The 72,089-nt window shown below is 37.3% G+C and overlaps 1 protein-coding gene across 1 annotated transcript; it reads left to right on the top strand.

Moving 5' to 3' along the window:
• The first annotated feature begins 15,812 nt into the window (after positions 1-15,812).
• LOC131058112 (peroxidase 12-like) lies at positions 15,813-38,376 on the top strand. The gene is made up of 5 exons (XM_057992114.2): positions 15,813-16,061; positions 16,144-16,338; positions 16,695-16,863; positions 18,593-18,766; positions 38,108-38,376. The coding sequence occupies exons 1-5, from the start codon at positions 15,813-15,815 to the stop codon at positions 38,374-38,376; spliced, it is 1,056 nt and encodes a 351-aa protein (XP_057848097.2).
• The last annotated feature ends 33,713 nt before the right edge of the window (positions 38,377-72,089 follow it).

Genomic DNA, 72,089 nt, shown 5'->3' with positions numbered 1-72,089 from the left:
CGACACTTTTCTGACAAAATTATAGGGAGATACTCAAAGTGACATCCTGATTCTAAAATTATTTTTGATATCTGCATCTGACACTTTTAAGTCAAGGTCACCTAGCAACATTGACCTAAATTTTCAAACCTAGATTTCAAACACAAGTTCCTCTCTTCTTCTAGTTTCTAGATTTGTACTTGATGTCTACATATCTATTTTAAAACTATTTATTTATGTTGATCATTGTCAATTTTGCATCATTAGCCCTTGCTCTTACATTTATTCATTTCATATCCAATCACAACTTTCAACTCAAACAAGGTTAATAAAATTAAATTTGTGCCCACTCCTTTCCAATAGGTTTGAGGTCAGTCCTATCAGATCCTAAACCTTAATGTGGTGATGTGTTGTAAATGGGTTTGATTCATAGTTTTCGTGTATAGACTAGTGAACCCCCATTTTTCATCATTACAATATTTAAATTATTAAACAATAAAAGGCTAGATAATGATGGATTGGCTTGCCATTTAAGAATAGGGTAAATGCTAGAGAATGCCTATGGCGTTAGAGTTGCAAGAAGAATAGGAGAGTACTTAGATACCATATGTATATATAATTTGTATTCATGTCAAGATACCAATTTACTCATCTATATTCTTGTAGCATCCTAAATTGTACTCCCTTACAATTTGAACTGTGTTTAAGGCTCTCATCTTAGCACTTGCATCTTCATGCTTGACAGAGACCTATTTATGTTTCCACCATGCAATAATGGTCATATTATATTATTTTATCTTCCTGGACCCTTAACCCTAGCCCAATTATGGGGTACAACCAGGGCATGGCACCTTGGTCCTCCCTAATTGGGGCCCATTTTGAACCATTTTCTCTATCCAAAATTTGAGTAGGAAACCTTTCCCTGTGTTGGCTTATGTCAAAAATTTAACATAATTGGTGACGGGAAAGTATGTAAGGAGGTCTTCTCCTCTCATTTGGATACAAGAGGCATAAGTGGATAATTGGGAGCATTATTTTAAATTCCATTTTAGCATTGAACTAATAAATTTAATTAAATATAAATTCTTCTTTTTATCATTTCACACATCATAAAATTGGGCCCTAAGTGTGCCCCTTTTTATTCCTTCAATTAATTAATTCATCAAAAACCCTAATTATATTCTATTTCAATCTTCAAGGCCTAATTTTGCATATCTAAACATCTTTAATATTCACACCCACTGGGGAATCACCTTATAATCACATTACCTTGCATCTCTAAATATTTGGAAAAAATTTGGTTGGACCGATGTGAATTACATTGGTCCCTACTTTTTCTCCTTGAATTTTGGGATCATGATTTGGTGGTATTATAATGTTCAAACCCAACTTGGTGTGAAAATATATCATTTATAGTTCATCTTATGATCAAAAATAATGTTAGGGTTTCTTAGATATAGCCTTTCCTTTCCTCATTTGAAGGATCCATCAACAAGCAATTGAAGGAGCCTCTTTTGGAGTGAAAGTGCAGGTCATATGAATTCTTCTCAAGCATTCATCAAGTTTACATCAACCATTTTCATTCAATAATTATGGAGCAAATTTACATCATTCATTTGCAAGCATGTGTGTGATTAGGGTTTTGTCATGTTCATCCCATTCCATACAACATATGTGATTACATTCAAGAAGCAAAGCATCATTATCAGTCATTGTAGATCTGAGGTATACCTTTCCATTATTTATTTCGAATATTTGCAATATTTTATTCAAGGTTGATTCCAAACTAGGATTTGAATTAGGCAAACCCCTATTCCCAACCTATTTCCCCTTCTTTTTGTGTGCACGAAACATGTATACAGCTATAGTCTTCAAAATAAGCTTTATTCACAGAGAAGAATCAACCCTTTTTGGTGTGCAAAAATTTTGGAGGATCGTTGCAATGCGTCATGGTCTCAAATTTTTAGGAGCTTTTTCGAGGTTCAGGTTTGACTCGGTTTATATTTCTCCTATCTAGGTGCACGTGAAAATCCCACATCTATAGCTCACTGTTTTCTCAATTTTACATTCATTTTTCAGCACTTTACCTAATTTCAGCATTTCAAATTACAAAAGAGGAAACTGTAGACGTATAAAAATGACCATATTCCTAAATGAATATTTTATGTTCATTCCTCTATTTTAGTTAAATCTAATTTAACTAAATCACCCACATTCCTCTATTTAATTAAGTAAATTATTCAATTTATTTAGTTAAATTCACTAGAACCTTTTATATCATTTAAATTAAATAAATCATGTTAATTAATTAAACCCCTTTCTCTCTACTTTTAATTAAATTTGCATTTAATTAATAGTCCACCCCAAATTGAATAAATCTAATTTATTCAATTTCCCAAATGCAAGTTGCAACCACAATTGAAATAAATTTATTTTATTTTCCCTCCACCCACTTGCATTTTCCTACATCTCCCACTTGCCTCTTAAATCCCCTTCCTAAATTCTTCTAGAACCTATCTAATCCTAATCAATTAGCCCAAACCTATCCATTATCCCCTTTCCCTAAATTTAAGGAGGTCACTTCTCAAATTTGGAGTAAAGTCTTCAAAAGGCATTAAAGCCTTTATTAACTTGTTGAATGCCCCCAAATTTGGAAGGACTCTTACAAATTTGTCCCCAAAGTCTTCAAACCATTAATGGTTAACTAACCCTTAGTGGCATGCTTAGAGACTTTTTGACTAACTTAACCTCCATCTAACCCAAGGGTCTCATCAAGCATTTATTGCTTTGACCATGGTTATTCCTTTAACCTTTGCACAAGAGTTTACCTCTTAGGTAAAAACTTTATCCAATGGGTAACCTTAACCTAACCTTAACCCTTACCTCCTAGGGTTACCATGAGGTCTTCTCAAGCATTTAATGCTTCTTACCTCTCCTCTCAACCAGCCTTATGTTGACAATTGTCACCATTTCATTGGTGAAAATTGTAAACATAGATTGACAACTTTCAATCTTGACCCTTGATTAACTCTTTCAATCCTGACCATCCATTGCCCTATTTTCACTATAAATAGAGCTCTCCTCCCTCCATTTTAAGGATCCATGAAAGCTTTTAGTATCTCATTTATACTCAATTTTATCAATACATCTAGTCTCTCTTTGCAATAGGAATTAATCTAATATAGTATTTTAGAATATTTCCTTTATCATTAGCTTAAATCATTAACTAGTATATCATGTTAGGATAGTATTTATACTAATCTTGTCATCTTATAATCTAGTTTAACTTGTTTGTAGAATCATGCATAAATAGGATGCATTCATGTTAAAATCAATCAAAAGCACCCCTCGTTCTTGCATTAGTCATCCCTAAGCCACTTTGCTCAGTGATCTAAGAGCAAAGGCATTGGCTTGAGGGACATTGTGAGATAGAGAACCATGAAACCAAGCTTGGGAAGTTGAGTCATTATTCATGACTCCATAACTTGCACCAAGAAGTCCTGTGGGTGTGTGAGCAAGCCTCTTTGAGCTTCATTTTTCACATTTTAAGTTTCATCGACCTATTTTTCCCGCATACATTTCCGGCGCCCACCGTGGGGCACTACCCCATTAATAAAATCAGTTTTTAAAAATAAACACTTTTGCAGGTACGCGAGAAATAGGAATTAGCACGTAGGGAACATCCCTTAGTGCATTTGGTGGATCTTTTAGCGAATTCAGTGCACTATTTGACGCATGGGGTCTATTCTCTAGTGCATGCAGTCTTTACATTAGCGCATCGTTCTCACTAATACTTTCCTATAGGTCTCTGGGCGGGAGAAAAATAGAGTAGCGCATCAGGAACACAGTTCAGCGCATCGGGCCTGTCTGATAGTGCATCCGGATTACTCTGTAGTGCGTACAGTTTGTCCTATAATGCATCACAGATAGAGGCAAAAACCAAAAACTATAACCGAAAATTAAAAATTTAGACTTGTTGAAGTCCACGGGTTTTCTAATAATTTCACTTGGAATTTTGCAGGGTTTTAACAAATTTCTTATAGGAGGGAGCTTAGTTTTAGGATCATTAAATAGTTTAAAGTTTTTACTAACTTAGTTAAGTTAGTTAAGATATAAACTTCTTTTGATTTTTCTTAAAACTGAACTCACTTTTGTTTAAGCTTTAAAAAGAACCACAAAACAAAATTTTCCTTGGTTTTTTAGTAGAGAAAATTTTCACATTGGGTTTTAAAAGGAACAAATCAAATTTGTTTTTTTCAAAGTTTTGCAAACATCAAAAGAAATTCACCATCCTTTGGTGTGTAAAAGGATCCTTTTAGGTTTTAGCAAAGTAAAGAATCACACCAAGTTTCAAAAGTCTTTTTTAGCTAAAGAGGGAAGATCTTCTCCTTTCGATCGATTTCTTTTGTTGACGAAACATCGTATTCATTTTGTTAACCAAGTTCTTCTTTTCAAATTAGAAAATCATTGCCTTGAAAATTTAAAAAGAACATCATGCTCGTTGGAGCAACATCTCCAAGAAGAAGTTAGCAAATCATTGTCTTGAAGGATAAAAAGAACCTTGTTTGCCTTGTCTCGAAAGTGGAAGGTATATGCTCTCCCCTTAACTGGGTGATCAAAAAGCCAAACCACTCTTATTCTTTTTGTACTTCAAGAATTTTAAATCCTTTTGCAGGCCTGCCTTCTCGAGGGGTTGGAAAAATCTTAAATCCATTCTTTGGCCGGTGTGAGGGGAACGACCTAAGTGGGGAATGACTTTGATGCCAAGTGTTCCAACCCACTATAATCAAAAGTGGAAGGTGACGAAAGTGCCTTTCAATTGTTGCGCGCAATGATTAGCCTTCCCCTAGTATCCTTGAGATACGTAAAGCCTTTGTTCTAAAGGTTGGGAAGCCTCCTGAGGGAGTTTATCACTGATGGCCGAACAAGAAGCTTGATTACAACCCTTAGCATAGAAACTTTGAGCCGAGTCAGTAACCAAATATTTGCAATATCATAGTGCAAGGGTGGGGAAGAATTCGCCCCCAAGATCACTCACCATATATCTCCCAATATAACTACTCAATTGTGAAGCAATTCACTTTGGGTTAATTTCTGGCAAAAAGCAAAAAAATGGGCGCCCCCTAGGGGGTGACACAGTTGTTTGAGCTAACGGAGTATCGAGACTAGTGGGCTATGATATTGCTTATGACTCTTGAATAAAGAGTTTTCTTTGTAATAAAGTGATAACATAATTCAATATATGAGGGTTGGGTTGTGTTAGTTTCTCACATTAAAAAGAATAAAATTTGGTTTTTTAGCCTCAACTCACATCCCTAGTATGAGCCAACAATGGTTGGGAAGACCTTGGTGATCCAGGTAAGCCGAACTCCCTATATATCCTCATAGGTTGAGACGGCTCCGCATGAGTATCACCAATGCCGGTAATAGGTTCCCATGATGAATTCATGTGATGACACTCCTATCCCTACATGTAGGTCCTAGTGCCTTGAGTCTTGAGTTGGATGTGTCACCTCTAGAGGTTTCATGCTTGGAGGTAGTGAGAATGGATTCCATGTTTTACATTCTTGTTCATGTTGTGTTGGTCTCTCCTTTGGTTGTTAGGTGTCAGCCTATATCTAGCGTATGAGTGGGATCTTGTGTCATCTCCTAGCATGGGGGGTGGTTCCTTATGGTTCCACATGGTCAAGTGGTTTGATGCCTTCTTACATTGGGATGATCTTCATTGGATGCTCTTGCGTGGATGTGGATATCTTGTCTTCTCAACTATGGATGTATACTTGCAACAGATTGATGTAAATGATTCTTATGGTATATGTATGTAATTGTATTCATGGTGTAATTGAAAAGTAATTAGAACTATATTACTTATTTGGAAGGATATTGTATTCATGTAAAAGATAGTCAGCATCTTAGGAAAATAATGTTGTAATATGTGACATTGGATCATTAATGGAAATGGATTCATAGATATGCATATAGACTCTTGTGATGTTGTAATATGATAGATTATCTTGAGATTAGTTAATAATGATGATAGAAATGAATATGAGATTGGGATTAGGAAACAATTGGTATTCGTGTTTATAATGAATTTTAAAGGGGATGGTTAATGCATGCTTAGTAGATGGACATAATCATGTTATAGCTTAGTGAATTATCATAAATGCATGGAAAGAATAAATCAGGTTAGAGATAGTCTGTAAGTATGTTATCATGCCTATGATGATATGTTAATTCTTATGATTAGTTTAGGTAGTGGTGTTGAGATACCCTAGGGAATTCTTAGATGAATTGTATTTATTTCCGCTCAAGCATTATGTGTTTTTGTGATTATGCTAAGATGGTTAAGTGTTATTTGGTTAATAAATGATTGGTATATATGAGTATTTAATTGTAATGATTGCATTAGAGGATGTTTAAAAAAAAATATATCTCATTCCACATGGTATTTAGTGTATTTCTCTAGGATATTTTGGTGGGCATTGCATCTGGTATCAAAGGCCATGTTGATACACTAGGATCTTTGGTTAAGGTTCTTGCTCTTAGTTTTGTGTGGTGTGCTATAGTGTTCTCTTGACTTAAATTGTTCTTAAGATTTGATTTTAAGGACATTTGAACTTGAAGATTTTAGATGTTTATGCATTGTATTCTCTCTCTCTAGCTCTCTCTAGAAATCATAATTATGTGTAATGTGTGTATTTGTCTCTTGTACTTGACCTTTGAATGCTAGCAATGTATCAATGATTATATTATAGAAATAATGTATATCCTCTTAAATAATGTTATGCTTACAAGATTAATTTTCTATGTTCGAATAATATATATATTAATGTCCTTAAGCATAGAAGTTGAAGTGTTTGTATTATGTGATTGGAAAGCTTGTGTGAAACACACACTCTCTCTCTCCTTAGAAAATGTTCTCTCTTTCATTTGTGTAAACTTTCACAAGAGGATGCATTGCATTAAGATTAAAAAGGTGTATGGATATATAAATAAATGTATGGACTTAAATATCTGTGTGCACTCTCTAGCATTTTCAGGGCATTATACCATTGGAAGTTGTGTAGCAGTTCCATTTGGTGTGACCGATAATGGTCACTTCATGATGTAGATTGGGATATGTTGATTATTGTGTTGAGTTGCTTGGTGATGGAATGAAATATCATTGGTGACAATTTTTATTTTGAATTTTTGTAATTTACCATTTTATCTATTTTGTTCTCTATAGTGGCACTTGTCACGCTTCAAGTTTCATTGGCAAACTTTCATTATTTGATATTTGATTTGATGATATTTTCATTTTAGACTTTCTTTTGTATTTGATTGTTGTCTCTATTGGTCATTCTAAAATTTGAGTAGTGTGGGCCCTCATTTTGTGTCAGGTGTATTTTCTATCATGTTCTCTTAGAACCTATGATAGTGTGTGCGAGGGAGGACACCACAGAGAAGTGCACTAAACCTGGGAAGCAATTAGATAATGATGAAATTAATTGAGTAGCTAAATATGTTAATGGGATGAAATGTGATGGTAACCTTCTGTATTTTGTGAAATGTTAGTTAGAATTCCTTTTAATTCTGAAAAAATTATGATATATAAAATTAAAAAATTGATAATTCTTTGTCTTCAATAGCTTCTTATGTGTACAAAAGGGCGCTAAACTGCTTTTTGGGAGCTCCAGATTGCACCGGAGGTCCTAAGAAGTTAGTTTTTGGCCATGTGAGAGTCTTGTCGGGGTTTGTGCATTATCCAAAGGCATGGGTGATTTGTGTTGAGCTTCTTTCAGTTTAATTTGATTTATTTTTATCTTTCATGAGGTCTTTTGTGTTTCGGTCTGAGGATTTGATCCCCACCGTTGAGGTGTTTCTTGTGCATTGTGTTGCTCCGACAAGAGGGAGAAATCCTTGTTGTTGAAGGATGATCTTATGACTCTAGTGTAATGTGTTATGACTCATTGTCAAGGATTTGGATTCAACTTTGATTTATGTTCATGATTGGCTCTTTGATTGTTATGCATTGGTGAAGGCTATTGTCATGTATGAGGCCTTGGGTATCCTACTATGTGTAGTATGTTCTTTATGGTGTTATGAGTACATTAATGTCTCTTGTGAGCCTTCATTATTGTGGTTATGATATTATTTTGATGTGTATTTCATCCTAAGGTCTAGGTGCATGTGAGGGGGAGTGGGCTTCCAAGCGAGTGGTTGCGGTCTCAAGGATTAGACACCTAGGATATCCAAGGGTTTAGACTACATAGATATGTCGTGAGAGTTTTCTTTATAATCAAGTGATAGCATAATTAAATCTATGAGGGTTGGGTTGTGTTAGGTTCTCACATTAAAAAGAATAAAAATTGGTTTTTTGGCCTCAAGTCACATCCCTAGTATGAGTTGTGAATTTGGTTGGGAAGACCTGGTTATCCAGGTAAGCCGAACTCCCTAGATATCCTCATAGGTTGAGACGGCTCGGCATGAGTATCACAGATGTCGGGAATAGGTTCCCAGGTTCCCATGATGACTTCATGTGATGACACTCTTATCCCTACATGTAGGTCCTAGTGCCTGGAGCCTTGAGTTGGATGTGTCGCCTCTAGAGGTTTCATGTTTAGAGGTTGTGAGAATAGATTACATGTTTTGCATTCTTGTTTTTATTGTGTTGGTCTCTCCTTTGGTTGTTAGGTGTCAACCTATATCTAGAGTATGAGTGGGATCTTTTGTCATCTCCTAGCACGGGGGTGGTTCCTTATGGTTCCACATGGTCGGTGGTTTGATGCCTTCTTACATTGGGATGATCTTCATTGGATGCTCTTACATGGATGTGGATATCTTGTCTTCTCAACTATGGATGTATACTTGCAGAAGATTGATGTAAATGATTCTTACGACATATGTATGTAATTGGATTCATGATGTAATTGAAAACTAATTAGAACTATGTTACTAATTGGGAAGGATATTGTTGTAGACACTTAAAAATAATTATTTTAATTATTTTTTAATTCCTCACATAATTAATTAATTAATTATGTTAATTAAAATTCTTCTCAATATTAATTAAATATAATTAATATTGTCACTATAGCATATGATTGATTTATTTAATAAATCAATCCCTTTCTTTATTCTTCTTAAAAATCAAATCCTCACAAATCTTCCTCTTAGCTAATTAATTTCAATTAATTAGTTAACCTACATGATTCCTACAAATCATCTTCTTAATTCATCATTAACCTAATAAATTCTTCTAGAAACTCCCTAAACTCACTTAACATTATTCTTTTAGTCAAATTCTCCTACAAATATAAATCCCACCTAACATTTCCTCTAATTTCCCTCCTAATGAGTCGTTAATGGCTAATCATCATGATTAGCCACAAAGTCAACTCTTTGTCCTTTCATCCAGCCACTAGCTTTAAATGCTCTTTTTCTAGATGAATGTAAGATTTTCGAAATCTCACATTCCTCTAGGCATTTCCCTCTCCCAAGGAATTTTTAATTCCTTTTTATTCTTCTAATCCCCATAATATCCATTTTTGGAGAATTTTTAATTCCTCCAATGCATCTTGTAGAGTGTGGAGATACGAAATGCCTTTAAGGCATATTTCTTGGTCTCCACACCCTCTCTTAGACCTTGTGTGACCTCACAAGTAAATCTTAGCCCTTCATCTCGAATTCATCCTAGTCATCCGTTTTCCTCTCCTCTTCCTATAAAATAGGGTTCCATCCCTTCATTCAAAACATCTTGAAATTCAGTAAGCTTATGCTGCCCTTTTGAGCCCAGGAAATCATCTTGGCAACTTGATCATCTCATCCTTATCATTCATCCTTATCATTTGTGCACAATATTGGAGAGCCATCCACATCCAACAATCAAAGGAGCACATCAAGTGGAGCATTATCAAGGGGCGCCTTCACTTCATCAAGCTCAATCCGAAGGAGAAGGTAAAATAGCAAGGTGAAATGGTCTTTTTATGATATTTTAGCATTCTGCATGTTTATTTCGTTATGTTTTGATTAGTTTACCTTTCAAGTCTATTTTTCCCTCTTTATTTTGGCACGCCCGGTGGGACTCACTCCCTGAGAACTAATGTTATTGTTTTTTTTTTAAGGTTTTTGTGAGTTGTGAAACGCAGGTTCCAAAATAGTGTGACTGCAGAAGAAAAAAAAAAAATATATATATATATATATATATATATATATATATATATATATATATATATCTTTTTCGCAGGTTCCAGAATCATGGCTCTGCATTTCTGCGCGATAGCTCCTCCTTATTCTGTTTTGTTTCTTTCTTTTTTTCTGTTTCTGTTGCAGCACGACAGCTCTGTTATCTGATTTGTTATTTGATTTGTTGTCTGTTCTGTTTTAGTATAATCTGTGCGAAAGTAGGAGAGTATGCTCTTGTCTATATAGACAATCAGAAATCCAGACTTTTCACTTTTCTATTTTGTTTAGCACGATTGTATGCTCTGACCACAGGAAAGTGTGAAAATAGGAGAGTATGCTCTTGTCTATCTAGACAATCAGAAATCCGGACCTTTGACACTTTTCTATCTGTGTAGTGCTACTGTCTGCTTTGTTAATCTGTCTGAAAATTTTAGGTGCTAACTGTAGTCTGCATTTAATTTATTTATTTCCTGTTATCTGCTCTGTTTAAATCTAATCTGTCCACCTGCAGGAAAGTGTGAAAGTAGGAGAGTATGCTCTTGTCTATCTAGGCAATCAGAAATCCGAACCTTTGACATTTTTTCTGTTTAGTGCGACAATTTGCTCTATTAAATCTAGGGTTTTTGTCTGCTCTGTTAAATCTAGGGTTTCTGTTTTGTTAAATTTAGGGTTTCTGTTCTGTTAAATTTAGGGTTTTTGTTCTGTTAAATCTAGGGTTTAAAAGGTAAAAAAAAAATTTTTTTTTTGCCATATCTTCTTTATCTTAACTCCATTTCCCTTCAAACTTCACCATATTCTCTACATTGCCATTTTCCACATTTTCTTCCTTGGAGGCCTTATCTCAAAAATCCACTTTTTGAAGCCCAAAATCCCATATTTCTCTATTTTTAGGGTTTGCCATAACTTCTTCCCTTTTCATCCAATCACCTCCAAATTTTTCCCATATTATCCATCTTCAACTTTTGCTTCTTTGTCCCTCTTGAACAAATTTTCCCATTCCTTCATTTCTCCTCCAAAATCCCCATTTTTTCGTTTGCATATCCCTTAGAAAGTGGTAAAAACCTAGTCAAACCCCATTTACCCATCAAAGCTTTCTTCAAATCCACATTTGTCATTAGTAAAAAAGTTTTTATTCATGTTTTTCTATTTATTCCCAAAAAATAAAAAAAATTAATATTTTTGTCATTTTGTTGATTTTTTGCAGGACGCTTGTTGAAGACTATTTTTCCAAACTACTAATCAAGTTGTTTTGCAGGACGCTTTTTGAAGACTCCATTTTTCAAACTACTAATCAAGTGGTTTTGCAGGTTGCCTAGCTGATTCAACCAAATATTGTGCATTTATTTAAATTAGGCACCTAGATATTAATTAAAATGGAATGAACCATTGTCTTGTGTGTCTTTAAGAAAAGCGTAAAGGTAGGAAAGTATGCTCTCGTCTTACTAGATGATCAGAAATCCAAACCCTCCAACCTTTTCTTGTTTGATTGTGTGTTTACCTCTAGCGGGTTTGCCCTCCCAACTTGCTTTTTGAGAAGGTAAGAGGGGAACGACCCAAGTGAGTACACCCGGACCTGGGGTTCCCAACTCACTATAATAAATAGGCCATTGACTACGAAAGGGTTAATGGTTGGGGCTATATGAGAGTTCACTCTCACATTGGGTGCTTAGTAGGATCCTAGAGATCTCAATCATGCTTGCGTGACTACTAAGTTCTTGGTGCTTCGTTGGGCTATAGGCCTCAATTGCGCTTGCGCAACTTCGAAGGGTAGCTCCTAACGGGAAGACTTACTAAACACCTTGTTCATAGTGGCCAAAAACCCTCTAGTCATTGGTGCAGGAGGTCGGACCTCTGAAGCGGCCCATATTCTTACGGCCCTTAGTAGAGACACAAAGTTCGTCATGAGGAGTTTTCATGGGAATTGATGCTTGGCTGCCCCGAGAAGTGAGTGTTATGGAGGGGAGCCAGTGGAGTCAAGCATCTAAGTGTCTGCTCTGGGTAAGCGTAGATGGGAAACCAATTGGGATTCAATGACTATTGTCCTTGCTAGCCTTAAGAATGTTGTATATGAGCATGAGTGTCTTTGAGATAATATGCATTTGATCATTGTGTTTGCTTTGTTTGATACATACTTGCCAAGAGTAGACTAAAAACACATCACTATCCCCAAAAAACTTTGCAAAAATATTTGTCAAGACACAAACAAATTGTCCAAGTTATTACCCACACCAAGTTCAAAATTGCGTCAAAATTCCGTCTGTCCCATTTTTCATAAGCCTAAGAGAGAAGCTAAGAGTTTATCCTCTATGTCAACATTCAAGTTTGTCCTTTGAAACACCTACTATCATCCAAATCAGGGTGGTCATATCCCTTCATACAACTTGCCATTTAAATAGATCCTTCATGTTCATGCCAAAGACAACCTAGTCATCAAGTTTTCTTCTAAACCATCACTACCATACCTTCTTCATCAATCACCCTCAAATTTCTTAAGTCCTTTCATCCTCAAATTTCTTAAGTCCTTTCATCACAAATTTCTTAAGTTCTTTCATCCACAAATTTCTTAAGTCCTTTCATCACAAATTTCTTAAGTCCTTTCATCCTCAAATTTCTTAAGTCCTTTCATCACAAATTTCTTAAGCTTTCATCCTCAGATTTCTTAAGTCCTTTCATCACAAATTTCTTAAGTTATTTCATCCACAAATTTCTTAAGTCCTTTCATCCTCAAATTTCTTAAGTCCTTTCATCACAAATTTCTTAATTCTTTTCATCCTCAAATTTCTTAAGTCCTTTCATCACAAATCTCTTAAGTCCTTTCATCCTCAAATTTCTTAAGTCCTTTCATCACAAATCTCTTAAGTCCTTTCATTCTCAAATTTCTTAAATCCTTTCATCACAAGTTTCTAAAATCCTTCCATCACAAATTTTCTAAGTCATTTCATCACATTTTTCCTAAGTCTTTTCATCACAAATATCGTGTATGGTCACAACTCGATCCCAAAAGAAAAAGATGGCTGATCAACAAAATGGCATGCTAGACATTGGTGTCCTATATGAAGATCCCACGCAAGATCATACACAAAGTGGGCAACCAAGCGATCAAGATCAAAGCCAAAATCTTGACATGGTTAACCAAGATGAACTTTGTCCGAAAGTGCAAACTTTCCTAGCGGATTCTTATAACCAAGAGATGATAGAAAAGTTTATTAAACACAATCCTACTGCACTTTTGAAAACTTTTCTTGAACATGGAGCTCAACTTCCATCTAAATTTAATAGATCCGCTCTCGTCCAACAACCACAAGGAGACCTCGCTCCCACACAAAGTGTTGCACATGAAATAAATAATGTTGTAATATGTGACATTGGATCATTAATGGAAATGGATTTATAGATATGCATATAGACTCTTGTGATGTTGTTATGTGATAGATTATTTTGAGAATAGTTAATGACGATGATAGAAATGAATATATGATTGAGATTAGGAAACATTTGGTATTGGTTTTTATAATGAACTTAAAAGTGGATGGTTAATGCATGCTTAGTAGATGGACATAATCATGTTATAGGTTAGTGAATGATCATGAATGCATGGAAAGAACAAATCATGTTAGAGATAGTATGCAAGTATGTTATCATGCCTATGATGATATGTTAATGCTTATGATTAGTTTAGGTAGTGGCGTTGAGATACCCTAGGGAATGCTTAGATGAATTGTATCTATTTTCGCTTGCGTTATGTGTTTTTGTGATTATGTTAAGATTGTTAAGTGTTATTTGGTTAATAAATGATTGAACCATATGAGTAGTTAATTGTAATGATTGCATTAGAGGATGTTTAAAAAAAAAATTATCTCATTCCGCATGGTATTTAGTGTATTTCTCTAGGGTATTTTGGTGGGCATTACATCTCTCTTGTTCCCCATCTCTCAAACATAATTTGAGCATAATGGCAATGAATCTTGATTATCTTCTTGATTTAGAGGTTTTGTTTAAGTCATGTTTGGATCACTGTAAGTGGATGCATAGTTGATTTGAAGCTACAACTTCTCTATTGAGACCTTTGTGTTGCACAAACAACAACATTTGCTAAATTTCTTACCAACTGATCTCATGTACTGGACAAATGTATACAAAAATATACCATTTTTTCTCCTAATTGACCTTCCACACCTCTTCGACATACCCATTACTCACCAAAGTGCAATTGCTAGTTATACTAACGTTTTATCATTATGATCATAAAACAACCACAAATTAGTACAAAAGTACATACTCTCAACTCTATGACACAACATTTATAACTGCATTTATCAATTTCTGTTATTATGCTTGAAGGCATCTAGATTCAATTGCGTATACCTTTTTAAATCAATGTTTCAGATCACACTCCATGATCTATCATCATGATAGTGATCTATCGAACAGACAGAATGCATCTTTGACTATTCTGATGATGGATCATAGAGTGTGATCCGCATTGATTCAAAAAGACAAACACAATTGAATCGAGAAACCTTCAAACATGTTGTCATGACCTGTGAAAACTTAATGTCTCTCAATTTCTATTATTTCCAAACAGGTAGAAATGTACTACTTAAAAATGGAAAAACAACATAATTTAGAAATGGAAGATGCAAGGAAAGTTATGATAGTTTCATCTTATGCTCGGATAATAGTTCCATGTCGTGTCTGAATTTCTTTTGAATTCATGTTAACTACCTTATTGTGAATAGATATTTGTGGGCTTTCAGTCTTTACAGAGGGATACCTCAGTTTCATCTTACGCTCGAATAATTAGCCATACGAAATGCCGCGAAGTCGCCAACTATTACTTCGTGTGGTTGGTCTGTTTTGTGTTAGAGACAATGCAATAGCTCACGGGCTATATAAAATGTTTACGCGTGTCAATAATTAGTATAAAAGTATGCGTCAGTTACCAAACAAAGTTAGTACTAAATATTAAATCTATCTTGAATAAAACAAATTAGACTTTTTGGACTGGAATCTCCATATATGATTATAGTAATGTATTTGTATATTCTGCAAACTTACTTAGAATGCAAAACATAAGCATATATTGCAGAGAGAAAGAAGCCAATCTTCATTTTTCATATTTGACGTCTTCTTGTTTATCTGGTTTGGGACAGTCAACCTTAAACTATACATATTAAATAACATATTAAGTATAGAAAATCTTAGTTAATTTTAAGTGTTTAACATTTTTAAGTCTAGAAATGTATTTTTAGTGTGAACATACTCTAAGCAATATATTAAATCTAGAAAATATCAGTCATTTCTAAGTATTAGCACTTTCAAATCTAAAAATATAAGCTTAATGTATGTGATTTAAGTCATTCTTGGTTGAAAATGGCACTGTTAATGATGGCAGACAAAAAAATGACGATGGTAATGAATAAGAAGCCGGTGAGGAAGGAGGAGGCGGTGAAGAAGCAGGTGGTAGTGGTGAAGAGAAGGAAGGACGTGATCTTAAAAATAAAATAAATTTATTTTATCTGAAACAACGTGATCACTAAAAAATAAAAAATAAAAAAATACATTGTACTCAACATACAGATTCCTTGACTCTTTCCCAGCCCAGCCAGTGCACTTGTTTATGTTAAATACCCACAACCCTGTTCTTCTTGTATTTTTTTCCAATGGCAAAAGTTGCTATGCTCTGTTTGTTTTTCGCTCTCTCCCTTTCGTTTGCTCCCGCTGGAGCAGAGAATGATCTTTATTCAAATGAAGACTGTCCTCTGGCAAATGGGCTTTCATGGAGCTTTCATGAGAGCACCTGTCCCAACTTGGAATCAATTGTCAAGAAATGCATCAAATTTCATCTAAAGAAGGATATTACTCAAGTTGCTGGGTTGCTTCATCTTCACTTTCATGACTGTTTTGTTCAGGTTGGTTTTAAACTGATTTTTTTGTTTCCCTATGTTCATTTATTTGTTGGGTGGTTGTTAAATGGTGAAAGGTTTTATGCAGGGTTGTGATGCTTCTGTTCTGTTGGATGGCTCTGCATGTGGACCGAGTGAACGAGACTTCCCTCCAAATAAATCGTTGTGGGCGAAAGCATTTGAAATAATAAATGACATTAAAGAGCATGTTGACAAGGCCTGCAATGTCGTCGTGTCCTGCGCAGATATTACTGCCCTAGCGGCTCGCGATTCGGTCGCAGAGGTAAATCTATCATATCATTATCTTAAAGTAATTTAAACATATTTTCATCTATTTTCTATTTTTCTTATGATTTTCCAAAGAGAGAGTTGCACTTTTTGTGAATTGTTTATGTAGGGATAATCTCATCTGCTCTCTCATACACATTTCCCATCTTTTGGCGATTTTTCTTTTTGTTTGTTTCGCTTAGTCTTAAATCACACATTAAGCAACATATTAAGTCTAAAGAATGTCACTCAATTTTGAATGTTTAATACTTTTAAGTCTAGAAGTCAAAGCTTAATGTGTGTGGTTTAAGCCATCTAATTTGTTTGATGAATTTGTTGTTATAAATTGATTTATTGATTTTCTTATAACAGGTTGTAGGGCCAAAATACAAAGTGCCTCTAGGGCGGAGGGATAGCTTGAATTTTGCAAGTCGAGATGCAACACTTGCAAACCTTCCACCTCCAACCTGCAATGCCTCAGCCCTCATTGATGCTCTTGCTGCAAAAGTCCTTGATGTCATTGACCTTGTGGCTCTTTCAGGTTAGCTCTATATTCACTCATTTTGATTAGAAATAGAAAGTCAACATGTTTGTTATTTAAGGCTTTTAATATTTAAATAATAATATTTTAACTTTTCAGTTTTATATATGTTTAGGATGTACTTTTGATTGTATTTATTAATAAATTTAAAATTAAAATATTATTGTATTTTGATTATTTTTAATTAATAAATGCGATCAAAGGTGCATCCTGCATGTTGTATAGACATTGTCCCAAATTTCATTTACGAAAATTGTACACAATGTTTTGTGATTGTTTCTCTTTTTAAAATTGGAACTGAAAAATGTGACTTGATTATTTGTTTATTGTAGTAGTCATGATTTAGCTTCGGATTATAGTGTGCAACAATATAATTTTAAATGTTATTTCTTATAGTCATCTAATAGTCAATTTAAATGTTGTTTCTGTTTAATAGATAAATATATTGTTGCTACAAGCAGAATTAACAATTTCTACAAATAAATTTTGGGTGCCATAAACACTATATAGGAAATGTGATTTGATTATTTGTCAAATCTAGCGGTCATTATTTAACTTAGATTGTCAACTCTAGCAATCATGATTTAACTTAGATTGTAGTGTGCAGCAATATAATTGTAATTGTTATTTCTCATAATCACCTTGTAGTCAAGTTACATGTTGCATCTATTTAATAGAGAAACATATTACTACAAACAAGATTAACAATTTCTACAATTAAATCTCGATAGACCATAAATACCATAATAAAAAATACATTGAAAAATAATTAATAACAAATTAAATAATCTTTAAAAACTAGATTAAACTCTAAATTAATTAGTGTAGACACCTAAAATTGTCATGTCTAATTAAATAAATATTTTATTTATTTAATTACTTTAGCCTAATTCTTCTCTTAATTAAATAAATCTTTATTTATTTAATTCATTCATTTATCCTCTTCTAGCTTTATTTCTCATTTAAATAAATACATTTATTTATTTAAGTTATCCTTTTTCTTAAATTAAATAAATATCTTATTTATTTAATTGATCCCACTTCTTCTATTAATTAAATAAATCTTTATTTGTTTAATTAATTCATTAGCCTTGTCTACCCATGACACATGTCATTCATCTCTTAATTCATACACTACCTACCCTCTCATTATTTTATTATTTTTTCTACCTACCCTCTAATCATAGCCGACCTCTTTTACACCTCTCAATCTTATCCCTTCATTTCTTATAGTATCTTCTATATAAGGAGATGCTTCCTTCATTATCAAACCCTGGCTAATCAATTTATACACTTGACTACACTATGCTTTTCATATGAGATCCTACTTGCAACCACATTTCCGTTCTTTGTTGAGCTCTTGTGCACATAAAATCTGAGAGCAAATATATCAAGCAAGATCAATGGAGATAGGAAGAATGGAGATTCAAACCCTATTGGACATGTGATGGTATAAACTTTGTGATTTCATTTGATTTGCATTGTCTTAGGTAATCTTCATATGTTATGGTGGATCTTTGTTGTTGTTAGGCTAGGGTTTTTGTGGTCGAATCTATTTAGTCTTCCAACATTATTATTGTTGTATCCATTTTCACCATAAACAATTAGTATATAGAATATGTTTTGAATTCAATATATATTATTTTGCATCTTCTTTAAATCATATTCCATTTTGTACAGGGTAACTATATATAAATTATATTTTGATTTTAAAGTTGGGTGAGTACAGGTGGGCACACCATAGGAATGGGGCATTGTGCATCATTTGAGGAACGATTATACCCCACGCAAGATAGCATTCTTTCTAGGGTCTTCACCAAAAACTTGAAAGCCACCTGTCCAACCACAAATGTCACTAACACTACTGTATTAAACATTCGGTCGCCGAACTTATTCGACAATATGTATTTGTATGCGGGAAAAGCGGGTCGATAGAACTCAATATGTGAAAAATGGAGCTCTATGGAGCCTTGCTCACACACCCACAGGACTTCTTGGTGCAAGCTATGGAGTAATGAAGTATCACTCAGCTTCCCAAGGTTGGTCCCATGGTTCTCTATCTTACACGGTCCCTCAAACCAATGTTTTTGCTCTCAGATCACTGAGAAAAATGGTTTAGGGATGGCAAATGCAAGAATGAGGGATGCTTTTTGTTGGTTTTAATATGAGATGCATCCTAAGCTATGCATGATTCTAGAAATGTAATAAACTAGCTATAAGATGACAAGATTAGTAAACAAACTATCCTAGCATACTATATTAGTTCAATGATTTAAGCTAATGATAATAGAAAGTATTCTAAACATGCATATTTAGACTAATTCCTAGTTAAAAGAGAGGCTAAAATGATGAGCATATATGAAATGAAAGCTTGAATGTATTTGAGCATAAGTATGATACTACAAACTTGGATCTATCTCTAAAATGGAGGAATGAGAGCTCTATTTATAGCAAAAATAGGGCAATGGATGGTCAGGATTGAAAGAGTTGATCAAGGGTTGAGTTTGAAAGTTGGGAATCCATGTTTGCAATTTGTACCAATGAAATGGTGACAAATGTCAACATAGGGTTGGGTTGAGAGAAGGGGTTGGAGGCATTAAATGCCTGAGAAGACCTCATGGTTATCTAGAGGGTAAGGGTCAAGCTTAAGTTAAGATTACCCATTGGATTAAGAGTTAATCCAAGGATAAACTCTTGTGCAAATGATTAAGAAATAATCATGGTCAAAGCATTAAAGGCTTGATAAGACCCTTGGGTTGGATGAAGGTTAAGTTAGGCAAAAAGTCTCTAACCATGTAAGAGGGTTGAATTAACCATTAATGGTTTTGAAGACTTGAAGTCTTTAATGGTTATCAAAGACTTTAAGGGTTTGAGAAGTGACTTCCCTTTGTTTAGGGATGTGACAAAGTTTAGAAGATGGGTTAGGCTAATTAGAAGCGATTAGAAGAGTCTAGAAGGGATTAAAAATAGGTTTTAGAATGCAAGTGGGAGATGTAGGAAAATGCAAGTGGATGGAGGGATAATAGGATTTAATTGAAATAAAGTTAATTTAATTCAATTTGGTTGCAATTTGGGGAAATTAAATAAATTAGATTTATTCAATTTAGGATAACTTATTTAATTAAATTTGAATTTAATTAAAAGTGATAGAAGGGATTTAATTGAATAAAATGATTTATTCATTAAATGGGTATAGTGAATTTAATTGAGTAATTTACTTAATTAAATAGAGGAATACGGGTAATTTAATTAAATAGATAAATGAACATAAAATATTCATTTAGGAATATGGTCATTTTTATACGTCTACATTTTGCCCCTCTTTGAAGTGACATGTGTGCACATGTTATTTCAAAGAAAAATGATGTTTTATCGTGATTTATGATCAAATGAAATATTTGTGTCGCTCTTATTTTTTATGTCGTGCCCCAGATTTGATTTGATATGTGATGCCCCCTCGGGAGATGAATCAATATTTTGAAAAGTTTGATTGGATTTGATGATTTGTGTGCAGTGTGTATGATTTTGTATATGTGAAATGTTGAAATTGATTCATCTCCCGATAATTTACATTTGGTAGGGTATAAGGGAGACCACGAGCAAATTACATGCCCAGTTCTCTAACTCTAATCTCATTTTCCTCCTATAAAAGGGGAAAAGGGCTTTGATTTGATTCATTTGTGCATTGTTGACTTTGGAAAAAGAGAATTTGGAGAGAAGTCAAAATGCCTATTTCATATTCCAGGCATCGTTTCGAGTGCGTTCGGAGGTACCGGAGACCTGCCGCATATGGACCACCAGTAAGTCAACACTTTTAACCCTCTTTTGATTTTTGATTTTGTTGTTTTTGGTCATTTTTTTATTTTTGAAATTCAGTTTTAGCGTTTTAGCATGTTAAAGTCATAAATTAGCGCATACGAAAATTTAGGTAGCGCATGGAGCTTAATTTTAGGGCTGCGTCCGAAACAAAATATTGTAGCGCATAGAAAGTCTAGGTTAGCACAGGGAGTGAAAATAGTGCATGTCGAACATAGGGTAGCGCATGAGGTCAACAAGGTAGCGCGTAGGGTAGACCTAGCGCATAGGGGTCACAGGGGTTCGCATGGGTAAGGGGTTTTAGCGTGTAGGGTAGACCTAGTGCATAGGGTTAAATAGGTAGCGCCAGCAAGGTCTAGGTTAGTGCATAGATAGGTTTTAGCGCATAGGGTAGGTTAGGTGGCGCATGGGGGAAAAGATTAGCGCGTAGAGTCAGTCTAGCGCATAGGGTGAATGGAGTAGCGCATAGGAAAAACAGCTTAGCGCATGGGTAGATTTTAGCGCGTAGACAACCTGTTTTAGCGCATCCGAAAAAATTTTGCGAGAGGAGGTGATTTGTGAAATTGTTGTGTTTTGCTATCATGGGTTTTATTGATTTGTCCAATATGAGTGTCGATATAACTTGTTTTGATTTACGATATTTCAAGTTATGCATAGATATCAATGTGTTGTGTTAATCAAAATATGATTTGTTTTTGCACTGTGTTTCAAGTTCAATGTGTGAAGCCTGATTTGTGTTACAAGCTGATATGGGTTGGAAACTTGAGTTGTTTTTCAAGCTGATATGGGTGGGAAACTTTAGTTGTTTTACAAGTTTATGTGATTTGGAGACTTGAGTTGTGTTACAAGTTTTGATATGGTTTTTGATAACTTGAGTTGTTTTACAAGTTGATATGAAATGATAGGATTTTGAACTTGATGTAGATGGGCAAATTGTTTCATGTTGTTGATGTGAGTTTGATTTTGATATCTTTGTTTTGATGTGGAAATTGATATTGAACTTATTTTGCTGGTTGATAGGAGCGATTGGGCGTGGTGCAGTCGCGGGAGCGATTTCCTAGGCCCTAGACTCTGATACCATGGTTGACACAGGCCGACCTGGATATTATTGAGAGATGCGGGTTGACGTCCTTGTTGGATATGCCTCGGTTCACTGTGAACCAAGGGCTACTTATAGCGCTTGCAGAGAGGTGGCACAACGACACGAACACCTTCCATTTTGCCACAGGTGAGATGACAGTCACACCAGAGGACTGTTATAGGATTCTGTGCATACCAGTAGTAGGTGCACTACTACCATATGAGCAGTCGGAGGAGGGTGGCACAAAGGCACTTCACCATATTTTTCACGATGAGACAGTATGTGGATATGAGATCCCATGGCAGGAGTTCTTAGACCTGGATTATGCACCGCTTCCATCAGTACTGGCAGGGTTTATCGATGGATTCCTTTGTCCTGATCGCAAGTCAAAGGGATTCTCTATGGGATGGGGGTTGGTGTTAGAGGACATGGTTACACAAGGTCGTAGGTTCGCGTGGGGATCGGCTATGCTAGCCCATCTGTACAGGGACTTGCACGAGGTGGTATACCTAGGTTACGATAGTTTGTCAGCTGGTGTGACACTCTTACAGGTATGGTGCTGGGAGCACATTCCTGCTGCTAGGCCATTAGCAGACAAAGATAGGCCCATTGGACGTGCCTATGCTTATGGATACAGGGGTCTAGTTGTCCAGCGGAAGCTGGGCAAACTAGAGCATTGGAGGAGAGTTTTGGATGACATTAATACAATCACATGGTGACCGTATACAGGGTGTGAGGTGTGGGCGGAGGATGGGCTGGAGATGCCCTACGTGTTTATGACGAGATATCTGATTGGGAGGACCCCATTTGTTATTGAGAGGTTTGTGGTGACCAGACTTTTGCGACAGTTTGGTCGACAGCAGGGTATACCTCAGGGGGCTTGTTTATATGCACAGCGGAGGCAGGATATATTAGATTGGGGCCCGACCATTGATAGTGTGGTGGCGGTGGAAGAGTTTATCGGTTTGGCGGGCCAGATATGGGATTATGCCCCAGAGATTTTGGATGCGAGCATGATCGATGAGTTCGCGAGATTGTTTGTCGCGCGGGCAGTGGCCAGGATATTGGATCCCGAGGAGATGCGGCCGACATTCGATGATGATGATGAGGAGGGAGAGGGAGATGATGAGGATGATGGAGATGGTGGAGGAGGATGACGAGGGAGAGGAGTTAGAGGGAGGAGGGGAGATAGAGGGAGGAGAGGAGATAGAGGTTTGGAGAGAGCAGTCAGACGGGCGGTGATAGACAGGGGAGAGGTGGATTGGCTATTGGAGCCGGTGGAGAGGGGTGGTTGGGGGAGGTTCTAGCTGCAGTGGGGGGTACTGACAAGGCGATACGGTCAGCACATAGGAGGAGGACAGATGTGCTCCCACCTCCAGCATCAAGGACAGGCAAAGTGAGAGGGGATGTCCCCGCACAGGTACCACTACGGGTTCGGATCCCCACTCATGTTGAGGATGCACAGATTCGGACCCTGCAGGTGACTGTACAGCAGCTGCAGGCACAGGTTTTGACATATCAGTGGTAGATTGCGCAGTTGACCACTGAGCGGGACACAGAGATAGAGCGGAGGGGGTGAGCGGAGGAGCTTGCAGCCAGCGTGCAGAGAGTAGTGGTAGGTGGTCTAGTGAGAGACACCCTGAGAGAGCTATCTTTGAGAGCTCAGGAGGCGGAGTACTACCATCGGCATTATGAGGCTGCGGTACCCAGGGATCGCCGAGTTTAGAGCTTCACACAGTCAAGATCCAGTCAATCTCGAGATACTGGGTCGCGGTCCAAGAGCCAAGGTGTGATAGGGCCATCGAGACAGGATCCCCCTGGAGATAGGGGTGGGGACATCTGGAGTCAGACCATCTCCGTCAGGGGATAGCCATACTTGAGAGACGTGGTCTCTGTTGTATTTTTTATCATTGTATTCTTTGTACTGGACACCGAGATGATAGATTTTGTACATTTTGATCATATATATATATATATATAGATATACGACATCATTATCTTTGATCATGTGGTGTGTTTATATGGATGGATGTGCTTATGTGTTCTTTACATTACATTATGATGATGCAATGCTTAAATATATGATATAATGTATGATGCAATGAGATGTATGATTTTATATGTTGTGAGATGTATCTTGAAAATGAGATGTATGATAATGATATCCAACTAATTGTAAAATGATATGCAACTATGTTTTTGGTAGCATCCTCATTCTGTATTTCCCATCCGATATAGCCATATGTTGTTTGCTTTCTTTGTAGGTATCATCATTGAGCATTGATTTGTTTAGGATATGTTGAAAATTTATTCAAGCACAATGGTATAATTGAACCATAATGACCTGAGAAAAATTTACATGATGTTTGATTTTGCAAGATAACACAAGCGTCAAGGTATAATTGAACCAGGACGACCAGAGTGCGTATTGCGTAAACAGACAAGATTAAATCATTTGTATGTGTGAAGTGGAATCAGACCTTCAGTGATATTCAACGTATCACGTCTTGAGGCAAGTATTCACACAGTACAAGTGATCGCCTCCCAAACAGAAGACTAAGAAAATATTGGAAGTTCCCCATGATCTCTAGCTTTGAAGCATTTAGTGAGAAAAGGAAGAGAATCCAATAATTGAAAAAGTTCAAAATGCAAAACTAATCAAGATTTTTATGTGATAATGCAACATTCAGTACTTCAGAAAATCATCCATCCTTGGTATTTCTGTGAATTTTTTTTGTTTTGTGTTGCGATGAAGCGTAGTTTTGTTTGTTGGAAGCCATACTGCGGAGTTTTGCTTCTAGTTTTGACATCTTGAATGTTCGCAAGTTTTGACGATTTTAATGCCCCTAGCTAAGTGTGCCTCTTGATGTGAATATGTACAGTGATTTCCAAGCCATGGTGGAATGTGTTAAGAGGATATATATGGATAAACCAGGATAGTGACTACGCTAAGTATGTCCTGAATGGATATGTGCTAAGTGTCGGGCGATGGCCGATAGTGTTTGTATGGATAAAATGGTATGGAGATAGATAGAGGAGCCATTCTTTCACAAGAGCGCCTGTTTACCAGGTTTTCACCATTTGTTTTTATTGTACTTTGTTTTTGTTTTTTGTTTTTTTGTTTTTTGTTTTTTTTTTTTGCTTTTTCCGTGCACTAGGCGACTTAAGTGTAATACTTCTTCAGATGGATGCTGTTAGTTGGTTCATCGAGCATATCTCCTTCTGAAGTTGTTAGCTGATAGGCACCTGATCCATAGACTGATATGATGACATAGGGACCCAACCAGTTAGATTCAAACTTCCCTTTCTTTTCTCGATCTTGCTGATTTCTTGGATTTTCTTTAAGGACTAGGTCACCAATTTTGAAGTTGTGAGGGATGACCTTGTGATTGTAGCTCCTGCACATGCGTTTTTGATATGCTTTGAGATGAGTGTAAGCATGCTGACGTCGTTCATCTAATAGTTCAAGTTCTTGCAGTCGGTTAACTCGATACTCTTCATCTGGGATTAAACCTTTCAAAGAGACTCTGAGAGATGGGATTTCTACTTCCAGGGGTAAAATGGCTTCTGATCCATATACCAATGAGTATGGTGTTGCTCCTATAGGTGTGCGGATGCTGGTTCTGTATGCCCAAAGTGCTGGATTGAGTTGGACGTGTCAATCTTTGCCTGCATCATTCACTATTTTCTTTAGGATTTTTAGTATTGTCTTGTTAGATGCTTCTGCTTGACCATTTCCTTGTGGGTAGTATGGTGTAGAGAACCGATGTTGGATTTTGAATTTTTCACATAGTTCTTGTACATCTTGGTTTTTAAAAGGTCATCCATTATCTGTGATGATTGAACTTGGAATACCATATCTGCAGATCAGATAATTTAGGATAAAAGAGGCAATTTGTTTCCCAGTCACTGTGGTCATGGGAACTGCTTCTATCCATTTGGTAAAGTATTATGTTGTCGTTATAATGAACTTGTGTCCATTTGAAGATGAAGGATGAATTTTGCCAACTAAGTCTAGTCCCCACTGACAAAAGGGCCAGGATGTTGTAAATGGCTGCAGTTCCTGTGCTGGTGCATGTATCAGATTGCCATAGATCTGGCATTTAGGACATTTCTTGGCGAAGTGGTATGAATCTTTCTCCATTGTAGGCCAGTAGTATCCCATCCTTAGAAGCTTTTTAGCAAGAGTAGTACCACTTGAATGTGTTCCACAAATACCTTCATGAAGCTCGTGTAAAGCGGAATCAGAATCATTACGATCAAGGCAACGAAGAAGAGTACCATCGAGACCTCGACAATACAAAGTATCAGTGGTAAGGGTATAACGGGCAGCTTGTCGGATAAAGTTACGTTTTTGGTTACGGGATTGGTCAATTGGTAAGATATTGTTCTTGAGGTAGTCGTATATTGGTCCATATAACGGAGAATCTGAACCAGTCAAGGCATAGATAACATGGGATTCAAAGTGGTCATAGGCGAGGGAGAACAGTTGCTCTACCAGAAACTCATAACGACTCTGTTGCTCTGGAATTTGTAGTAATGAAGCGATAGTAGCCATTGCATCGGCTTCTTTGTTGTTCAACCTTGGTATTTGCTCGAAGGTGATGTGCAAAAAATACTGTTTGAAGTCATCCACCATTTGCTTGTAGGGTAGCAGCTTGTCATCCTTTGTCTGATAGTCGTTGTTGATTTGATTGACGACTAGTTGTGAGTCTCTATAGACCTTTAACTCTATGATTTTCCATTCTACGGCCATTTTGATGCCTATAACCAATGCCTCATATTCAGCCACATTATTTGTGCATGAGAACATAAGCCTATATGATCTTGGTATAGTGTGTCCTTCAGGAGTGATGAATAGAATGCCAGCACCTGAACCATGTTGTGTGTAGGATCCGTCAAAGTATAGGGTCCATTGTTTGGTAGAAATAGCAAGAACGTCCCTGTCTGGAAATTCAATCTCCATAGTTTGTTGTCCTGGTAGTGGTGCTTCAGCCAGCTGATCTGCAATTGCTTGTCCTTTGATGGCTCGTCTTTCTGTGTATTGGATTTCAAATTCACTGAGAATCATGACCCATTTAGCCAATCGGCCTGTAAGAGTTGCCTTGCTGAGTAAATATTTGAGAGGATCAATTTTTGTGACTAGCTTAATGGTGTGTGCTAGCATATAATGTCGGAACTTCTGAGATGCGAAGACCACTGTTAGGAAAGCCTTTTCAATGAATGTATAGTTGAGTTCATAGCCATTCAATGTCCTACTGATATAATATATGGCTCGTTCCTTTCCTTGTTGATCTTTTTGTGCCAATAGTGCCCCCAGCGATATATCTGTTGTTGAGATATATAGGATAAGTGGCTTTCCTGTGACTGGTGGTACCAGAACTGGTGGATTCATTAGGTACTGTTTGATTTGGTAAAAAGATTCTGCACACTTGGTCTCCCATTTGAATGGTACATTTTTGTGTAGTAAATGGTTAAATGGTAGATTTTTATCTGCTAGCTGAGTGATGAATCGCCTGATTGATTGAATTCGTCCTTGTAGAGATTTGAGTTGACTGATATTCTTTGGTGGCGGCATTTCCATAATGGCTTGTACCTTTGGTGGATCTACTTCGATACCTTTAGCTGAGACTATGTAGCCTAGTAATTTGCCTGATGTAACCCCAAAGACACACTTCTTAGGGTTGAGTCTGACTTGGAATTTCTCCAATCGATCAAAGATCTTTGTCAGGATGCTGAGATGTTCTGCTCTGGTGAATGACTTAGCTAGTAAATCATCCACGTAATCTTCCATAAATGTGTTCATCTTATCATGAAATATTATTGTCATTGCTCTTTGATAAGTGGCCCCTGCATTCTTTAAGCCAAAAGGCATAACATTCCAATAGTACATTCCCCAAGGATAGGTGAACGCAGTTTTATCTTGATCTTCTGAGGCTATTTTGATTTGATTATAGCTTGAGAAACCATCCATTAGTGAGAGCATTGCATGGCCTGCTGTGAGATCTACAATTATGTCGATACTGGGCAGAGGAAAGTTGTCTTTTGGACAAGCTTTGTTGACATCTCTGAAGTCAGTGCATATTCTGATACTACCATTTGGTTTTGATACTGGAACGATGTTGGAAATCCATTCTGCATAGTCAATGGGCCGGATGAATCCGACATCTAATAGTTTCTTTAGTTCAGTTTTGACCATGAGTGCTACCTGTGGATTCATCTTTCGTAGCTTTTGCTTGACTGGTTTAACTCTTGAAGAGATAGACAAATGATGCATGATCAAGTGTGGATCTACTCCGGGCATATCGGCATATGACCAAGCAAAGTTAATTTGTTGTTCTTTAAAGAAAATGATGAATGTTGATCTTTCCTCCTCTGTCAGAGATTCTGCAAGGTGTATGTTTTTGACTGCTTCTGTGGTACCAATGTTGATTGATTGAGTGGGCTCAATCAATATGGGTGATCGCTCATGAAAGTGTTCAGGAAGAGTGTCAAGTCTCCCATCGGTAGGTGCCTTAAAAAGGTTTTCACCCTCAGATGCGTCCTTTATTTTTACTTTTTTGTGATCTAGAGCTGCCATTGACTGGGTTTCAACATCAGATCTTTCATTTGGTTTATTTTTGCACTGAGAGACTTGGCACTCCCTGATTGGCAGACATCGTTACTTTGTTCACTGGTAGAGCCTATTTCCGAATTTACGGTACCTAGGTAATGGATAATAGATTCATCATCTGGATTTCAGGTTCATCCCAATCGATGAGGTCAGGAAAGACAAGCGGTAAGGAATCGTTTGGTGGATTAAGGTCTGCTATTGTAAGTGTCAAGATAGAGGTTTCATCGTGATTGTTCTTGGTTTTAAAGAAGTCCAGGATTTCGTCGAGTTCTTTGATGGTATTATCTTCCGTATAGACCTGTTCATAATGTTTTTGTTCGCTTTCCTTGGCATCATAGATATTCTGTGGTCCAAATTCAAGAGGTCTATCTTCTGCGTTATGTTCTTCTTGAGAAAGGGATATGGAATTAGTATCATTAGGGATATCTATAGTAGCATTGGAGCAGGTACCCCATTCATATTCATTGGAATCAGTCTCTGAGGCATCATCCCAGATTCTATCAGTGCTATAAACAGGTATGTTGTATGGTGAAAATAAATCTTTGATGATGGATACCAGTTTGATGTTTTTTGTTGATTCGGTGTCGGATCCTGCTTCGACTTTCTATATTTGTTCATAGACTGTGCTTCCTCGGGGAGGAATAATGGTATCTGGAGATGATTTTATTTGTTCTTGAGATATTGGTGTTTGAATATGAGCTATTGCTGTAGATATGGCGTTCTTGTGGCTTAGAAGCTTTCCCTGATATAACTTCTGATCTTGACGTTCCTATGCCTTGTGGATTGTTTCTGTTGATTCAAAGAGTGCTTCCTACCAGGATTCTTCTTTGTATTTCTTCTTTACTTTCCATTGAGGTTTTGCAGTTATGCGGGGCAGCTTTCTTAATAGGAAAGTGAGCTTACAACCCAATCCTGCTTTGTTTCTACTGGGCTGTGAAGGAAGACCTATGGGTTAAGTGACTCCTTCTTTGCATTTTCCAATAGGTCCTTTATCGTCATATCCCATTTGCTGCATGATTAAGTACCCTTTTCCATACAGGTGTGTAGGTAGAACAATGTCTGGAGTAGCTGCTCTGTTACCTTCTTCCTCATCTTTGTATAACCAGCTAAGAATATCCTTGTCTTCTGATTCATGCGCTAGAGTGCCCAATTGGATGAAGGTACCATCAAATTTGGTGATGGGCTGAGTGGCCAGATGTGTTGATGTAGTAGGCAATCCATGAGATCTAGGTGATGTTGGCAATTTGGCCAAACATAAGGGCTCCAAAGAGTATTCTCCCATGCCTTGGTCTTTTATTTGCATTTTCTATTTGAAATCTCCAAATAAGGAGTTGGGCTTTGCTGTTTGGAGATCTGATGTTGAAGATCGCTGCTTTTCTCTATTATGAGGAACCAAACTGTCTTGGGCTGCCCCCATTGCGTTGCAATGTTGAAATGGATTGTGATCAGCAAATATGGAGATTTCTTGTCCGTCATAAGGAAATTTGACACACTGGTGATACGTAGAAGGTACTGCTTGCATTTCATGTATCCAGGGTCGCCCTAACAAAATATTGTAGGTGAGATCTATGTCTAAGACTTGACACATAGTATCCTTTTACACTAGTCCCACTTGAATAGGTAACATCACAGTTCCTTTAGAGGACCTTTCCTCATCATCATATGCCTTTATGGTAATCTTCTTGCAGGGATCAATAGACTCTTCTGAGAAGCCTAATGCACGGATAAGCTTTAAAGTACATATATTAAGTCCGGCTCCTCCATCTATTAAGACTCTTTTTACTCGTTGTTTGCAAACAATGACTTCGATTTGGAAAGGAATGTTATGCGGATGACTTAAGGCTCTGAGAAGGTGAGGTTATGAGGTCCAGTCATATGGGCAACCATGGCTTGAAATCTGTCTGTATCCAGATTTTGAGGTACATTGGTTTCCAATAGTGCTTGTTCCAATATGTCTTTGTGCTTCGGTGATAGTTTCAGCAATTCTAGTATAGATATCTGAGCTAGAGTTTTGCGTAGTTGGCTAACCAAGTCATATTGGATTTTTGGTGTGGTAGTTGTAGGTGACGTATGTCCTTTTAAGACATATTTCTGAGTTCGGGTTGTTACATTGACAAATTCATGATCACGCAGATCTCGGATGGTGATGACATTTACTTGATGATCTTCAACTGATATGTGATTTATGGTGTTGTTGTAGATATGGTTGATACGAGCTCCGCGTGTATCATCCGAGGTTGAAGCTCCATCTTTGTTGTAATTTGGGAGAGGATTTTTAAAGGCTCCGTGATCACTATTTGTTTTGAGACCATCTACCGTTAAGTCACCTCGATCAATCATGTCTTGCACCATGTGTTTTAATCTCATGCAATCATTCGTCTGATAACCCTTGTTATGATGGAAATCACAATAGTGTGAATCATTCCACCAAGGTGGTTTGATTTGGGGTTCATAGTTGCTGATTGCAGGCAAGGAGAGAATTTTGTTTGCCAGAAGTTCTCTGAATGTTGATTCTAGTGATTGCCCCAGTGGTGTGAAGATACGCTTTTGGAAATTGTTCGTGCTATTGCGTGAATTGTTGTTGGGTCCTGGATTCATGTTTTTGCTTTGAGTATCATTAGTGTTGTTCGTGTTGAGTTGTCCTTGATCGGTGTTTGGTGCATATGTGTTAGCATTTGGATTAGCATTTTTAGGATTTTTCCTATTTTGAGGATTTCCAGATAATGCAAGCACTGGTTGTTTAGACTTGGGATCATGTGATTCATTATTGCCTTCATTTTTGTTTCGAGTCCAAAATCAAGATTTGTCTAGGTTGTTGTTGTTTTGGTTATTGTAGTTTGATGAGTTTGTTCCTTCCTTGTAGAATTTGAGTGTTCCCTTTTTGACACACGCTTCCTCTACTTGAATGCCATTTTCAATCAATTTAGCGAAAGACGGTATGCATTGAAGTTTTAGCCTGTAACTCATTTCACCATTCAAATTGTCAATGAAGATTTCCATTTTCTCCTTTTCAGGAATATCTCGAGGATATTTGGAGACCATACGCCGCTAGCGTTGAAGGAATATCATGAATGTTTCGTTGTTCTTTTGTTTGGTGTTGCAAACATCTAGCATGGTTATGGCATTTTGGATGTTATAGGAGTATTGGGTTATGAATTTGTTAACCAATTCATCAAATGATCTGACAGGTGGTGTAATTTTGGATAACCATTCCATTGTTTTCCCTCCCAGGCTTCTTGGGAATAACCTCATCAGATAGGTGTCGTCATGGGCGAATTCGAGACTCATTGTGCAAAATTCTCGAACATGATCTCAGGGATCACTTTTTCCATCGTATTTGTCAAATTTAGGCACATCTGAGTTTGGAGAAAAAGGCACCATGTTCAATCTTCTGTCAAATGGATAAGGACAGATTTCGTTTCAAGAGTACCGCACTGTTGTCCCTTGTTGCATGTCATGTATTTGTCTTTGTAACATTTGCATTTGTTGAGTAAGAGAAACCAAAGGCGCATTATTTTGCCGAGGAAGAAATTCTTCCCTTATATTAGTTCTCAGCTAAAAAGGTGTGTTAAATGGTATATTTTGCTATGGAGTTTCTAGCTCAGGTATACGCATTTCTGGTATACATTGTTCTGGAATGTGTTTCTCAGGTATGTGTTGTTCAAGGTTACGAGTTTCTTCTTCTCTTTGTTGTTCTTGATATGCATATTGTCAAGATCCAGTTCTGAAGATGTTTGTGTCTAAATCTTCGGGAAGTTTAACGCCTTTACTTGTGAGCATGAGCAGATACTTTTCTTTGTCATTTTCCATAAGCCTTTCTACAAGCTTTTGGAATGAAGGGTTTTCCTGACATTCCTAAAGAAGCGCTTCAGAAATTTCAGTTTCTTCTAAGTGTGGAACTTCAAAAGGATTTGACAACCTTCGATTCATACTAGACTTTGCATGTGTCTCGCTTTGTTGGTTTCTTTGAGAGCGAGTAACAAGCATTTTAGTAAAAACTTTCTGTGACAAAGGGGACAAAATCCTCTTCGATGTGTTGCTCAGGGGTTGGTGGTTCAAATCAAGGTGTGTTGTAGGTGATGCACTCGTCAGGGAAGAATGTAGGATTAATCTTTCCCCCGCGATTAATTTATTGACTGAATGCGGATTTTTGACAGAATGCTCTAGTTTTCAAAGGTTCCTTGTTAAATTCGTTGGATTTGTTCTTGATATAGCGTTTGATGTGATGAAGGAATTTTCTATGATATTTGAAGAGTTGATGATTGACGTATAAAAACTTGTTTCTTTTGATAAATTTGGAAAAACTAGGTTGTTGTTTCTTCAACGTGATGTTACGATAGAGGTTCTTTCTTCTCAGAATATGGGGATTAGTCATGCATGAGTGATCAATGGTTTCCTTTGATTTGTTTGGATTCAGTTGATTTTGTTTGGAAAATTTCAAATCTTACTCTATCAAAGTGAAGGTTTAGATGCCCCTTCATGACAAAGCGTGTCAAATGATATGGATAAAAGCCTCCCGATATGGAGACTTGATTTGACAGCTTGAGATTTTTAAACAAGTGTTTTTGAGATGAAATCCGTAAGATGGTAAAGGATTTTGTTGATACTGATGATGAGGTTTCTGGATTATGATAAGATAGACATGTTTTATCGTGCGATCAGTTTAGGATTTTTACAATGTTTGTTTTGACACAAATTTAGATCAAGAAATAGTTTTAACAGTTTGTTTTCGCTACTCTGTTTTGGTAAAAAATGTTGTTTGATAATGAGAGGCTTTTGAAAATGTTTTCAAAATTTTTTAAAATTCCTCACTGTTTTTTCCTTTGTCTATATGTTTTTGATCACGCGCTAAAATAGGGACGAAATGCGTTACCAAAATTACTCCAAGCACTAAAATAATGACCACACGCACTAGACTGCCCCCAGACACGCGCTAAAGTTTTGACTGTTCAAAAAAATTATTTTCTACCTGTTTAAAAAGTCATGCGCTAGCCTGGGCCTATGACGCGCTAACTTGTGAACCTGATGTACTAATGTTTAGCTTCCACGCGCTAGACTGTTTTTCTGATGCGCTAAATGTTTTAACACTGTTTTGATTTTGGGATAAAATGCTACTGTTTGGAACTGACGTGCTAACTTGATGGTTGGATGCACTAACAAAAGTACCTTATGCGCTAAGAAGTTTCTCTTATGCGCTAAACTGTCCTGATTTTTCCTTTGGTTGGTTTTTGTGAATTTTTTTCAGGTTTGATGGATGATTTTCTGAAGTAGTAAATGCAAGCACGGCACAAAAAGTACAACCATTTTGCCTAATCTAACAAAAAGTGTATGTTCTGTGAGGATGTGTTCAAATCCCCAATATTTTAATAGGTTTGGATATGAATAATACACTTCAGAAAGACTCTTTATTCAAAGGTCATAAATAACATCATAGCCCACTAGTCTTGATACTCTGTCAGCTCAAATAGTCGTGTCACCCCTAGAGGGCGCCCATTTTTTTGCCTTTTGCCAAAAATTAACTCAAAGTGAATCACTTCACAGTTGAGTAGTTATCTTGGGAGATATATGGTGAGTAATCTTGGGGGCGGATTCTTCCCCACCCTTGCACTATGATGTTATAAATGTCTGGTTATTGACTCGATTCAAAGCTTCTATTTCTATGGTTCGTAAGCAGGCTTCCCGTTCGACCATCAGTGATAAACTCCCTCAAGAGGCTTCCCAACCTTTAGAACAAAGGCTTTACGTATCTCGAGGATACTGGGGGAAGGTTAATCACTGCGTGCAACTGTTGAAAAGGACTTTTGTCACTTTCCACTTTTGATTATAGTGGGTTGGAATACTTGGCATCAAAGACGTTTCCCACTTAGGTCGTTCCCTTCACACCGGTCATAAATGATTTTAAGAGTTGATTTCAACTCCTCGGAAAGGCAGGCCTGCTAAAGGATGTAAAATGCTTTTGAAGGAAAGAAAGCTTTTTAAGAGAGGTCTGGTTTTTTGGATCACCCAGTTAAGGGGAGAGCATATACCTTCCTCTTTCGATTCAAGACAATCACAAATTCTTTTTAAACCTTCAATTCAGTGATTTTCTAATCTCTACTGGGAGATGTTGCTCCAAGAAAAGCATGGTGTTAAGTTTACTTCCTCAAAGCAATGATTATTTAATCTAAGGAAATAACCACGTCAACAAAGCAAAAGGTTCGATTTGGTCAACAAATAAAAATCGGTAAACAAAAGGGGAATCACTTCCCTCTTTAATTGTAACAAAACTTTTGTGGTGAGGTTCTTTCTTTTGCAAAAATGAAAGTGGATTTTTTTATGCACCAAAGGATGGTGAGGTTCTTTTTGAGCTCTATTTTTGCGAAAAAGAAAATTTTGTGTTGTTCTTTTTAGAGCCCAAATTGAGAAATCTTCTCCTAGGAAAGCAAGAAAAGATTTTGATTTGTTGTTCGTTTTACTTGCCCAAAATAAAGTGAGTTCAATTTTATTTAAACAAGAAAAGAAAGAAATTTGAACTTTTGCCTAACTTAGAAAAGTTAGTAAAAATTTAAACTTACTTTAACTCTAGCCTAAATAAAATGGATTCAAAACCTGCAGTCAACTGTCAGTAACCTGCAGAAAACCAGTCAATTTGTTAGCAAAAAGGCAAATTTCATGGACTTCCACAAGTCTAAATTTTAGTTTTTGTTACAAATTGGTTTTCTCTTTTCTGTCTGTGATGCGCTATAGAAAATACTGTACGTGCTACAATATAACAGAGATGCGCTAAAAGATGGATATGATGCGCTACACTCTATTCAGGATGCGCTACTCTGTGTGCCGAAAGCGCTACTCTGTTTTTCTTCCGCACCGAGACCTACAGGAAAAATTAGTAATCTTATGCACTAATAAATGGACTTTACGCGCTAGATGATGGACTCCAAGCGCTGAACAGTAAACCGAATGCGCTAGGCTGTTAACCGGATGCGCTAAACAGTTAACTTAACGTGCTAATTCATTTTTCCCGCATGCCTGCAAAAGTGGTTAAATTCAAAAACCAATTTGATATATAGGGTGATGCCCCACGGTGGGCACCAGAAATGTATGCAGGAAAAGCAGGTCGATAGAACTCAATATGTGAAAAACGGAGCTCTATGGAACCTTGCTCACACACTCACATGACTTCTTGGTGCAAGCTATGGAGTAATGAAGTATCACTTAGCTTCCCAAGGTTGGTCACATGGTTCTCTATCTTACAGGGTCCCTCAAACCAATGTTTTTGCTCTCAGATCATTGAGAAAAATGGTTTAGGGATGGCAAATGCAAGAACGAGGGATGTTTTTTGTTGGTTTTAATATGAGATGCATCATAAGCTATGCATGATTCTAGAAATGCAATAAGATAGCTATAAGATGACAAGATTAGTAAACAAACTATCCTAGCATACTATATTAGTTCAATTATTTAAGCTAATGATAATAGAAAGTATTCTAAACATGCATATTTAGACTAATTCCTAGTTAAAAGAGAGGCTAAAATGATGAGCATATATGAAATGAAAGCTTGAATGTATTTGAGCATAAGTATGATACTACAAACTTGGATCTATCTCTAAAATGGAGGAATGAAAGCTCTATTTATAGCAAAAATAGGGCAATGGATGGTCAAGATTGAAAGAGTTGATCAAGGGTTGAGTTTGAAAGTTGGGAATCCATGTTTGCAATTTGCACCAATGAAATGGTGACAAATGTCAACATAGGGTTGGGTTGAGAGAAGGGGTTGGAGGCATTAAATTCCTGAGAAGACCTCATGGTTATCTAGAGGGTAAGGGTCAAACTTAAGTTAAGATTACCCATTGGATTAAGAGTTAATCCAAGGATAAACTCTTGTGCAAATGATTAAGAAATAATCATGGTCAAAGCATTAAAGGCTTGATGAGACCCTTGGGTTGGATGAAGGTTAAGTTAGGCAAAAAGTCTCTAACCATGTAAGAGGGTTGAATTAACCATTAATGGTTTGGAAGACTTTGTAAAATTAAGTGGTTGAAGACTTGAAGCCTTTTGTAGCGTCCTAAAATTGCGACACTTGCAATTTTGACTGCATTTGGGTCTTCACGATGGCGACGCAATGTTGAACCTGAATGGAGACCCCAAAACCTGCTTGTGACACCAAAAACTGCATTTTTCAGCACCCTGGCTTGATCCCTCCTTGCACCCTGCTGTCCCGGGAGGTGGGACCATGGCGCCCAACGCCCTGGTCCTTGGCCCTATTTTGGGCCCGGTCTCTTGTTGGGCATCGGGTCTTGAAGTTTGCAAATTGAAAAATAATGTTTCTAGGTTGGCCTAAGGTTGGAAAAATCAGTCTCTCAACCCTAATTGACAAGTATATAAACTACTTTTCCTCTCCTAGAAAGGGAGGAAAAAAGGAGGAAAAATATATGTGTGCAAAAGGCGGAAGCGGTATTCAGACATTCAAACATTCAAGCATTCAAGCATTCCTTCAAGCAATTGAGCATTCTAAGTCTCCATTCAAGGCTAAGTGTTGCATTCAAGACAAGGATTCAACCATTGAAGAGGAGATCACTTACAACACATTACATACAACATACATTACACCTTCGCATGTAAGAATACAAACATTCTTACAACAAGGTATCGGTACTTGTTTACATTACAAACATTTACATTTACAGCATTCTCATTTCTTGGTTAATTCCAAAATTGGGGTTTGACCTAAAGGCAAACCCCTAATCCCTAACCCCCCAATCGTCCTCTCTTTTCTGTGTGTAGGTTGTAGGTACGCGGCTGTAATTGAAGATCTAGAATCCTTGTGCAAAGATGAACAGATCCCCCTTCATTTCGCGGATTTTTTCGGAGGACCGTGTGCACGCCGGGCGCCATCGTCCCGTCAACTTTCGCTCAAATTTGTAGAACAACACCGTCTCGACATTTTACTGCTAATTCCAGGTCCGCAGCTTCATCCCGTATCCCTATCTCTGTTTATAAGTGAATCTTTCTTACTTTATATGCATTCCTAGTTCAATCATTCTATCTACATTCTTTACAAAAGAGGGTATCCTTGATGTCTTAACCCTTGAAACTCATTTAGAATCCAATCCTGCATTGTGTGGGATTGGATCTTGTGGGTTTCAACCCCTCTTTTGAATGTAAAGTCTCTCCCAAGTGAAAACCATCAACCCTAGTGACCTCCCTTCTCTCTCCTTGGAGTTGGGGAGGGGAGAACAACTAGGGTTCGATTTTTCCGCTTTACACCTTTAATGGTTATCAAAGACTTTAAGGGTTTGAGAAGTGACTTCCCTTTGTTTAGGGATGTGACAAAGTTTAGAAGATGGGTTAGGCTAATTAGAAGCGATTAGAAGAGTCTAGAAGGGATTAGAAATAGGTTTTAGAATGCAAGTGGAAGATGTAGGAAAATGCAAGTGGATGGAGGGATAATAGGATTTAATTGAAATAAAGTTAATTTAATTCAATTTGGTTGCAATTTGGGGAAATTAAATAAATTAGATTTATTCAGTTTAGGATAACTTATTTAATTAAATTTGAATTTAATTAAAAGTGGATAGAAGGGATTTAATTGAATAAAATGATTTATTCATTAAATGGGTATAGTGAATTTAATTGAGTAATTTACTTAATTAAATAGAGGAATACAGGTAATTTAATTAAATTGGATTTAATTAAATAGATAAATGAACATAAAATATTCATTTAGGAATATGGTCATTTTTATACGTCTACAGTATTATGTGAATCTCATGAATCGAGAAGGCCTCTTCACCTCTGATCAAGATCTTTACACAGACTCTCGCACCCAACAAATTGTCACAGACTTTGCCCTCGACCAAGATCTCTTCTTTGAGAAATTTGCTTTGGCCATGGCCAAAATGGGTCAACTAAGTGTAGTGACAGGCACCAAAGGAGAAATTAGAACCAATTGTTCTGCACAAAATCCAACTCCTTCCATCACTATTGTGGTGGAAGATGATATAGATTTTGCAGAGCTTTAATCCTCTCCCACTTTATAGTTTCTATTTTTTAAGAATAGAATATTGTTCTAGTACATCGTAAATATTCTGTTATCTCAAGTTTGTTCATAAAAATGTTGCTTTAATGAACCCATTTGTGATTAACTTTAAGAGCAACCTTATTTAGACTTTGTTCTTTTTTTGGAAGGCTATTGTTAAATATTAATATGTTATTTTTAATCAATTAAATAGAATTAATATTTTTTAATGTATGTAGAGTGTTTTACCATTGAGTTATTAATATGTTTATAATTAAATATTCATTTTCTAAAATTCTATTTTAAGACACATTTTGCATTTGAAAACTTTAATAATTTTTTTAATGGATTAATTAGAATTTGAATGTGAAACCTCTCTTATGAATATTAGAATTCTCTACCATTGAGGTATAGTTCTCTTTATTTTGAGTATAATTCATTCTCAAACATTTTATGTATAAATCAAATATAAATTATAATTTAACTAATTAATGGCTAGACATTTGATTTCAAATTTGTATTGTCTTTCTATTAAAATAAAAAAAAAATTGACTTATAAATCAATGAATTAAATTATGATAGTTGAAACTCATTTTGAACATAAATGCCAATTTGTAATGAGTTATTTTGTTTATTTTTTAAATACAATTTTCCACATAATTTTATGAGGAAATTAAGACTATGTAAATGAATGTATTTTTCTTACTTATATTAATGGAAATAAGTTAGATTTAAATGAATAGGTACATTATGTTTCTAGGGAATGTGTAATGTATGGAGGGTCTAAATTTGATGATTGTATGTAGGTATTTTTCTTAAAAAATATAATCAAAATTATTAAAATGTTGTATCATATCAAAAGACAGATTTTGGTCATATTGTCAAAAGATTATGATGATATATGCATTTGTTTTTGTGTCATTTTATTTATGTTAAAAAATCTCTATATTTTAAGAGCGCCTATGAATGGATAATTGTACAAAAATTGTGATCGTATATGTATTTAGTTTATATATAATATTACTATGTTGAAATATGTTTATACATATCCCTCTCTACCTCTCTTTATATATCTCACTTGGACCTATATCTTTATCTTTCTATCTCTACATCTCTTGCTTTCTCATTGTGTTTCTCTTTCTAGCTCTATCCCCTGCTCTCCCTCTCCCAATCTCCTTCCATCTCTCACCCCCCACTATCCCTATCACTCCCTCTTTTTATATCTTTCAACTACTCTCTTATCTCTTTATTTCCCCTCCTCTCCTTTCCTCTTTATCACTCTCTCCATATATATATACACACATACATTCCACGTTTCTCCCTCCGCATCTCTATCTCTCTATTTCTCTCTCTATATATACCTATCTCTTTATTACTTGTCTTTGTCATCTTTCTCTCTCACTTTTTCTCCCCCCAGCTCTCTCTCTCATTCACTCCATTTCTCCTAAGTTCTATATTTTGGGTATGTGCAGGATCATGGTGTGCCAAAACAGGCCTTTAAGTGGCAATGAAATTTCAAAAAATCAGAGTTATGCAACTTGACATGAAAAATTGAATAAGTTATGAACATTATTTTTAAAATATGTAAGAAGAGAATATATAGAAAATGGAATGTAGTTTCTAAGCTACTAGTTTTTTTTTGAAAAAAAAAAATCCTATTTGATGAAAATTTCAAATTTCAATGCAGTGGTACAAAAATTTTAGGAAAAAGATAAGAAGTGGGTGTATGTCTGACCACCCTAATCACAATCAAATCATAATATTTTTTTATAAGATTTATAATATAAGTATTAGACTCATGTCTGGATGTGACACATGTTTTTTATAATTTTTTATGAAGTAAATAATTATTTATGAATTTTTTACGACAACTTTTTCAGAAATTCAAAAACTCTTACGTCTGACCACCTTAACTTTGTCAAAACCTTATGAACTTCATTTTTTTATATTTTTCCCTATAGTAGATGAAGCATAGGATGTGACACATGTTTTGGATTCAATAAATGTAATGCGATTTGAAAGTTATGAGTGTTTTTCAATCAGTCTATCAATCAGGACATTTGTCAGAATTCAATTAGAAAATAAATAATAATTGTTTATTAAAGTCGAAATAAGACAAGCCTTATATTGTTGGAAAGCTGAGAACATCCTTAAAAAAACCTTTTCGTTTTATCAATTTTGGCTATAAAAAAAGTCATTAGCCACCAATGTAAAGTCTAGAAAATCAAGGAATACTGAAAAACACGTTTTTTTAGTTGACTTTCCAAGCTTGTCACTTCCAAGCCAAATCCCAAAGCAAACCCGAACAAAAATATGGAGGGAAAAACTAATGTTTTAAAATCGGATATCTGTTTTTGAAATATATATATATATATATATATATATATATATATATATATATATATATATATATATATATATATATATATATATATATATATATATATATATATATATATATATATATATATATATATATATATATATATATATATATATATATATATATATATATATATTAGTAAATTGGGCATAACTTTTGCGTTTTATATCAAAATTTTGATTTTTTATAGGCATTGGAAAGGTAATTAAGAGCTCTATGATATGGAATAGGTATATTCTCAATTTTTTTTTTTTAAATAATTATAATTCATTTAAATTCATCCTTCATTTTTAAAACATAAAAAACTCATGACTTTTTCATATGATTTCCCTATTGCATGAATTTTTGTAACAATCATCTCAAAATAAACTAAATAAGTAATTAATTAATAATAGAAAATTTATGAATTTTATTGAGTTCGATAAATTTTGATAAACCATGTTATCTATGTTTGTTCCTTTCTCCACCTCTCTCTCCTAAACCTATCACTCCACTTGTTTGTTTCTTCCTCCCTCTCTTTTGTCCATATTTATACATCTCTCTCTAGACCTATATCACTAATTGTCATTGAATACCTCATTCATTCTCTCAAGCTCTACAAGGTGCTTATATTTCTACCTATTCATAATTTCATCCTCTATGTCACTCTCTCTTCCTTAAGATCTAGACTAGTCTCTTTGCATTTCCTTCTCATCTATAGCAACAAAATTCAGAGGGGACAAGGAGAGGCGTAGGGAAGTATCAAAAAAAGGAGAGGGGGAGAGAGGTGAGAAGGATAGATTAATTGGGGGGAAGAGAGAGTGAGAGAGAGAGAGATATAGGTAATTAGGTGGAAGGCAAAGAGAGAGTGGGAGCGGGTGATTGGGGTGAAGAGAGAATGAGAGGGAGAGTTTGAGATTATAAGGGGGTAGGAGGAGAGGGCAAGAGGGGAAAGTATCAACAAAGAGAGAAGGGAGATGGGGAAAGAGGTTAAGAGAGACATAGAGAGTGATTAGGGGGTGGGGAGAGGCAGAGAGGGAAGTATCTATAAACCCATAGGAGGAGAGAGGTGTTCGAGGGTAATTGAGGGAAATAAATAATGTGAGAGAGAGTTGGGTGTAATTATCGAATAAGAAGAGAGGGAGAAGAGTAAGTATCAAAAAAAGGAGAGAGAGAGATGTGGAGAGAGGTGAAGAGAGTGATAGAGAGAGGATAATTAGGGGGAGCAGAGGGGAAGAGGGAAGTATTAACAAAGAGATGGACTAGAGAGAGGGTAATCAGGGGGCTCTCTCCCCATCTCTCCCCCCTCTTCCTTTGTTGATACTCCCTCCCTCTCTCTCCCCCCTCCGGTTCCCCTAATTATCTTCTCTCCAGACCTCTCTCTTTGAACCTCTCTCCTCATCTCTCCCTCTCTCCCTTTGTTGATACTTTCCCATCCCCCCTCTCCTCCCAACCCCTAATTACCCCCAATTCTCTCTAATTCTCTCTTCCCTAAATGCCATATCTCTGTCATACCTATCCTCACCTCTAACTTTACCATATGACCCCTTAGGTGTCATTAGGGGTCATATTGTGTCCTAATGAGTCATATGGTGTCTTATGAACCCTTAGGACACCATATGATGTTGTTAGGGTCATATTGTGTGCTAAGGCATCAGATTGTGTCTTAAAGGGTCATATGGTGTCCTATGACCTCTTAGGACACCATATGACTCCTGAAAACAATATATGGTATTGTTATGGGTCATATGGAATCCTAAGGGGTCATATGGTATCATATGACCCATTAGGACACCATTTGGTGTCATTAGGGTTTGTATGGTGTGCTAAGGGGTCATAAGATATCATATGACCACTAAGGACACCATATGACCCCTAAGGTGTCGTTAGAGATCATATTGTGTCTTAAGGGTTCATATGGTGTCCTATGACCCCTTAGGACACCATATGGTGTCATCATGGATCGTATGGTGTCCTAAGGGGTCATATGGTGTCCTATGACCCCTTAGAACACCATATGACCCCTTAGGACAACATACGATCCCTTAGGTATCGTTTGGGGTTATTTTGTGTCCTAATGGGTCATGTGGTGTCCTATGACCCCTTAAGACACCATATGGTGTCGTTAGGGGTTGTATGGTGTGCTAGGGGGTCATATTCTGTCTTAAGGGGTCATAGGATGTCATATGACCACTTAGGACACCATATGACCCATTAGATGTCATTAGGGGTTATATTGTGTCTTAAGGGTTCATATGGTGTCCTATGACCCCTTAGGTGTTTTAGGGGTCATATTGTATCCTAACGGGTCATATGCTATCTTATAACACCTTGGGATACCATATGACATCTTATAACCCCTTAGGATATCATATGGCATCGTTAGGGGTTATATGGTGTGCTAAGAGGTCATATTGTATCTTAAAGGGCCATAGGACATCATATGACTCATTAGGACACCATATGACCCCTCAGGTGTTTTTAGGGGTCATATTGTGTCCTAAAGGGTCATATGGTGTCTCATGAAATTTTAGGACTCCATATGACACCTTAGGACAACATATGATGTTGTTATGGGTCTTATGGTGTCCTAAGGGATCATATGGTGTTCTATGAGCCTTTAGGACACCATATGGTGTTGTTAGGGGTCATATGGTGTGTTAAGGGGTCATATGGTATCCTATGACCCCTTAGGACACCATATGACCCCTTAGGTATTGTTAGGGGTCATATTATGTCCTAAGGGGTCATAGGATACCATATGACCCCTTAACACACCATACGACCCCTAACAACACCATATGGTGTCCTAAAGGCTCATAGAACACCATATGATCCCTTAGGACACCATAAGACCCATAACAACATCATATGTTGTCCTAAGGTGTCATATGGAGTCCTAAAATTTCATGAGACACCATATGACCCTTTAGGACACAATATGACCCCTAACAACACCTGAGGGGTCATATGGTGTCCTAATGAGTCATATGATGTCCTATGGCCCTTTAAGATACAATATGACCTCTTAGCACACCATATAACCCCTAACGATGCCATATGATATCCTAAGGGGTTATAAAATGTCATATGGTATCCCAAGGTGTTATAAGATAGCATATGACCCGTTAGGATACAATATGACCCCTAAAACACCTAAGGGGTCATAGGACACCATATGAACCCTTAAGACACAATATAACCCCTAATGACATCTAATGGGTCATATGGTGTCCTAAGTGGTCATATGACATCCTATGACCCCTATTATGTCCGAACGGGTCATATGGTGTTCTATGACCCCTTAGGACACCATATGGTGTCATTCGGGGTTGTATGGTGTGCTAAGGGGTCATATTGTGTCCTAAGGGGTCATAGGAAATTGTATGATCCCTTAGACACAATATGATCCATTAGGTTTTCTTAGGGGTTATACTATGTCCTAAGAGGTCATATGGTGTCCTGTGACCCTTTAGGACACCATATGACCCCTTGGGACATCATATGGTGTCGTTATGGGTCTTATGGTTTCTTAAGGGGTCATATGGCATTCTATAACCACTTAGGACACCATATGACCCCTTAGGACACTATATAACGTTGTTAGGGGTCATATTATGTCAAAAGGGGTCATATGGTGTCCTATGACCCCTTAGGACACTATATGATGTCGTTAGGGGTCATATTGTGTTCTAAGGGGTCATATGGTGTCTTATGATCCCTTAGGACACCATATGGTATTGTTATGCGTCATATGGTGTCCTAAGGGGTCATATGGTATTTTATGACCCCTTAGGACATCATATAGTGTTGTTATGGGTCATATGTGTTGGCATTATGTGAACCGGTATGAGGATATAATGATATTGTATGTTGTCATTGATGTCAATATGTGATATGAAGAGAGAACTAGCATATGTGAGAACCGATATTGATATTGTATGTTGTCATTGATGTCAATATGTGATATGAAGAGAGAACCGACATATGTGAGAACCGATATATATGCCAAAGTAAAGCAGTATATTTGTTCAAGATGATCTGGCATGTCAAGGTGAACTGGCATGTAGTCATGGGAACCAGAACATGGAAGCATTGTATGACTACCGGTTGGTAGGTAGTTTCCACTTCAGGATTTCCAGTTGGAGTACCTCAAGCCTGTCTGAGTCAATCAGTGATCTTTGTGTGATGAGTTAGTAGTATAACAAAGAACAGATCATGTTGCCACGTTAGCCTTGTGCGTGTGAAGGATCTTGCATGAAGAAGACTATCCCTATCTACCTCGGGAATGTGTGAAGTTTGTAAACGGTGAAAATGCGTGATGGATTATCAGCCGCCATGAAATCGGTGGATAATGAACAATGGAGAATGTCTTGAGATTTATTCAAGATATGTTGCATTTAATACAATATGATCAACGGTCAGGATTGAATCGTTTAAATTCCTTAACCTAACAGGTCTAGGGTTTAGGGTTTATGCTACCGACCTATCTGTTGTCCTACAAGGTCGATGTTGTGCTTCTTTCTAAAGTTGTTGGTAAAAGTTGTGTGTGTGTATCTAAGAGAAGAGATACATAATTCTTGCCAGACCAGAGGAGAGAAGTCATATCTGTAGAGTGTAAGTACAGAAGGTGAAGAGGAGCTTAAGCGGATCTGCATTGGCATTGAGTGCTATTATTAGGTCATTGATATACTTGTTGATCTTTAACCACTTCAACAGTTGTGAAATCCCCTAACAGGGTAGCCTTAATCGGCTTGTTGAAAATCCTCTAACGAGGTAACTCGAAGCTACTGAGTCATTGATATCCTTTAGCTATTGAGTTCTTGAAATCCTCTAACAAGGTACGCTTAATAGGGTTTAACCCTTAACTGGGTATTGTAGCCATCCCTTAACCGAGTGATCCCTAACAAGATCGGTTCCTAACAGAACCTATTGTATTTGTCTTTAACCGGACAAGGCTCCTAACAGAGCGGACTTCTAAAGAGTTCAGAAATAAGCTTGTGGGTATTCATCGCCACCGTGGTTTTTCCCAGTTGGGTTTCCACATGAAAAATATGTGTGTCAAGTGTGATGCTTTCTTCATGTGATGTTATGATTGTTTTTTGTTAAGTGGTGATGCATGTTGATCTTGCAGTAATATGTACATCTTTGATGGTAGATTGCCTATTCATGCATTAGGGTGAAATGGGAATGAAGAGTTAGATTATATGAGAAGATAAGTGTCAACCGGTCTTTGCTTGTCTCAGTTATACTGGGTTTTGTCGGTTGAACTCTGTTGAAGGACCGGTGCTACTGTTTGTCTGTCAGTGCATAAGTGTTAGTTGACAAACCGGTTTAAGACAGTGTTTTTGTCTGTACTGATTCACCCCCCCTCTCAGTACTAGTTTGGTACTATTCGTTCATCATTAAGTTATCAATTGGTATCAGAGCGTCCTCCAGGTCCTCTGTGTTATAAGCTTAACCACTTGAGGTAAAGATCCTAGTCAAATGATGAAGAGGGAAGGTCCAAAGTTTAACAGGGAAAATTTCATTATATGGAAAGATAGGATGAAGATATTCATCAGAAGCATGGGTGCTCAACACTGGAGCTATGTTGAGAATGTCTATGTTGCCCCTACCGGTACTCTCACCAATGACCAAAAGAGAGAGATACAAGAAAATGGGCAAGTCATGAAAGCCCTTATTACTAGTCTATCTGACATTGAGTTTATTGATGTTCAGGACAAGGTAAATCCCAAAGAGGTATGGGATGCTCTTGAAAATATCTATGGTGGTGATGAACATGTAAAACGGGCTAAGGAAGAAAGCCTGAGAGGGAAGTTTGAAGATATGCGGATGGTTGAAGGTGAGACCATTCAGCAGTATGGAATAAGAATAAAAACAGTTGTTGGAGATAGCTATGGTGAACGCAGTCAATGAATCCGGACTCGGGAGGGCTAGAGAATCAAGAGTGCAGGTTGTAAAATAGAAGATTCCACTGTGGTAAGCAAAGTCCTAAGATCCCTATTGTCGGTCTATGCAATAAGGGTTGTTGCTATTCAGGAGCTGAGATCAATAGACAAGACTAAGGTATCCTTGGACTCCATCATAGCCAAGTTGATAGCCTATGACCTAAATAGTTTTGATGGCAGTGTTCAAAAGACTAAATCAGCATTTAAAGCCTCTGTTATACCATCCAAAAAAGGAAAAGAAGCTAGCACTAGTGGTGAACCTAGACAGAGCAGAGAAATGGATGATGAGGAGATTCTGATGGCATTTGAAACTCTCCTTGCCAAGAAGCTTCCTAAAGGAACCGATAAATACAAAGATAAGCTACCTTTGAAATACTTTTCTTGTAATCGGATAGGACATATTGCAATAAACTGTCCTAATGGCGATAACAAGGACAAACCAGAAAGGTTCAGGAAATTCAAAGGAGGAAACCAGAGAAACTGTTTTGTGGAAATTGATGAAGGTGTCACAGATGAAGAATCAGAGGATGAAGAAAATGAAGATATTGTGTTTGTTGCTGTCAAAGAAGATGTGTCAGACAAGAAGGCTCTTGTCTCCCGATTTGATAATTCCAATGAGTGGATCATTGACAGTAGTTGTTCTCACCATATGACTGGTGACCGAAGCAAGTTTCTATCCTTGGAGGAGTATGATGGTGGTGTGGTTCGCTTTGGCAATGATGCACCATGCATGGTCAAAGGCAGAGGGTCCATCTCTCTAAATGGAAAGAGTAGTGTTGACAATGTATATTGGGTTGATGGTCTTAGACACAACCTTCTGAGTGTTGCCCAGCTGAATGACAGTGGTCTCACTCTGGAATTCAAGAATGGAGTGTGCAGAATCAAAGGAAAGAATGGCAAAATTGTGGCTACTGGTATGCAAACTAAAGGTAACCTATTTCAGCTGAATGCAAATATAAGTACATGTCTTATGGCTAAATTTGATGATAGCTGGATATGGCGTAGGCGACTCTGCCATGTAAACTTTGATAACATTGTGAAGGCTAGTAAGATCAAGGCAGTTAGAGGGTTGTCGGTGCTAAGAAAACTGGATAATATCTTGTGCAGAGAGTGTCAATTAGGGAAAATGTCTTCCTCAACCTTTAAAGGTAAATCTTTCACTGTCAACAACTTGCTTGATCTTGTGCATACTGATTTGTGTGGTCCTATGAAAACTAGAAGTGTGCAGGGTGATAGGTACTTCATGATTCTCACTGATGACTGCTCAAGAATGATGTGGGTCACATTCTTGAAAGACAAGTCTGAAGCCTTTTGTAAAGCGGAAAAATCGAACCCTAGTCGTTCTCCCCTCCCCAACTCCGAGGAGAGAGAAGGGAGAGTCACTAGGGTTGATGGTTTTCACTTAGGGAAGACTTTACATTCAAAAGAGGGGTTGAAACCCACAAGATCCAATCCCACGCAATGCAAGATTGGATTCTAAATGAGTTTCAAGGGTTAAGACATCAAGGATACCCTCTTTTGTAAAGAATGTAGATAGAAAGATTAAGCTAGGAATGCATGAAAAGTGAGAAAGATTCGCTTATAAACAGAGATAGGAATGTAGGATGAAGCTGCGAACCTGGAATTAGCAGTAAAATGTTGAGACGGTGCTGTTCTGCAAATTTGAGCGAAAGTTGACGGGACGATGGCGCCCGGCGTGCACACGGTCCTCCGAAAAATCCGCGAAACGAAGGTGGATCTGTTCGTCTCTGCACAAGGGTTCCAGATATTCAATTACAGCCGCGTACCTGCAACCTACACACAGAAAAGAGAGGACGATTGGGGGGTTAGGGATGAGGGGTTTGCCTTTAGGTCAAACCCCAGTTTTGGAATTAACCAAGAAATGAGAATGTTGTAAATGTAAATGTTTGTAATGTAAACAAGTACTGATACCTTGTTGTAAGAATGTTTGTATTCTTACATGCGAAGGTGTAATGTATGTAGTATGTAATGTGTTGTAAGTGATCTCCTCTTCAATGGTTGAATCCTTGTCTTGAATACAACACTTAGCCTTGAATGGAGACTTAGAATGATCAATTGCTTGAAGGAATGCTTGAATGCTTGAATGTTTGAATATCGTTTCCACCTTTTTTCCCTCTATGTCCTCCTCCCTTTTTGAGAGAGGAAATGTAGTTTATATACTTGTCAATTAGGGCTGATAGACTGATTTTCCCTACCTTAGGCCGACCAGGAAACATTATTTTCCAATTTGCAAACTTAAAGACTCGATGCCCAAAAGAGACCGGGCCCAAAATAGGGCCAGGGACCAGGGCGCCGGGTGCCATGGTCCTGGGGGACCAGGGCGCTGGGCACCCTCATCCTGAAGGACCAGGGCATTGGGCGCCATGGTCCCACCTCCAAGGACAGCAGGGTGCAAGGAGGATCAGGCCAGGGTGCTGAAAAATGCAGTTTTTGGTGTCATGAACAAGTTTCGGGGTCTCCATTCAGGTTCCGTGTTGCATCGCCATCGTGAAGACCCAAATGCAGTCAAAATTGCAAGTGTCGCAATTTTAGGACGCTACATTTAGCCCCCACTTTAGCGGGAGTATAAGCGTACGCCAATACTTCCGGTAAAGTACAAGGAAACAACATTGAAAAGCTTTCACCACGTCAAGGAGGCAAGATACACCAAGCCCCCAGTGGACTAAGGATCTTACGACTTCGATTGACAAAGTAAAAGGGAAGATCACGAGGGAGAACCATGACTGTCAGTAGTAAGGTTCCCTCACTATGAGTCATGCAAGAAAGATATCCAAAATTTTCAAGGCAAAGCTAAATTTGTCAAGAAATTTTTAAGTATCTTGAAAAGATATGAACGGGATGTATGCCCCCCTACGTTAAAGCGATCACACACGCCTCATCGGGGGTGATTGCTTTAAGGTAGTGATACATATAGGAAATGAGAAGGAAAGGAGCACGTTATCACAAGGATTTAGCCCCCAAGTGTGAGATAAGCCCAAGGATAATAGACACAAAACACAAAGCACAAGGTGACTTCGCTTTCCTCGGGGTCAGTATGCTGTATGATAATTCATGTATATCATATGTATGTATGCATAATTGTTCTTCATTCCCCAATCAAGGAAGGTCACCTAGAAGAAGGGAACACATGTGTCTTTTGAGTCAACATGAGAGAGACCAAAAGAGATCTCAATGCTTTGCATCATCCTCAAGTAGGCAACACTAAGGACAACAAATAGAAGAATGAGAATAACACATAGAAGAAGTAACAAAAGAGAGGAGGAGAGAATCTGCTATGCTAATGAAACTAGTCTAGCACGTCATCTACCCCCCGATCTTGCTGATCAATATTTCGGGAAGGTAGGAAACACGCTAGAGGAGGAACATCCAACACAACAGATGGAGCTATCACAAGATCCAAACAAGGGCTATGTTCATGTTCCGAGCCACATTGTTCTTGTCTAGGAGCTAGGATAAGTGCTTTAGAAAATTCATTAGATAAATGGTTATCAACATCAACGTATTCATATTCACTATCAGAATGAATAGAAGTAACATTTTCATCATGAATAACATTTTCATCTATATCATCATCAAGATTTATAAAAATAGGATCTTTAACTCGCACAGGATCAAGACCATCATGCATCTTATGTTTAGGAGATTTCGGCTCGATTCTCGGCTGAGGAGAAAATGGAATAATACTGGCTGAAGGTGTTTTTGGGGATTGCAAAGTTTGAGAAGCAGCTGCCTGAGCTCTAAGACGACGCTTTCGTCGGCGTTCACATGCAGAATGATTTCATCTAGTCTTAGTAGGAAGTTGAGAAGATTGAGGAGGAGGAATGTTCTCATCCTTATCACTTGGGTGTTTAGGTTGTGGTCTCTTAGGTTTAACAATAGGAGAAGAGGAAGGTCTCTTCTCTCCATAAGAGGAAGGAGGAGGAACTGCTCCATATAAAGGAGGAAAATTTGGTTTAGGAAGGAGACCAAGTCCATCATGACGAGGAGGGATAGGTCTACTTTTAGGAAGTTTATTAGATATAGACATAGTCACATCCATAGGGATGGGTTGGGAATCTTCTTGAGGAAAGACATTAGTTTTATCTTTCAAAGGAAGAACTTCCTTCTCAAGAATGATAGGAATGTCAAGTTTGGGTGTTCTAGGTTCACTTAGAGATAGGATCATATCTTTTTTCCACTTTTGATAAGATTTGAAAAGATGATCACTTCGCGGAGGAAGAGATTGGAACTGTTTAGGCCAAAAGTAATCAATAGGAATGCTAGAAGTTCTTTCAGTCGGTTTAAAGAGACTATGATTGACAGTAACTGTAGTCACATAAATCTGTCCACTTAATTAAATGAATACTTAGTATTTATTTGATTATTTAACCATCAATTAATAATTAATTAAATTAATATTTAATTAATTTATCTTAACCCTCTTCTCCTATTAATTAAATGAATTATTCAATTTATTTGATTTAATTCACTTAACCAAATTCATACCATTAATTAAATAAATAAATCATATTTGTTTAATTAAATCTTCTCTCACATTTAAATAAATTAATATTTATTTAAATCCCCCAAAATCCCACCTCTCACATTTAAATAAATTAATATTTATTTAAATCCCCCAAAATCCCACCTCTCACATTTAAATAAAAAAATCATTTATTTAAATCACCTTTATCCTCCACCCACTTGTATTTTCCTACAAAAGCAAGTTGCACAATTATTTTAAATAAATAATTTATTTAAATCACCTTTATCCTCCACCCACTTGTATTTTCCTACAAAAGCAAGTTGCACAACTATTTTAAATAAATTATTTATTTAAAATCCTATTTATCCTCACCCACTTGAAACCTTTAATGGTTTCCCTTAAAGTATTCAAACTTGATGGCTTTAAAGTCTTCAAACTTGATGGCTTCCTTCTATAGTCTTCTTAAGACTTTAATGGTTTTCCTTAAAGTCTTCAAGCCTTTAATGGTTCCCCTCAAAGTCTTCAAGCATTTTAATGCTTTATCTTCCTTTTTCTCATTTAAATAAATTAATATTTATTTGAATATTTATCCAAATACAACTTGCACACATTTATTGAAATAAATGAATTTTTATTTTAATAAAATCCTATTTTCCCTCACCCACCAAATCCACTTGCAAAATCTAATCCCCTTCTAGATTCTTCTAACCCCTTCCTAATTAACTTAATCCATCCCCTAATTATTGTCACATTCCTAAGCAAAATGGAGTCACTTCTCAAAGCCTAAAAGTCTTTGATAACCATTAAAGGCTTTCAACCTTCAACCACTAAATGTCTCAAAGTCTTGGATAACCTTTGAAAGCTTCCAACCTTCAACCACTAAATGGCTCAAAGTCTTTGATAACCATTGAAGGCTTTCAACCTTCAACCACTTAATCCCCAAAGTCTCCAATAACCATTAATGGTTACCTCAAACCCTCCCACATGGTTAAAACATTTGTTTTGACTCAACCTCTACCCAACCCAAGGGTCTCATCAAGCCTTTAATGCTTTGACCATGATTATCTCTTAATCATTTGCACAAAGGTTTATCCTTGCATTAACTCCTAATCCAGTGGGTAATCCTAATTTAGGCTTGACCCTTACCTTCTAGATAACCATGAGGTCTCCTCAGGCATTTAATGCCTCCAACCTCTTCTCTCAACCCAATCTTATGTTGACACTTGTCACCATTTCATTGGTGCAAATTGTGCACATGGATCCCCAACTTTCAAGCTTGACCCTTGATTAAACCTTTCAATCCTGGCCATCCATTGCTCCATTTTTCCTATAAATAGAGCCCATTCCTTCATAATCCAGATCCTGAAAACTTGTATGCATTTAGGCTATAGACATTTTTAGAGAGCATTTAGCATAGCATAACTAAAATCTTGTCTTTTTGGTAAAATCAATCATTTTAGCATCAATAGCATAGTATTTAGCTTTTCATTTCATATTTGAAGCTTAATATTAAATCTCAATCCTCCATAAGCATCCATAGTGCAAAAAGCTGCTGAGAGCTACACTCATTTGGGACTTGGAGAGGAGAGGAACAAGGGAGGAGCAACTATGAGCATCTTGATTAGCTATTTTATTCTATGTTTATATGCTTTCTATTTCATGCTTAATATCTCTCTTGATATGCCTGTTTAGGATAATCTTTTGTTGCTAACACTAACGTTTGTTTCTTGTGCTCTTGTGTGTGTTGCCATCAAACAGATTTTCTAATCCTTTTTGCAGAGCATCAGTAACAACTTCACCATTATGGGGAAATTTCAAGCACTTATGAATAGGAGAAGCAATAGATTTCATGGAAGATAGCCAAGGATAGCCTAGCTTCACAGGAAATTGTTCAGATGATGGAATAATAGCAAAGTCCACATCAAGGGGTTTGTTATGGACCTCAAAAGGTAATGTAATAGAACCAATTGCAGGAGAAGAAAATGCATCAAATAATTTCACAACCACATTTGTTTCATCATAGATTACTTGATTCAATTGCAAAGTAAAAAGAAATTCTTCAGTAATGACATTAACCATGCAAGAAGGATCAATAAGCACTCCACGGCAAGGTGTATTCTTGACTTTTGCAACTATATATAAAGGACCATCAGGTGCCCTGATAGTTTCACTGGAATCAAATGTGATGGAAGGTTCTTCAGGGATTTTCTGCTGCTCTACAAAGTTAATCACATTCGGAGTCATGGACACAAGATCATCAGGTGAGACAGAGGAATCGGTAGTATCAATCGCATTAGAGGTATGAGAAGGCAATGGATCAGTAAAAATCTGAAGATTTTGGTTAGGAGGAGCTACAGATGTGTTGCCTTTATCATTCACACCAGAAACATAGATAGTATTATTATCAATCAAATCTTGAATTCTACCCTTTAAAGCAAAACATTTTTCAGTATCATGCCCAAGATGACGATGAAATTGACAAAAAGATTTGTTATCAAAATAGGGTGAATTAATCTTTGCAGGGTCTATTTGCCTTATAGGAGGAAGAGTAAGCACATTTTGTTCCAATAACTTATTCATAATACTATGCAATGATTCATTCAAAGGAGTGAACTTTCTTTCTTTCTTGAAAAACTTAGAAATAGGAGGCACACCTGATGCCGCATTCACATTGTTGTTGATGATGTTTTCATTGAATTTAATGGACTCTCTATTCGGTTTAAACTTCCCAAATGGTTGTTGACTACTATCACCCTTATCACTCGGAGCCATAGGATTTGCTTGTTCCATTTGACTTACAGTCAGTTGATAATTGTGAAGAGTTGCGCACAACTGTTGGAAAGAAGTAAACTCAGAAAACAGGAGTTTTTCTCTAATATATTTTTGTAAATTAGAAATAAAGATTCTTTGAATATCATTGTCAGGCACTGGAAAAGAAATTTGAGCATACAAATGCTTATATCTACCAATGAAATCAGTCACTTTTTCTTTAACACCTTGTTTACAATGCATTAAATCAATCAAAGTAACTTTAGGACTTATATTGTTTTGAAATTGTTGAATGAAAGCATTTGCAAGTTGTTCGAAAGAAGAAATAGAATAGGAAGGCAATGAGCAATACCATTGTAGGGCTTTGTCTCTTAATGTTCTAGTAAACAGTTTTGCAAGCAACCTTTGGTCATAAGCAAAATCAGTACATATTGTTTGAAAAGTCTTAACATGTGTTAGAGGATCACCCTTACCATTATAAAGCTCCAAATGCAGGATTTCAACATGTTTAGGGGGATAGCTCGAACAATGTCAAGAGAAAGTGGGCTCGCAACATCAAATGTGGGCACACTAAACTTAGATTGATTCATAGAGGCAATTTGTTGCTGTAAAGAAGAGACAGCTTGTGCAAGATTGTTAATGGTCACTTCAGTCGAAGAGTTCATATTAGACGTGTTAGATTGTGATGGAGGTGTTATGTTATTGAAAGAAGGTAGAGAGTAAGGTGGTGGGACACTATGATAATTAGTCATAGGAGATGATTGGAAAGGAGGAACACTACCAGGAGGAATGGAAGGGTTAAATGAATTGCCCCCTTGCGTCATGTTCATTTGTGGTGATATAGTAGGAACACTTATTGAAGGAATGAATGAAGAAGTTGGATTGAATGAAGGAAGAGGGTTGATTGAAGAAGAAGGATTGCCCCCATGACTGGTGATCATAGGAGGAATGTCTTGTATTGAAGTAGTCATTATGTTTGATGTAAAAGTAGGTATACTAGCAATAGGAGTCGTCAAAGGAATAGAATGATTAACTTGAGTAGGAGGTTGTGTATAACCTAAGGTTTCGACACAACTCTTCATAGGCATCACATTCGAATCCACAATGTGTGCAATACCACGCAAAATATCAATTCCATTCTTATCACTTTGAACCATACGTTTTAGACCCTCAATTAATGAAAGAGCTTCGCTATCGGGGTATTCTTGAGACATCCATTGTCGAAAATCATCAAATTGGTTATCCAATTTCGAAAGTTGTTCTATAGAAACCTCATGGAGAGCTTCTTCATCATTAAGAGGATTAGAGGAATTACCCATGTCCTCGTTAAAAAGGCCATTCAAATTAGGTTCCATCTCCTCGATAATTAAACCTTGGAAAGACTTAATTCTAAGGCTTCGTCTAACGGGAATAGTGTAAGTAGGGCTTATTGTTGTAAAACTCATGCACTAAAGAGAGAGAGAAGATTTTGAATTTTAGAGGTAGCAAATTTTAATAAAATCAGCCAATCTCCTAGATTTAAGCTGTTAAATGCAATCAGGACAATCTCCCAAAATTTTGAAAAAAATGTCCGAGACCGTGGCGAACGGAGTGCACACGCTCCTCGCAACTTTTTTCGAAATTTTCAGGGATGAAAGTTATGATGATTTTAAAGCTAATCTGAAAAAATTGAGTGATTTTACAATCTGTAGATAGGCCAAATTAAAGTTGCAATCTCAAAATTGAACCCTACGAAGATTGTTGAAAAATGTAAAATTTGAATTTTGAAAAAGAGGGGGAAACTGAAATTTTGAATTTTATGATTTTAGAGGAAATACTGAAAGCAATGCAGGCTTTGAAATTTAAAAGTTGACTCGATTTCGTGCAAAATTCGAATTTGAAAGTGGAAATCAAGGTTGTTGCAATTAAACACTTAATTTCAAAAGTCACAAACTGCAAAAATTTGAATAAAGTACTGAAATTTCGAATGAATGCCAACACACTTTTCAGATTTAGGACTGTAAGAAACACAATTTTGATATGAATTTTAATTTCAACAATTTTTGAATGATTAGAAGCCTTAATCCAAGCAATCGCTAGACCAACTTTGACTTTAATTTTGAAAGTGTTAAATTTGATAAAATCAGCCAAAATTTTGGATTTTAGCAGAAAAATACAGTAAGATCTAGCTCCCGAAATTTCGGAAAAAATGTTGGGGACGATGGCGCTCGGGGTGCACACGGTCCTCGCAACTTTTTTCCAAATTTTCAGAGATGAAAGATATTGTGATTTTGTTGTGGAATCCAAAGTTACAGCCGATTTGGAAGTGTTTTGATTAGTGAAATTATCAGACAAAGGTTGAATCAAGAAGGTTTTAAAAATTAGGGTTTTGACATTTAACCACTTAATTTTCAGAATTAAATCACAAATATGAATTGACAATTTGCAATAGAAGGGTAGATCTGAAACAAGCATTAACAATTAAACATTTCACACGTTTAATTACTTAAAAAGAAAATTTTAGGGTTTTTTATGCAATTAGCCTCTAAAGTTTGCAAAAGATCAAACATGGAAATGTAATTAGGGAAGCAAAATTTTCAGATCTAACCATGAATAATCAGAATGAGGATGTTCACGTCGGGTTCACCAAAATGTAAAGCGAAAAAATCGAACCCTGGTTGTTCTCCCCTCCCCAACTCCGAGGAGAGAGAAGGGAGAGTCACTAGGGTTGATGGTTTTCACTTAGGGGAGACTTTACATTCAAAAGAGGGGTTGAAACCCACAAGATCCAATCCCACGCAATGCAAGATTGGATTCTAAATGAGTTTCAAGGGTTAAGACATCAAGGATACCCTCTTTTGTAAAGAATGTAGATAGAAAGATTAAGCTAGGAATGCATGAAAAGTGAGAAAGATTCGCTTATAAACAGAGATAGGAATGTAGGATGAAGCTGCGGACCTGGAATTAGTAGTAAAATGTCGAGACGGTGCTGTTCTGCAAATTTGAGCGAAAGTTGACAGGACAATGGCGCCCGGCGTGCACACGGTCCTCCGAAAAATCCGCGAAACGAAGGTGGATTTGTTCGTCTCTGCACAAGGGTTCCAGATCTTCAATTACAGCCGTGTACCTGCAACCTACACACAGAAAAGAGAGGACGATTGGGGGGTTAGGGATGAGGGGTTTGCCTTTAGGTCAAACCCCGGTTTTGGAATTAACCAAGAAATGAGAATGTTGTAAATGTAAATGTTTGTAATGTAAACAAGTATTGATACCTTGTTGTAAGAATGTTTGTATTCTTACATGTGAAGGTGTAATGTATGTAGTATGTAATGTGTTGTAAGTGATCTCCTCTTCAATGGTTGAATCCTTGTCTTGAATGCAACACTTAGCCTTGAATGGAGACTTAGAATGATCAATTGCTTGAAGGAATGCTTGAATGCTTGAATGCTTGAATATTTGAATATCGTTTCCGCCTTTATTCCCTCTATGTCCTCCTCCCTTTTTGAGAGAGGAAATGTAGTTTATATACTTGTCAATTAGGGCTGATAGACTGATTTTCCCGACCTTAGGCCGACCAGGAAACATTATTTTCCAATTTGCAAACTTAAAGACCCGATGCCCAAAAGAGACCGGGCCCAAAATAGGGCCAGGGACCAGGGCGCTGGGTGCCATGGTCCCACCTCCAGGGACAGCAGGGTGCAAGGAGGATCAAGCCAGGGTGCTGAAAAATGCAGTTTTTGGTGTCATGAACAAGTTTCGGGGTCTCCATTCAGGTTCCGTGTTGCATCGCCATCGTGAAGACCCAAATGCAGTCGAAATTGCAAGTGTCACAATTTTAGGATGCTACACCTTTGTGAAGTTCAAAGCTTTTAGAGCATTAGTGGAGAAGGAAAGCGGTAAAAGGATCAAGTGCCTCAGAACTGATCAAGGAGGGGAATTCACTTCTAATGAATTCAACAAGTATTGTGAAGAATTTGGCATCAAGAGGCAACTGTCTGCCTCCCAGACTCCACAGTAGAATGGCCTAGCAGAGAGAAATAACCGGACTGTGGTTGAAGCAGCTAGAACCATGTTGATTAAAGGAAAGGTAGCTCACACCTTTTGGAGAGAAGCGGTAAGCACTGCAGTCTACACAATGAACCAGGTACTCATCAAGAAAGGTAAGGACAAAACTCCTTATGAGTATTGGACCGGTAAGACACCTGTGGTTAGCTACTTTAGGGTATTTGGTAGCAAATGTTACATCAAGAGGAGTGAACATCAGGGCAAATTTGAAGCTAAATGTGATGAGGGAATATTCCTAGGATATTCCACCAAGAGTAAAGCTCTCAAGTGTTACAACAATAGGACTCAGAGAATTATGGAAAGTATCAATATAAGAGTTGATGAATCCTCTGAGAAAACTGAGGAAACCAACAGTGAGCAAGCTGTAAATGAATCGGATGCAACCTTCTTGGAACTGGTTGTCAGTCAACCAAGTACTAGTAACAGTGTTCCTGAACCGGTGAATGCTGATACTGATGAAGATGAGGATGAAGAGGAAAAGCAAGAAGAACCAGTCAAGACTATTCCTCGATATGTCAAGCTGAATCATGATCCTAAGCAGATCATAGGAGATCAGGATGCAGGAATCCTTACAAGAGGAAAGATCAGAGAAAACTCATGTATGATCTCTGAATTTGAGCCTAAATCATTCAAAGATGCTCATAAAGATGAAGACTGGATCAAGGCAATTGAAGAGGAACTTGACCAGATAGAGAAAAATAGTACATGGTCTTTGGTACCCAGACCGGAGCATAAAAATGTCATTGGCACCAAATGGGTGTTCAGAAACAAGCTGAATGAGGATGACACAATGATTAGGAACAAAGCTAGATTGGTGTGCAAAGGATATGCTCAAGAAGAAGGAGAAGTCTATGGAGAAACCTTTACCCCTGTAGCCAGATTGGAAGGAGTTTGTATGCTTCTTGCATATGCAGCTTTTAAAGGATTCAAGATATATCAAATGGATGTAAAATCTGCATTCCTAAATGGTGTACTTGAAGAGGAGGTGTATATAGAGCAACTAGATGAGTTTTCCCTATCTGAAGACAGTGATATGGTGTACAGGCTACATAAAGCCTTATATGGTCTAAAGCAGGCACCTAGAGCATGGTATGAACATCTACATTCCCATCTTGTGAAGATTGGATTTGAGAGGACAAGTGAAGATAGCAATATCTACTTGAAGACTGAAGGAGATCAGATCCTGATCTATGATGTTTTTGTTGATGACATTATCTTTGGTTGAGATGACAAGATGAGTCATGAGTTTGTTGATGAGATGAAGAAAGAGTTTGAGATGTCACTCATAGGGGAGATTAAGTTCTTCATTGGACTACAGATCCAGCAGATGAAAGATGGAATCTTTATCACTTAGTCCAAATATGTCAAAGAAGTGTTGAAGACCTTTGGCATGGAAGATAGCAAACCGGTTGGTACACCAATGGTGACCGGTTGCAAATTATCAAAAGAGGATGATTCCGCATTGGTTGATGAGAAGGAATACCGATCAATGATTGGTAAGTTGCATTATGTAGTGCATAGCAGTCTGGATATTGCACATGCAATTGGCATTACTGCAAGGTTCCAGAAAAGTCCAAGAGAATCCCACTTGATTGCAGTCAAGCGGATTCTTAGGTATCTGAAGGGAACAGTTGACTATGGATTGTGGTACCCATACATCAATGATTTCAACCTGAAAGTATTCACAGATGCTGATTGGGCAAGTAATGTGGATGACTAGAAAAGCACAACCGGTGGTGCATTCTTTCTCAGTGGTAGACTGGTCTCATGGATGAGTAAGAAGCAGAGTTGTATCTCTCAGTCTATAGCGGAAGCGGAGTATGTTGCAGCTTTCATGAACTGCACTCAGACAATCTGGATGAAGCATGTATTAAATGGCTTCAAAGTTCCTATATCAAAACCGATAAGAATATTCTGTGATAACACAAGTGCTATCAATATTTCAAAGAATCCGGTTTTACATTCTAGAACCAAGCATTTTGAGCTTAAGTATCATTTCTTGAGAGAAAAGGTTCAGAATAAAGAGATTGCATTGGAACATGTTTCCAGTAAGGAGCAGTTAGCAGACATATTCACCAAGCCTCTCCTAAAAACTACATTTGTGTATTTAAGAGGTGAATTGGGGGTATTGCCCCTTCAAGAGGTAAATTAAAAGTATTTGTTCCACATCAGTCAGGTATTGCATAGTCAAAAATTTTTTGTTTATTGATGTGTTGAAGGATGCTACTCCTCAGGGGGAGCAGCATAATGGAACAGGGATGTTTGTGTCTCCACTTTGGCATTGTTGTCAAAGGGAGAGAAGAAGTGTAGCAGTGAAGATATCTGTAGAAATTGGAGAGAAGATGAGTTAGCAGAGAGATATCTTTGTATATTGCCATCAATGCCAAAGGCGGAGATTGTTGGCATTATGTGAACCAGTATGAAGACATAATGATATTGTATGTTGTCATTGATGTCAATATGTGATATGAAGAGAGAACCAGCATATGTGAGAACCGATATTGATATTGTATGTTGTCATTGATGTCAATATGTGATATGAAGAGAGAACTGACATATGTGAGAACCGATATATGCCAAAGTAAAGCGGTATATTTGTTCAAGATGAACTGACATGTCAAGGTGAACCGACATGTAGTCATGGGAACTGGCACATGGAAGCATTGTATGACTACCGGTTGGTAGGTAGTTTTCACTTCAGGATTTCCGGTTGGAGTACCTCAAGCCTGTGTGACTCAATCGGTGATCTTTGTGTGATGAGTTAGCAGTATAACAAAGAACAGATTGTGTTGCCACGTCAGCCTTGTGCGCGTGAAGGATCTTGCATGAAGAAGACTATCCCTATCTACCTCGGGAATGTGCGAAGTTTGTAAACGGTGAAAACGCGTGATGGATTATCAACTGCCATGAAATCGGTGGATAATGAACAATGGAGAATGTCTTGAGATTTATTCAAGATCTGTTGCATTTAATACAGTATAATCAATGGTCAGGATTGAACCGTTTGAATTCCTTAACCTAACAGGTCTAGGGTTTAGGGTTTATGCTACCAACCTATCTGTTGTCCTACAAGGTCGATGTTGTGTTTCTTTCTAAAGTTGTTGGCAAAAGTTGCGTGTGTGTATCTAAGAGAAGAGATACATGATTCTTGCCAGACCGGAGGAGAGAAGTCATATCTGCAGAGTGTAAGTGCAGAAGGTGAAGAGGAGCTTAAGCGGATCTGCATTGGCATTGAGTGCTATTATCAGGTCATTGATATACTTGTTGATCTTTAACCACTTCAACAGTTGTGAAATCCCCTAACAAGGTAGCCTTAACCGGCTTGTTGAAAATCCTCTAACAAGGTAACTCGAAGCTACTGAGTCATTGATATCCTTTAGCTATTGAGTTCTTGAAATCCTCTAACAAGGTACCCTTAACAGGGTTTAACCCTTAACCAGGTATTGTAGCCATCCCTTAACCGGGTGATCCCTAACAAGATCAGTTCCTAACAGAACCTATTGTATCTGTCTTTAACCGGACAAGGCTCCTAACAGAGCGGACTTCTAAAGAGTTCAAAAATAAGCTTGTCGGTATTCATCCCCACCGTGGTTTTTCCCAGTTGGGTTTCCACATGAAAAATATGTGTGTCAAGTGTGATGCTTTCTTCATGTGATGTTATGATTGTTTTCTATTAAGTGGTGATGCATGTTGATCTTGCAGTAATATGTACATCTTTGATGGTATATTGCATGTTCGTGCATTAGGGTGAAATGGGAATGAAGAGTTAGATTATATGAGAAGATAAGTGTCAACCGGTCTTTGCTTGTCTCAGTTATACTGGGTTTTGCCGGTTGAACTCTATTGAAGGACCGGTGTTGTTGTTTGTCTGTTAGTGCATAAGTGTTAGTTGACAAACTGGTTTAAGACAGTGTTTTTGTCTGTACTGATTCACCCCCCCCCCCCTCTCAGTACCGGTTTGGTACTATTCGTTCATCATTAAGTTATCATTATGGTCTCCTAAGGGGTCATATGGTGTCCTAAGGGGTCATATAGTGTTCTATGACCCCTTAGGAAATCATATGGTGTCAAGTTATGGGTCATATGGTCTCCTAAGGGGTCATATGGTGTCCTATAACCCCTTAGGACACCATTTGGTGTTGTTATGTGTTGTATGGTATCCTATGTTGGCATATGGACACTCCAATGAGACATTGTATGTTATTGAAGGTTTTGTCATTGATGGCAACCTTGCAATCCTATGGCACCAGCAAGACGTCATATCGGCAAAGCATTACATAGGCAAGACAGTGCACCGACGTCAACAAGATCACTCTACACCGGCACCGGCACTGGCACAGAAGAAAAGATGTATACCGGCATAGAGGCCGACAGGACTTTTGATATGTAATATTTTGTTGATTATTGTAAGCCGACTTGGCAAATTGTAAAATGACTCTTGTATATAAAGGAGATCATTGTAGACATTTAGAGAGGTAATGTAGCGAGCATAAAGAAAATTATTAGGCAGACCTAATGTGCGAATTATAGGTCAAGGGTATATGTAAAGAATAGAGTTAGAACCAGTACTGAATCTGGCATTGGAGATGCTATTGTAAAGCAATACAAGTCATTGGATTAGTATAATCCTCATTGTAAGTCAGTGTGACTTCTCATTGAGCAGTGAGCTCTAGGCAGTTGGCCTTCCTGCATGTGCAGGCCCCTATTGTAAGTAATATTCTCTTATTGGCCAGTGAGTGAATATTGTGGGTCACAAATCCCACCGAGGTTTTTCCCACACCGGGTTTCCTCGTTAAACATCTTGTGTTATGGTTTTCTTTTCAGGTGGATGTTTTTGATTCTGTTTATTGCATTAATTCTTGCATATCGGTATACTGCTATTTTATGTTCTACATGTTTTAACTTAAGAAATTCTTATCACCGGTTAGATACTGATTCACCCCCCCCTCTTAATATCTGTGGGAATCCTAACAATTGGTATCAGAGCTTGGTCCTCTATTTTCAGAAGCCTAACAGCTTGAGGAAGATCTTGACACCAGTAAAGATGGAAAATCTGATGAAGCAACTTGAAGGAGCTCTTACTGACTATGATGCAGAGAAGTTGAAAAATATCAAATTAGAAGATGATTTAAGAGCAGCTCAAGATATCATTCAGGCACTTCAAGAAAATCTTACTGTTACAAGAAATAAGAGAAGAGAACTTTGTGAAAAATTGCAAAATGAAAATGATGAAAAGGAATCTCTTAATGATATGATAAGCAAGCTAAAACAAGAGATCATGACAACAAAAAATGAAATGCAGGATATGACTATGAGATTTTGCAAAGAGATTGAGGACAGAAAGAAGAATGAAGAAGAATTGACCAGAAGACTAAGTGATGCAGCAAATGAGAACACAAGACTTAGCTATGAAAATGACATGTTGAAGACAGATCTGATGCATACTCAGAATGACTCAAATGAACTAATGAGACAAAAAGAAATCTTGGAAAGGGAATTGGAAACTGTAAATCAACATAAAGAAAAATTCAAGAAAATCTCAGAAGAACTTGGTACCTTATTGAAGAATCAAAAACCTAAAGGTGACACTTCTAGAATTGGCTTTGAAGTTGGTGAAAGCTCCGGTACTGCAAATACTCAGGATCACAACAAACCAGTAAGACCACCTAATGCTTATAAATTCAATGGAAAATGTTTTAACTGTAATAAGTATGGTCATAGGGCAAATGAATGTAGATCTAGGAATTATCAGAATATCAATACACCCACCGGTCAATGTTCCAAATGCAACAAAGTTGGTCATAACTCTGAAAACTGCAGAATGAATGTGAGATGTTATGTTTGTGGAAGATTTGGACATTTATCTAATCAATGCAGAACACAAATCGGCATAGGTTATGGGAAAGCTATTCAGAAAAATAATGTAACTTGTTATGCATGTAACAAGATTGGGCATATTGCTAAATTTTGTAGAAGTAAAGGTACACCGGTAGACAACAAAGGTGCTAGCTTGAAAGGAAAAGAAAAGGTTGAAGAGGTTAAGCATGAATTCTCAAAGCAATGGATTAGAAAAGCTGATCTAAACATTGGGAATACTCCTCCACCGGTAGAACCAACAAATGCTTCACCGGCAGGACAAAGTGATGCTTCACCGGTAGGACAAAGCAGTGCTCCACCGGTAGGAAGTTCTTCATCTAATTGAAGAAAATTTCCTTGAGGGTTTGGCAATCTAATGACACATGTGCTATTATTCCCCCGGTTAGAGATAAGAAGTGGAAAATCACTTATTACCGGCAAACAATGTTAAGTGAATACTTAACCGACATGCAATTAATGTGGTAGATAGTGAAAAAGACTTTATAAAATAAGGTTTTGGCTCCATTTCATTTCACCGTGATTTCAAACTTTCAGAGAAGCGCGAAGATTCTGAGATAAGGCATTTCGAGCAAGAAGCAAGCACACTCCAAGCAATCATCCATCCAAGACAGAAAAAGGTATTTAATCATGGCATCCACCTCTGCAATTGAATACATAGCGAAACCTACTGTTGTGGAAGTAATTAAAAGACCTAGGCCCGTATTTCAGTTAGTCCTCGAAATAGCAAAGAAGGATGATACCTTAAGTGTATTTTCTCAAATCCCTAAAGGTGTTGTATATGCTGAAGACCCTAGAATGTACATCAACTGCAACATTGAAGAGTTAGGAGATGAGGAAATCAAAACCATGTATAAAACCGAGATATGTGATGATACCGGCAATGTTAAAACTGAACACAAGGTTATTGAAGCCTTAGGATTCACAGAAATCCTTAGCATTCCTGAATTTCCTAAGGATGTGATTAGGATAGTGTTAAGCAGAGTTCATGGAGAATTTTTCTGGTTAGATGCAATTCATAAGATCACCAAGGAAGCGGTAAAGGCTGTCACAGGGTTACCGGCCATCGGTAAAAGACCAGACAAAAACAAGAAGGTTTCAAATGATTTAGTCATAGACCTAACAGGTGCAACATATGATAAGAGATCTCTAAGGGTTAATGATGTAAAGGATACAAATGTGAGATTCATAAGCATGATATTAGGTTACAAAGCCACTCATGCCAATAGACTCAACTCAGTTTCAAGTTTATGCATTAAGAGTGCTTATGATATGGTGACAAACAATGCAAAAATCGACATCTGTGAATGGTTAAAGGATGAATTGATAGACAACCTTGGAAAGATAAAGAAGGATAAGAAAGGAACTTTCAGATTTGGAAATCTATTAGTATGCCTAATGCTTCATATAACAAAACAGGTTCTCGGTATAGGATATAAAGAACTAGGATATGACATACCACTAGGAAATCAATTGACAGAACTATTCAATACCATGGGTGAGAACAAAGAAAACAACATTCATGACTTTTTCTAAGCATTGAAGACAAAAATGAAGAAAAGGATAAGGTTATCTCATAAAATTGTAGATAAATACAAAGATGACATATGATTTGTTATTAAAAAGGATGAAATATGGATGGAAGCAGTCATCCCAAGGACAATCTGGGTAACCGAAATGGGCTATGAGACAGATGACTACATAGTTGAAACTTATGCCAAAGCACTTCTGGAAGCCCCCAAAGAACCTAAGGAAGAAGTATTTGGTAGTGCTGAAACCATAGAAAGCCAAATACAGTCCAATAAAAGAGTGAAGAAGGTAGAGGCATTTGTGAGGAAAGGATCCAGACAAGCAAAGGCCATTAAGGAAGATGTATTAAAGAAAACCAGCATAACAAAAGATGAGTTGGCAGCCCCACAACCTAAAGCTCATCTATCACCGGTAGGTACTTCTTCTAAAGGTGACATGCCAGCAACCTTTAAAAGAGTTGTTAGGAAAAGAGATCCCTCACCGGCAACAACTCCTTCACCTAGAAGGACAAGGCATAAGCAACAAGCTGTTAGATCTCCGGTCAAAAAGGTCACACCTAAAAAGAAGCTAACTCCTAAGAAAAAGAAAAAGATAAAAACTGACTTGGCACCTCTAGACATTTTGCTAAATGAGATCACAGAGGAAGGAAAATTGAAAAACATAGGGAAAATTTATGACACCCTATCTGCTGATGAGAAAGGGCAAGTTGAGGAGAGTGTAATACTGCATATGGACATGTTCAAAAAGTTTTTGATGGAAGTGTATGTGGGAAAAGTGGGTTGTTAGAATTTAAAATGTGAAAAATACGTAAAATACCAATCCACACACACACACAGGACTTCTTGATGCAAGCTATGGAGTAACGTGGTGTTACTCAGCTTCCCAAGGAGGGTCCCATGGTTCTCTATCTCACAATGTCCCTCAAACCAATGTTTTGCTCTCAGATTACTGAGCAAAATGGCTTAGGGATGGCAAATATGAGAACGAGAGAGATTTTTAACTGTTTTTAATATGAGATGTGTTATAAGCTAGATGAGATGCTAGAAATGCAACAAACTAAATGGTAAGATGACGAGGTTAGTATGAATACTATCCTAGCATACTATATTTACTCTATGATTGAGCTAAAATGATAAATAAACTACTTTAGCATGCATATTCATGATTAATCCTGATCTAAAGAGAGGCTAAATGATGAACATAAAGATGATGAAAAGCTTGAAAGTATTTGAGCATAAGTATAATGCTACAAATTTGAAAGATGATTGTTAAGAATGGAGGAATGAGAGCTCTATTTATAGCACAAACAGGGCAATGGATGGTCAAGATTGAATGGCTTAATCAAAGGCCAAGTTTGAAAGTTGGGGATCCATGTGCACAATTGGCACCAATGAAATAGTGACAAATGTCCACACCAGATTGGGTTGAAAGAAGAGGTTGGAGGCATTAAAGGCCTGAGGAGACCTCATGGTTATCTAAAGGCTAAGGGTCAAGTCTAAGTTAGGTTTACCCAATGAATTAAGATCTAATCCAAAGATAAACCTTTGTGCAAATGATTAAGAGATAATCATGGTCAAAGCATTAATGACCTGATGAGACCCTTGGGTTGGATAGAGGTTGAGTCAAAACAAATGTTTTAACCATGTGGGAGGGTTTGAAATAACCATTAATGGTTATTGGAGACTTTGGGGATTAAGTGGTTGAAGGTTGGAAGCCTTCAATGGTTTTCAAAGACTTTAGGGTTTTTGGTGGTTGAAGGTTGAAAACCTTCAATGGTTATCCAAGACTTTGGGCTATTTGAGAAGTGACCTCCCTTTGCTTAGGGATGTGACAAAGTTTAGAGGGGGTTTAGGTTAATTAGAATTGGTTAGAATATTCTAGAAGGGGTTAAGAAGGGGTTTGGGATTTTGCAAGTGGATGGGGAGGATAATAGGATTTAATTGAATTATTTGATTTTCATTCAATTTGGTTGGAATTAAATAAATTTGATTTATTCAATTTAGGATAACTATTTAATTAAATTTGAATTTAATTAAAAGTGGCTAGGGGGATTTAATTGAATAAAATGATTTATTCATTAAATGGGTATAGTGAATTTAATTAAGTGATTTACTTAATTAAATAGAAGAATGTGGATAATTTAATTAAATTGGATTTAATCAAATAGAAAAATGAACATAAAATATTCATTTAGGAATATGGTCATTTTTATATGTCTACAGGAAGTAATCAATGAAATTCCTAATGATTTATACAAAAGACTTGAGGCCAGAAGGCAAGGAGTGTTTGAATTAGACAAGAAAATAAAAATAGAAAAACTACTTGTTGTATATTCGGTAAACTCTCCAAAGGAAATTGATGATCTGATTGCTCAGGCAAACCGGACAGTTTTCTCCACTACACATCGACATATTTCACTGATGGTAGGAAGAGTTATAGAATTTACAGAGGAAACAGAAGATGGTTGGGACATATCCTTGGTTGAAAAGGAAAAACAAGAAGAATACAGGAATCCCAAGCCTATTAAGGTATATCAGAAGGATAAGGACAAAGGGAAAGGCAAAGTTGGTGGACCTCCAAGCATAAAGGTTAAAGACAACCTACCTCCACCTGTAAAAATTACAACCCTTGAAAACCAACCGGCAACAAAAAGCATGGATGTAGAGGATAGCAATCCAAATCCTGAAGTCCTATACACTGTAAATGTTGATACCCAAAAGATCAACATAACAGTTGATAAAGATACAACTGAAAAGTCAGATATGGCTAAAGAGCCTCCGGTAACAGGAGATACATAGCAACTAGCAGAGGATATAAGGAAAAAGGTGGAATTTGAGGCACAAACAGAGAAACCAATAGAACTAAAAGCTTCGGAACAAGCTCACAAGGAAACAATGCCACCGGTAAGCAATGAAGCAGGAAAACTAGTGCTAAAAGAAATACAAACACAAACTGACCTGCTAGAGGTCAATACAAGCATGGTTATTTCCACCGGCACTCAGACTCTTGGATCATCATCAACATTCAAGTCAACTAATGTGACTGAGGTATTACTTGAATCCATTAAGAAATTAATTGACTATAGTTCACAGGCTTATAAAGCAATAGATGATTCAATACCAATTTTGAAGATAATTGCTCCTGATTGTAATATAGATAATAAAGATTCTTTAGAACAGTTGGATACATTATGTAAATACATTTCTGGAAATATTGAGAAAATAAAGGAAGAATCAATAAAGGACATGGTAGAAAAGGAGAAACAAAAATTCTTTGATGAAGAAATAAAGAAGTGTAACAGAGACTTTGACACACTTCTACCGGAACTATGTAGTTTGTTGAAAGAGTATAACAATTTGTATAAAGACACATGCAAAACAAACTTCTTGATTGTAGATATTGACAAGAAAATAAGCAAGACACATGATGAGATAAATAAGCTTGCAGACAATTTTGTCAACTCACCGGATTCACTATTTGTTTTTGAAGATAAGTTAGCAAATTTTGAGGAAGAATTGCTTAAACAAGAAAGAGAGAAAGAGAGAATAATAAACAAGGCAAAACACTTGAGATCTAAACTGAGTCCAAGATTGGACTATCTAGCATCTCTGCGGAAGGAAATCTCAGAGGCATTAGCACAGGGAAGTAAAACACCGATAGAGCAATTGCAGCATCTCACCGGTACTGTGAAGAGGACTGAAACAACAATAAAAGATAGCAAAAAGTTTATGGATAGTATAAACTTAATTTTGGGCGATCTTTTTCAGATAATAACTACCCAACTATAGGGTTGAGGATATGGACAGATGTAACTACAAACTCTACTAACATCTTGACAAACTTTGTCATTGATGCCAAAGGGGAGTAGTAGGATGAGAAAGTTCAAAGACAGGAATCATATGCTCAGGGGGAGCCCTTCATATTTTTGGTAAACATTCTTTTTGGTAAAAAAATTTTGGACTACACATTTTGGACACTTTTTGAAATTTCTCATGAGTGTTGCCATCAATGCCAAAGGGGGAGATTGTTGGCATATGGACACTCCAATGAGACATTGTATATGATTGAAGGTTTTGTCATTGATGGCAACCTTGCAATCCTATGGCACCAACAAGACATCATACCGGCAAAGCATTACACAGGCAAGACAGTGCACTGACATCAACAAGATCACTCTACACCGGCACTGGCACCGACATAGAAGAAAAGATGTATACCGGCATAGAGGCCGACAAGACTTTTGATATGTAATATTTTGTTTATTATTGCAAGCCGACTTGGCAAATTGTAAAATGACTCTTGTATATAAAGGAGATCATTGTAGACATTTAGAGAGGTAATGTAGCAAGCATAAAGAAAATTATTAGGTAGAATTAACGTGCGAATTATAGGTCAAGGGTATATGTAAAGAACAGAGTTAGAACCGGTACTGAATCTGGCATTGGAGATGCTATTGTAAAGCAGTACAAGTCATTGGATTAGTATAATCCTCATTATAAGTTAGTGTGACTTCTCATTGAGCAGTGAGCTCTAGGCAGTTGGCCTTCCTACATGTGCAGGCCCCTATTGTAAGTAATATTCTCTTATTGGCCAGTGAGTGAATATTGTGGGTCACAAATCCCACCGAGGTTTTTCCCACACTGGGTTTCCTCGTTAAACATCTTGTATTATGGTGTTCTTTTCATGTGGATGTTTCTGATTCTGTTTATTGCATTAATTCTTGCATACCGGTATACTGCTATTTTATGTTCTACATGTTTTAACTTAAGAAATTCTTATCACCGGTTAGATATTGATTCACCCCCCCCTCTTAGTATCTGTGGGAATCCTAACATCCTAAGTGGTCATGTGGTGTTCTATGACCCCTTAGGACACCATATGACCCATTAGGACACCATATGGTGTCGTTAGGGGTCATATGTTGTGCTAAGGAGTCATATGGTGTTCTATGACCCCTTAGAAAACTATATGACCCCTTAGGTGTCGTTAGGGTTTATTTTGTGTCCTAAGGGGTCATGTGGTGTCCTATGACCCCTTAGGACACCATTTGGTGTTATTATGTGTCGTATGGTGTCCTAAGGGGTCATATGGTGTTTTATGACCCCTTAGGACACCATATGGTGTCGTTAAGGGTCGTATGGTGTGCTAAGGAGTCATATTGTGTCCTATGACCCCTCAAGAAACTATATTGCCCTTTAGGTGTCGTTAGGGTTTATTTTGTGTCCTAAGGGGTCATATTGTGTCCTAAGGGGTCATATGGTGTCCTATGACCCCTTAGGACACTATATGACATTGTCAAGGGTCATATTGTGTCGTATGACCCCTTAGGACACCACATGGTGTCGTTATGGGTCGTATGTTGTTCTAAGGGGTCATATGGTGTTCTGTGACCCCTTAAGACACCATATTATGTTGATATGGGTCATATGGTCTCCTAAGGGGTGATATGGTTTCCTATGACCCCTTAGGATACCATATGACACCTTAGGACACCATATGGTGTCATTATGCATCGTATGGTGTCCTAAGGGGTCATATGGTGTTCTATGACCCCTTAGGACACCATATGGTGCCATTAGGGGTTGTATGATGTGTTAAGGGGTCATATGATGTCCTATGATCCCTTAGAACACCATATGACCCCTTAGGTATCGTTAGGCATCATTTTGTGTCGTTAGGGGTCATACGGTGTCCTATGACCCCTTAGGACATAATATGACCCCTTAGGTGTTGTTAGGGGTCATATTGTGTCCTACGACCCCTTAGGACACCATATGGTGTTGTTAGGGGTTGTATGGTGTGCTAAGGGGTCATATTGTGTCCTAAAAGTTCCTAGGACATCATATAACCCCTTAGGACACCATATGACCCCTTAGGTATCGAGACACCATATGAACCCTTAGGACACCATATCGTGTCATTATGGGTCTTCTTGTGTTCTAAGGGGTCATATGGTGTTACCATGACCCCTTAGGACACCATATGGTGTCCTAAGGGGTCATATGGCGTCCTATGACCCCTTAGGACACTATATGACCCCTTAGGTATCGTCAAGGGTCGTATTGTGTCCTAATGGGTTATATGGTGTCCTATGACCCCTTAGGACACCATATGACCCCTCGAGACACTATATGGTGATATGGGTCGTATGGTGTCCTATGACCCCTTAGGACACCATATGACCACTTAATACACCATTTGGTGTTGTTATGTGTCATATGGTGTCCTAAGGGGTCATATGGTGTTCTATGACCTCTTAGGATACCATATGACCCCTTAGGACACCATACGACACATAAAAACACCAAATGTTGTGCTAAGAAGTCATATGGTGTCTTATGACCCCTTAGGAAACTATATGACCTCTTAGGTGTCGTTAGGGTTTATTTTGTGTCCCAAGGGGTCATATTGTGTCTTAAGGGGTCATATGGTGTCCTATGACCCCTTAGGACACTATATGATGTCGTTAGGGGTCATATTATGTCTTAAAGAGTCATATTGTGTCTTATGACCCCTTAGCACACCACATAGTGTCGTTATAGGTCGTACGGTGTTCTAAGGGGTCATATGGTGTTCTATGACCCCTTAGGAGACCATTTTATGTTGTTATGGGTCGTATGATCTTCTAAGGGGTCATATGGTGTCCTATGACACCTTAGGACACCATATGGTGTCATTATGCATCATATGGTATTCTAAGG

This window comes from Cryptomeria japonica, chromosome 5 (genome assembly GCF_030272615.1).
Source record: "Cryptomeria japonica chromosome 5, Sugi_1.0, whole genome shotgun sequence".
Taxonomy (NCBI): Eukaryota; Viridiplantae; Streptophyta; class Pinopsida; order Cupressales; family Cupressaceae; genus Cryptomeria; species Cryptomeria japonica.
The sequence above is the reverse complement of the archived record's forward strand: the minus strand, read 5'-3'. Positions and strand labels throughout refer to the sequence as shown.

What these genes read in the sequence shown, in the direction of transcription:
- LOC131058112 (XM_057992114.2), top strand. Translation starts at nt 15,813, where the DNA reads ATGGCAAAAGTTGCTATGCTCTGTTTGTTTTTCGCTCTCTCCCTTTCG. An exon ending in TTCATGACTGTTTTGTTCAG is followed by an intron (nt 16,062 to 16,143) that starts GTTGGTTTTAAA and finishes GGTTTTATGCAG; the next exon opens with GGTTGTGATGCTTCTGTTCT. An exon ending in CTCGCGATTCGGTCGCAGAG is followed by an intron (nt 16,339 to 16,694) that starts GTAAATCTATCA and finishes TTCTTATAACAG; the next exon opens with GTTGTAGGGCCAAAATACAA.